General features: G+C 40.3%; 2 protein-coding genes and 1 non-coding gene across 3 annotated transcripts; 2 read left to right on the plus strand and 1 right to left on the minus strand.

Annotated features, from left to right (window-relative positions):
* The first annotated feature begins 3,553 nt into the window (after window positions 1–3,553).
* On the plus strand, window positions 3,554–3,660 carry LOC111763171 (U6 spliceosomal RNA). Its single transcript, XR_002796088.1, has one exon. It is a non-coding gene; the product is annotated as a U6 spliceosomal RNA (small nuclear RNA).
* A 23,984-nt stretch (window positions 3,661–27,644) lies between these two features.
* Window positions 27,645–48,467, plus strand: NUFIP2 (nuclear FMR1 interacting protein 2). The gene is made up of 4 exons (XM_004454354.5): window positions 27,645–29,933; window positions 34,416–36,140; window positions 46,363–46,395; window positions 47,856–48,467. Exons 1-4 carry the CDS (start codon window positions 29,660–29,662, stop codon window positions 47,906–47,908), a joined length of 2,085 nt encoding a protein of 694 aa, XP_004454411.1. The 5' UTR covers window positions 27,645–29,659; the 3' UTR covers window positions 47,909–48,467.
* An 8,515-nt stretch (window positions 48,468–56,982) lies between these two features.
* On the minus strand, window positions 56,983–62,996 carry CRYBA1 (crystallin beta A1). The gene is made up of 6 exons (XM_004454353.1): window positions 62,966–62,996; window positions 61,535–61,599; window positions 60,500–60,618; window positions 59,064–59,205; window positions 57,542–57,684; window positions 56,983–57,130 (listed from the first exon to the last, which is right to left on the minus strand). Exons 1-6 carry the CDS (start codon window positions 62,994–62,996, stop codon window positions 56,983–56,985), a joined length of 648 nt encoding a protein of 215 aa, XP_004454410.1.
* Between the last annotated feature and the right edge of the window lie 9,093 nt (window positions 62,997–72,089).

The raw sequence follows: 72,089 nt of genomic DNA on the forward strand, positions 1-72,089 counted from the left end.
GTGTTCTTCTGTGACCACTTCTATCCTTATCAGCGGCACCAGGAATCTTTGTTTCTTTTTGTTGCATCATCTTGTTGTGTCAGCTCTCCGTGTGTGCGGTGCCATTCTTGGGCAGGCTGCACTTTCTTTTGCACTGGGCAGCTCTCCTTATGGGGCACACTTCTTGCGCAGGGGGCTCCCCTATGCAGGGGACACCCCTGCGTGGCATGGCACTCCTTGCGTGCATCAGCACTGCACATGGGCCAGCTCCACACGGGTCAGGAAGGCCCGGGGTTTAAACTGCAGACCTCCCATGTGGTAGGGGGACACCTTATCCATTGGGCCAAGTCTCCTTCCCTCTGATGCTTTCTTTACCCATATTCTCTCTTGTAATCCTCCCAAAGGGCCTAAGAAAAGATATTATTGCTTTCACTTTACAAAAGGGTACATTGAAGCTGAGAGTATTCATTTATTTTTCTAAGATCATGTAGTTAGTAAGTGGTGGAGCAGAGATACAAATCTAGATGCAATTCTGAAGTCCATGATCTTAACTTTTATGCTGTACAACTGCCCATATATTTCTATTTTTTTTAAAAAGATTTATTTATTTTATTTATTTCTCTTCCCCCCCCCCAGTTGTCTGTTCTCTGCGTCTATTTGCCGCGTGTTCTTCTTTGTCCATTTCTGTTGTATGTCAGTGGCACGGGAATCTGTTTCTTTTTGTTGCATCATCTTGTGTCAGTTCTCCGTGTGTGCGACACCATTCCTGGGCAGGCTGCACTTTCTTTCGTGCTGGGTGGCTCTCCTTACGGGGTGCACTCATTGCACGTGGGGCTCCCCTATGCGAGGGACACCCCTGCATGACAGGGCATTCCTTGCGCATCAGCACTGCACGTGGGCCAGCTCCACACGGGTCAAGGAGGCCCGGGGTTTGAACTGTGGACCTCCCATGTGGTAGATGGATGCCCTAACCACTGGGCCAAGTCCACTTCCCTATTTCTATTTTTTTAAGTCAAATTAAAATTACTCTAGAAATAGTTTTTCCTGATTTTTAACTTTTATCATGTTTTCATATCCTTTACTTAGCCTGTTTTTAATAGCTTTATGATATTCCATAAAATTATTGAAATAAATGAATAAAACGTTTATTATACACTACTCTGGTAAAGGATAGTTTTGACTCTATCATCTTATTTTCTTAATCTTTTTTATATTCTGCATGATTTTTTCTTTTTCTTCATCTCTTATTATATGAACTGTTTTTTCTTTGCTTTTTTATCCTGCTTAATGCTTTGCAAGTTATACATCCTTTTATAACTCTACAGCTATCTATCTTTAAGTTTAAAAAAAAAACTTTTTCTTTTTTTTTAAGGTTTATTTATTTATTCCCCCTCCCCCCACTGTCTGCTCTGTGTGTCGATTTGCTATTCATTCTTCTGTGTCTGCTTGTCTTCTCTTTAGATGGCACTGGGAACTGATCCTAAGACCTTCAGGAGTTGGAGAGTAGTGCACAAACCCTTGCGCCACCTCAGCTCCCTGGTCTACTGTGTCTCTTATTGTCTCTCCTCTGTGTCTCTTTTTGTTGCATCATCTTGCTGTGCCAGCCCTCCACACAGGCCAGCTTGCCACGTGGACCAGCACTCTCTTGGACCAGGATTCCAGCTCTCTGCACTGGCCAGCTTCACCAGGAGGCCCCAGGAATGGAACCCTGGACCTTCCATATGGTAGATGGAAACCCAATCACTTGAGCCACATCTGCTCCTCCCCTTATTCTTAATATCACAATAGAATAGTGGCTCTTGATTTCTCCTGTGTAAGATGAGTATTTTGTACACTTTTATTTCCCCTCATTCTTTTCCTCCTACTCCCCAATCCTCCCAGGTTGGTGTTTTTCATGCACTCTGGCCTTTTAGACCTTGATTATTCATTCTGGAAATGTTCTTGTTTTTTTACATTATGCATCTTCCCTTACAAGAGTTATTTTAGACATTTAAATAAAGTTATTTTATGCATACATCCTTGTGGCAGTTAGAGACTGTATGTGCCCCAGAAATTCATGTTCTTAAAACAGGTCTATTCTGTGGGTATAAACCTATTGTGAATAGTACCTTTTGATTAGGTTATTTCAGTTAACGGTCTTTTGATTAGATTATGTCAGTAAGGCTTGGCCCAGGGTGGATCTTATTCCTTTTACTAGGGTCCTTTATAATTCCTCAAGGTTTCTACCATAAGCGTTTTCCTTCTATTTTTATTCTTTTGACTATTTCAATGTGAATTTGGAATGAGGTGATTTAGAAGCCTGTATCACAAAGATATTTTATTTAAAAATTGCAAAATAACATTTTTCTCTGCTAAGAGGGCTAGAAAAAAATGGTCAAAGCTTATACTTATATGTAGTTTTACAATTTTTCATAAAGTCTCAAAACCCTAGGGAAGCACATGATCTAATGAGTTAGAAGAATGGGGTCTAATGGTGATATCATAATTTTGTCATGGCTTTAAACAAACTACTTGAATTTAGGGTTCTCCTCTAATCTCAGCTATTCTTTCATTGTGGTGTGATAGGGAAAACACCAGAAAAAAGTAAATGTATAAGCTCTTTGAACTGTTTCAAAGATAGACACCAAGGAAATACAAGAACTCTGTTATTGTTTGACTATTATTATTATAAGTTTGAGCATTTTCAACCTAGCCCAAAGAGTGTCTTCTTGTGAGATAGCACATGAGACCTGGTTGCTGGGAACCCTGGGTATGCAGATCAGTTCTGGAGTGAAGTAGAGATGGGACGCTGCTTTGGACACTGTCATGTTGTATAAGATATGTAAGATACAGGAAAGTGGTAAACACATATCTGCTTCTCTGTTAGGTCAAATTATTATGCCAGGCTTGTTTGAAATTAGTTTGCCTCCCCTGTTCATGGAAATGAACGCCTCTGGGTGAGTGAATTTTGTCTTAATAAACAAGTTTCTTACTGCTGGCCAGTATAGGTAGCAGATGCTGCCTATCTTGGAAAGTGTGCAAAAGGAAATATTTGTATGGCTATCTCAGAAATTTAAAGAAAATACCTCATTGCTGCAGGCAAAACTTTTCAGGTTCTACTCCCTTCATACCATTAATTTTTTCTGTATTTTAAGTTTCAATTTTTAAATGAAATTTCTATAAGGATTAGTATGAAATTTTCCTAATCATGGGAAAATGTTTTATCTTTACTAAGGTCCATGGCACTGCAGCTGTTTCTGCACCATGGAAATAAATGACCTTCCATGCCATTAATCTTAGCCATGTGACCTTTTCTCTTTTAAGCAATGATCATGATATGAATAAAAAAGAATTTCTTATATTTATTTATTTCTCTTATTTATTTGCACAATGTTCTACAAAAGCATCACACTTGTAATACAGTGGCCCAAATAGAATAGGACACCTTAGTTTGTTCAACAAAAACAGACTAAACACTTATTGTGTGCCAGACACTGCTCTAGGAACTAAAAACACATCAGTAAATAAGACATAGTTCCTGCCCTTATGGAACTTCAGATCCAGTGGTGAAAGACTAATCAAATATATTAATTGGGCGCTCGCTTCGGCAGCACATATACTAAAATTGGAACGATACAGAGAAGATTAGTATGGCCCCTGCGCAAGGATGACACGCAAATTCGTGAAGCATTCCGTATTTTTCAGCCAGCCAACTTTCCCTGGCGAAATCAACGTCACCTTTAATGGGCGTTTCCAACATGCTGCCCGCCCTGTGAAATTTGGACTTGCCTGACCCCTTGGTCTATACATACCATATTTCTGCCATTCTGACTAATATACAAGTTATCCTCTTAAGGACATATGTTATGTTTGGTCTAAATGGTTTGTAATCTCTTTATGCTTAGCCAGCAAATGGTCTAAAGATGGGCATGTGACTGAACCATTTCTGGCCTGCAAGATGTAATTGGAAGTCTCCTGAGGGGGACAATATTCCTAGAATAAAAATACAAAATTTCAAAAAGAAAAAAAAAAAATATATGTATATATATTAATTGGGACAAAATGCTATGAAGGAAATGTATAAGGTACAAGAAGAACAAATAAGGGTAGGAGAGAAGACACTTAAATTTAGCAAGGAGGAAAGGCCTCTTTGAAGGGACATTTACTCCAAGCCTTAAAATGAGAAGGAGCCTGCCATAAGAAGAGCAGGGGGAGAAACATTACAATAAACAGAATGTATTAAGGTTCTTGACTTGTGCACAGAACTCAAAATCACAATAAAAGATTCTAGCACAATGGTTGAGGGGAGAATGACATAAGATGTGTTTGGAGAGTTTGGTAGGGCCTCCTACCATGTAAGGCCTAATAAGCCATGGTAAAATGAGAATTTAGATTTCAATTTAAGTTCAGCCATTAGACAAGTTAAAAGAAAGAAACTCCATGATTAGATTTATATTTTAAGATTACTCTATCTTTTTTGTGGGGAATAGAAAGGGGCTTAAGATTGTAGGTAAGGGGAGTGGATATGGCTCAAGCAGTTAAGCACCTGCTTCCCACATGGGAGGTCCTGGGTTTGGTTCCCAGTGCCTCCTAAAAACAAAAAAACAACAAGCAAATGAGGAAACCAACTCAGGGAAGCTGATGTGGCTCAGAGGTGAGTGCCGCTTTCCCACACATGAGGTCCTGGGTTCAATCTCTGGCCCTGGTACCTCAAAAAAATAAAATAAAATAAAGATTGTAAATAGGGAGAACACTAGGAGAGAGTAGAGATGCAAAGAAGTAAATGCAATTTGAATATATTTGTAGGTAGAGCTGATAGGCTTTGTGAATGAACTAGATATGGGATGTGAGAGAGAAAGGAATCAAGTATACCTCCCAGGTTTCTGGATTAAACCACTGGTAGATGGTAGTGCCAATATAGATGAAGGAGATCAGGGAGGAAGAGATTAGGAGGAAAAATCAAGAGTTTTGTTTTAGACGTGATAAATTGAAATGCCTGTGGATTATGTGAGGCAATATATATCAAGTACTGAATTGCTATATAAGCCTGGAGCTAAAAGTAGAGGACTGGGGATATATGTTAGTAGTTAACGCTGTAGGAACAATATTTTAATTTTCAGTAATTTTTGGTAATATCTCCTAGGAAGACTGTAAAGAGAGAAAAAAAGAGAGCCCAGGACTGAGACTGGAAAAGTAACCAGGTGAATAGTTGTATCAGTAAAAGAAATACTGAAGAAAACTAAGAGGATTTGAGGAGAAAATGACGTGTAGAACTCAAGTTTGGGGTACAGGCAGGATTCCTATTATTTCTAGTGTAATGCCTAGAAAAAAAGTTTACAGGACCCCCTTCATAATGTTTCTATACTTTATGATTCAATCTTATTTGATATCTCTACAAAATTTCAAAATGAAACTTTTTTTTAAGATTTATTTATTTATCCCACCCCCTCATTGTTTGCACTCACTGTCTCCTCTCTATTTGTTGTGTGTCTGTCTTCTCTTTAGGAGGCACTGGGAACTGAACCCAGGACCTATGGAGTTGGGGCAGGAGCTCAATCGCTTCAATCACATCTTCTTCCCATAAAACACTTCTAATCATGGCTGATTTGGAGTTTGGAATGTGGGAAACAATTTCCCTAAGATCCATGATGCTGCAGCTGTTTCTGAATTATGGTGATAAATGACTCTCTGTGTCATTAGTCTTAAACAACAAGTAGCTTTTTTTTTTTTTAGTAGTGGACATGGGATGAAGAAAGAATTTGTCCAGCATTGAGCAAATGCACTTACTTTACACATGGCACACAAGCTGAAGAGAACACAATGATAATACATATATATTGAGCATCTGCCATGTGCCAGGTACTGGGCTAGGCTCTGTGGGTAACTCAGAGGACAAGACAGACAAGTCCTGGAGCTTACAGGCCAATGAGGGAGATGGAAAAAAATTAACCTACAAATAAAATAACTACAAATTGTGGCAAGTGCTGTGAAAGAAAAAAAAAACCAGAAAATAAATGGGGGAATGGCACTCATGGTCTAGACAAAGTATTTAGGGATGTCTTCCTTGAGGAGGGGACATTTATTTAAGCTGATTCCTGAAGGATGACCAGTCAGATTAGGGGGCATACCTGGCCATTGATGGGCCACCAAATTGGTTTTTTCCAGTATTTGGTCCTGAAAAGTTTACACAGGCTGAATAACTTGCTTTGGAATATTCAGTAGTGGCACTTGACAGGGGGAGGAAGTGTTGGGAGTGGTCTGCCCTGATGGGAGGAGTATCACTGACATTTAAAATTGTGCATAATGATAAGGAAAAGTAGATTGGCATTTATTTATTTATTTAAACAATTTTAAAAAGGTTTATTTTATTTTATTTCTCTCCCCTTCCACCCCCTCAACAACCCCCCCCCCCCCCCCGTTGTCTGCTCTCTGTATTCATTCATTCATTTGCTGTGTGTTGTGTCTGTTTGCATCCTTGGCGCCACCAGGGATCTGTGTCTCTTTTGGTTTGCGTCAGCTCTTGGTGTGTGCGGGGGCACTCCTGGGCAGATTGTGCTTTTTTCACACAGGGCAGCTCTCCATGCAGGGTGCAGTCCTTGCACGGGGAGCTTCCCTATGTGGGGGACACCCTTGTGTAGCATGGCACTCCTTGAGCATGGCAGCACTGCATGTGGGCCAGCTCACCACATCGGCCAGGAGGCCCTGGGTTCGAACCCTGGACCTCCTATATGGTAGGCAGATGCTCTATCAGTTGAGCCACATTCGCTTCCCTAGATTGACTTTTAGTTTTATTATATTAAAATTCTCTGCAGACAATGGCCCATAATAGGCTGAATGGTGACCTCGCAAAAGACATGGCCATTACTAATCCCAAGAATCTGTGAATATTACTTTGCGATGCAAAAGATGTGATAGAGTTATGAATTCTGAGATAGGAACTTATCCTAAACTTTTCAGATGGGCCCTAAATTCAATGACAAGTGCCTTTATAAGAGTGAGGCATATAGGAATTTGACAGCTTGAAGAGGAAGAGGCAATGTGACCATGGAGGCAGAGATTAGTGTGATGTAGCCAATAGCCAATAGCTGAAGGAATGCCAATAGCCACCAGAAGCTGGAAGAGACAAAGACCAAAGAACTTACCTAGAGCCTCTGGAGGGAGCGCCACCTCTCTGACACCTTGATTTTGGATTTTGTGGCTCCAGTACTGTGAGAGAAATTTCTGTTGTTTTATGTCATGAAGCTTATGGTAATTTGTTACAACATCCCCAGAAAACTAATACAGCCTCTTATTACTTGCACATAGGGTGGACATCTCCCCCTAACTCCTCTCCAAACCCTTACCTTACTGCAGTTCAGGACAGTGTCTGAAATGGTATGTGGGGGACACATTATTCTTGTGTTTAAATTTCTAGAGCACTCACACCATATTTGAATCTTAGGCTTTTGATGGGAATTTTGCATATTGAGACACTGAAATATGACTTGTAAGACTCCACTTAAGAGAGGGATTGTATTATTTTATGCAATTATCTCACAGAGAGAAGTGAGGCAAAACAATTTACCTAAGATTCTAAGGTTTTAAAACTAAGGTAGAAGAGGATCTGCAAATAGGAGACGTGAATGAGTGAGTGCATGGATGGGTGCATGGAGGAACATTTACTAAATAACCAACAAATGATAAATTTGTTTTTACCAAAAGGCTTTGCAAATTTCCATGCAGTAATGCTATTACCCATGATTTTCCTTCTAATGAACCACAGTGACTTTGATCTAAAGAGTTAAATTTTACTATGTAATAGTATGTGAACTTAATTATAATGCTTGACAAAATGCCCCATAAATATCCATACCCTTTACTTTGCCTTAAAAGAAACTTCATAAGGAGGGGGACCATATATTTTTCTTATTAAGACTTTGTAGTCCAAGTTAATATAATATTATGTATGTAAAAATTTTAAATATAGTTACAGTTAAAGATTTGTAGCAGAGGTAGAAGTAGAGAGCTGGATAATTTGTCTTAGGGACAAATTATTTTTTTCATTTTGGAATAATTACAGGAGGTTGCCAAGAAGTGTTCAGGGAATTCCTATGCACCCTTCCCTCAGTTTCCTCCTAATGCCAACATCTTACCCACTGTAGTACAATATTAAAACCAGGCAGTTGACATTGATATAATCCATAATGCTTATTCAGATGTAAACATTTATACATGCACTTATTTGTGTGTGTGTTGTGTGTATCATATTATCTTTTTGTAGGCAGAATGCAGATATTGGACTGAGAAATTAGGTAACCCAGTTCTTAGAGGTAAATAGCATATATTTTAACAGAGCTACATCACTGTAGAATCTGATTCTTCACTTAGTTAAGTTACATGCCTGGTCAACGTAGGCATTTTTTTTAAAAATTTATTTCATTTATTTATTTCTCCCCACCCTCTTGTTATTTTTCACTTGCTGAGTCTGTTCATCTTCCTTGTTTCTTTTTTTTTTTAAGATTTATTTATTTATTACCCCCCTTCCCCTCCTCCCACCCTGCTGTTTTTGCTGTCTGTGTTGTCTTCTCTTTTCATTTTCTCTCTTCTAGAATTCACCGGGATTTGATCCTGGAGACCTCTGATGGGGAGAGAGGTTCCCTGTCAATTGTATCACCTCAGTTCCTGGTTTCTGTTGCACTTCACCTCGACTCTCCCCTTGTCTCTCCTTTGATGCATCATCATCTTGCTGTGTGACTCACTTGCGTGGGGCACTGGCTAACCATGTGGGCACTCGTGCAGGCACTAGCTTGCTACAGGGGCCCACTTTCTCTTCTTTTTCACCAGGAGAACTCAGGGATCGAACCTAGGTCCTCCCATATGGTAGGGGGAAGCGCTATCTGTGGAGCCATACACCCTTCCCCCTTGTTTCTTTAGGAGGCACTGGGAGCTGAACCTGGGACCACCAGGGTGGGAGGAAGGTGCCTAATGGCTTGAGCCACCTCCACTCCCTGCTTTGTTGTGTCTCTCATTCTGTTTTTCTTTCCCATGTCTCTTGTTGCATCAGCTTGCCATGCCTGCCCATCACGCCAGCTCGCTGTCTTCTTTAGGAGGCACTAAGATCCAAACTAGTGACCTCCCATGTGGTAGGCGGGAGCCCAGTTACCTGAGCCACATCCACTTCCCTGTAGGCATTTTCATATTCCCAACCTTATTGCACAGGAAGTCCTTCTGGTTGGTCAGGTGGGCCCCACCAGAACAAGACAACAGTACTGAGGCTGGTCACAATTCAAATTCAGATGCTGACTAGTATTAGGGATACTATATCACACTAACCAGATTCACAATTCTGGGATGTAAGCCAAATGACACAACTCAAGTATTTGAAAATATTTATTAACCGAATAAATGATGAGGCTATCATGTGTACTGGTCAGTGTATTCTATTTCCTTGTAGACAAACCGTGTATGAAATGAGATTATATTTATAGTAGAGCTAGGTGAAATGACATCAGAGCAAGAAGAATGAGTTTGATGAAAGTTTTTATACCTGTAGTTGACAGCCTCTAAGGTGGCCCCAAAGGGACCCTTGCCTACTAATATTCATTCCCTTGTGGGAACTCCTCCCTTTGTGTGTTGGACTGAATGATTTACTTCTAACAACACAATATAGCAGAAGTGATGGGATGTCATTTCTGAAATTAGGTTATAGTAGGGCTGTAGCTTTGACTTGAGTGCTCTCTTTTATTCACTCAGAGGGAAGCCACTTGCTATATCATGAGCTACCTTATGGAGTGGCTCACATGGCAAGACCTGAGAAGTGCCTCCGGTCAACAGCCCTTGAGGAATTGAGGTCCTCTGTCCAACACCTTATGAGGAACTGAATCCTACCAACAACCACATGAATGAACTTGGCAGCAGATTCCCCCAGCAAGGTCATGAAAGAAGCCAGAGGCACCCAGCTAAGCATACCCAGTTCCTAACCCACAAAAACTGTGAGATGATAAATATTTGTTGTTTTTAGTCACTAAGTTTTGAGGTATTTTGCAATGCAGCAGTAAATAACTAACACAATTTCAATCATATGACTTTTCAAATACTAATTTTAAAATGCTAAAAAATAAGGAAGGAATGAAATCTTCGTAGTTTCCATAGTTACAATATTTACTTTCTTATAATTTCTTAAGCATTCTAATCAAAATGACTAATCAAAATTCCCCACAAATGGCCAGTTTATGTTGAGTCTTACTAGTTTTACTCCCAGCAGTGACCTTATGTTAATGTTCTGGCTACATTTAACTATGGAAGCCTACATACTGTGTGTACATAGTGACAACTAAATATTTATTGATTCATTCATACATAAATTCATTTTAGCTACTGGAGACACAAACAGGCATTCAAAATGGTATATTCCCTTGGTCTTTATTTTGAATATTTGAATTATGTTGAATTCACTTTTCTAAAAGAATAGCTTTTTCTTAAAAAAAGACATACATCTTTAATGTACAACATTTAGAGAAAATAGAGAAGCAAAAAGAAGAAATACTCAACTTTGAATGTGCTGTTCAGAGAGGACTGTTACTGAAACAGATGCACTCTTGAATTTCAGTTGACAGCATCTGGTTGTCCTTTTAAGACTTGGAAACACACTTTATTCTTGGTTAACTTGCTACTTGAGTTCTCTAAAACTCAGTTTCCTTAATGAAATATCAGAAAGTTTAGATTTATATATATTTAAAATTTGGTACCACTAATACTTATTATCATAAATTAGTACCACTTACTGATGTTATAAGCACAGTACTAAGCAACTTTTTTTCCATTATCTTTTTTAAACTTCATTAAGCCCTGTAAGTTAAGTATTTATATTACCCCCATTTTTCAGATGAGTAAATCAAGTCTTAGAGAATTTAAGTAATTTGCCCAAATAAGGTCACAAAGCTAAGCAGTTTCAGAACAAGGATTCCATCTGTAAGGAAGGGGTTAAGTTTAATTTTCATATAAAGGGGAAGCCAGAGCTGGCTCTGCAGTTGGAGGAGGGAGGGAAAGGGGTCTAGTGGCTTTGGCGCCAAGAATTTGAAAAATGGCTCCAAAGTAAGGGGGCCCAATGGTGAGAAGTGAGGGTGGGGCCTATAGCGAAAGTGGCACTGAATTTGAAAAGCTGCACCAGGAGTGAAAGCTGGCGCAGCCCACCCAGGCTGCCGGAATGTAGGGAATGGAGGTGCTGGGACTCAGAGCAGGAACCCGGTAACTTAGTTAGACCTCTCGGATAGGCTATAACCCTGAAGTACCCAATTAAGGGGGAACAGGGGAGGGAACTGCATGTTGGGTTTAGGGTATAAATGTCAGTGTTTCTTGTTGTTTGGTGTGCAGGCCATTTTATCCAAGTTGCCTGCCTGTTCTTGCAAGATTGTTAATAAAATTCTTTTCTTCACAATTGGGTGAGCGTTTGTTCTCTTATAGGTGCAGCTTTCTTTCTAACACATCCCAATTCAGTCTGAGTACACAGCTTGTGCTGTACCTCTCTGCTGTACTTTCTCCCTCATACATTTGCCTGTAATACTTTTCATAAAAGCAAAATGTTACTTTTTAAAACTCTCATATTCAGAAAAGTTATCACATTCCAGTTATTAAAGAGGTAACCAAATTTATCCATACTTCTATACAATTCCTTTGAAAGTTTTTTGAAGTTGGTATCTCCAAGCAAAAAGTTTAAGATCTAAAAGAAATATTCATGAATAAAATTCTTTTCTGATGAAATAAAAGTATATGTTACCAGTGATTTTTCTCATTTTGAAATTCGAATCATCATCAGAGATACTATTTCTATTCATATAAAATTACATGATACTGTTTCTGATTATAATTTCTGAAACAGCCAATTGTTATAGTTGAAAACTAGATTTTTATTAGCTAAATCTCCTGCTGTTGCATGTCTTTTTATAATGAAATAAAGGGGTGGTCTTGGAAGAAAATGCAGAGAATATGATCGTGGAATGGGCGGTGGACTTGGCCCAGTGGTTACAGCGTCTGTCTGCCACATGGGAGGTCCGCGGTTCAAACCCCGGGCCTCCTTGACCCGTGTGGAGCTGGCCCATGTGCAGTGCTGGTGCACGCAAGGAGTGCCCTGCCATGCAGGGGTATCCCCTGCATAGGGGAGCCCCACGCGCAAGGAGTGCACCCGTAAGGAGAGCGGCCCAGCACGAAAGAAAGTGCAGCCTGCCCAGGAATGGCGCCGCACACACGGAGAGCTGACACAACAGGATGATGCAACAAAAAGAAAGCACAGATTCCCGTGCCGCTGACAACAACAGAAACTGACAAAGAAGATGCAGCAAATAGACACAGAGAACAGACAACCAGGGTGGAGGGGGAAGAGGAGGGAAATAAATAAATAAATAAATAAATCTTTAAAAAAAAAAGATCGTGGAATGTTACAGTGGGAAGAAATTTAGAGACCACCTAACCCATCCTTTGCATTTTATAGATGAAAAAACTGAGGCCCAGAGAGTTACATATTTCTGCATATCTTAAGTTGTCATAGTATGGAAAGATTAAAGGTATGTGAAAAGTTATTTTCATTTGATAATTAAGACAGTTTTATAAATACATATATATACATATATATATATATATATATTTTTTTTTTTTTTGAGGTACCAGGGACAAACCTGGAACCTCCCATGTGGGAAGCAGGTGCTCAACTACTTGAGGCACATCTGCTCCCTAATATATTTTTTCTCCCCCTCCAGGAGGCCCCAGGAATCCCATATGGTAGATGAGAGCCCAAACACTTGAGCCACATCTACTTCCTCCCCAATATATATTTTCACTAATGTCCAAAACTGTATAAATAAGAGAACTGAAAAAAAATTTTTAAACAACAAATGGCATAATGCCTGGTACCAAAAAAAGTGCTCAATAAATATTTGTGGGGAAGCAGTTGTGGCTCAACTGATAGAGTATCCACCTACCATATGGAGGGTCCAGGGTTTGATACTCAGGATCTCCTGACCTGTGTGGTGAGCTGGCCCATGCACAGTGCTGCCATGCGCAAGGAGTGCCATGCCACACAAAGGTGTCCCCCGTGTAGGAGTGCCCACGTGCAAGGAGTGTGCCCTGCAAGGAAAGCTGCCCCATGGGGAAAAAGTGCAGCCCCGCCCAGGAGTGGTGCCGCACACACAGAGAGCTGATGCAGCAAGATGATGCAACAAAAAAAGTGACACAGTTTCCCAGTGCTGCATGATAAGAATGCAAGCGGACACAGAGGAACACACAGCGAATGGACACAGAGAGCAGACAACGGGAGGGGAAAGGGAGGGAAATAAATAGAATAAGATAAATCTTTTAAAAATAAATTCTTGTGAATGAATAAAAAGATTTTACGGCTTTCTTTTCAAGTTCCCTCATATCTTAGTTTGCTACAGGGCTGCCAGTACAAAGTACCAGAAATTGATGGCTTTTAAAAAGTGGATTTATTTGAGGTAAGAGCTTACACTTCTGAAGCCATAAAATGTCCAAATCAAGGCACCCTCAGAGAGGCATTCTCATCAAAGCGTCTCTGTGCTCTGCTGGTTCCAGAGTCCAGAACCTCTCTCAGCCTCTCAGGGCTTCTCTGTTTTCCTGAGTACTCTCTCTTAAAAGGCAGGATCACTATGGTGGCTTCCTTTCTCTGTGTGTGTGTCTCTCTCTTTATGTCTCTGTTTATATAAGACCCAGCAAAAGGGTGGAGACACAACCTGAGTCATGCCTCACTGACACAGTCTAATCTAAAGAGTCTTATATCCACTGGAATGGATTAGTTGAGAAACAAAATATTTTCCTTTTTGGGATTCATAAAAGAATTTCACACTGTCACACTCCACCCTCTGAATCCCCAAAATACATGTTCTTTCCATCTGCAAAATACATTCATTACATCTCAATATTTCAAAAACCTTATTTCAGCAACAATGCTTTGTACAAAATTTCATAAAGATCTGGTAATGGCATGCAGTTTGTCTTGGGGCCAAATTCCCCTCTGACTGTAGACCTGTGAAACTTAAAAAACAAGTTATCTGTTTCCAGTATATGAAGGCAGGTCCAACCAAGGACAGACATTTGCACTACTGTAGGGAGAAATTGGAAAGAAAACAGTATCTAAACAGTTCCAAAAACCTGCAGGGCATACTCCATTGGATCTCACAGTCTGAGAGTCATCTACAGAAAGATGTCTTCTTCTCAGGGCCTCATGAGGACCTATGCCTTCTACAGTCTTGCCCAATAGCCATCTTATTGGTTCCACCCTCATGAAGCATCTGGGTGGTGGCCAAGCTCCAGACCTTACCCTCTAAGAACATTGGGGTGATGTGGTCACACTTGTCCCAATCTCTGTGGGACAGTCTCAACTCCCTTAGTACAGTGGGGTGGCAGCAACATTCTCCCTAATTTCTGGTTCACAGGCCCAATCCTCTCAGAACAGAGAAGTGGTGACCTAACTCTCCCTAACCACTGGGGAATGTGTTTCATCCTCTCGGTAGCCTGGGGAGGCCAAGCTCTCCCTGAGTAATTGACTGGAAAATCCACCCTCTTCAAATGCAGGAGCAAAGTCACCCTTTCTGTACAAATGGGTGGGGCCACTTTTTTGGCCTGAGAAGATATTGGTGGTCCAGACCTCAGCTTCCACAGTTTTCTTCTTGAAATTGTTTTCCTTCATTCTCTCCCCTCCCTGTTCCTTTTAGTCAAGGCTGACAGTAGTTTAGATCATACAGATCTCACAAATAGCTTGTCAGTTTTGCATGTAGTTCACAGGGGTCCAAGCCATCAGATAGTAAGACTTCCCACAAGTTCTTCTTGTATAATTGCATTTCCAATCATGACTTGCTCTTCTTGTATAATTGCATTTCCAATCATGGCTGCCTGTTTCCAAGTTCAGTTAAGTCTCACATGGGCAATATCCTCTGGGGGCTTGTTTTCTGAAAGCATGGAGTTTCCCAAATTTCTTTGTGCCCAGCAATTCAATTCTCAGCTTATCTTTTTCCTCTCACATTTTGCTATAAGCTGCAAGGAGAAGCCAGGCCACATTTTCCACATTTACTTTGGGAATCTCCTCAGCTTATCATTTTCAAATTCCAACTTCCATCTAACATAAGGAGTCAATTTTGCCAAGTTCTCTGCCACTTGAAGACCAGGAAGGCCTTTCCTCCAGTTTCCAATAACAGTTTCATCATTTCCTTCTAAGGGCTCATCAGAAATAACTTTAGGGTCCATATTCCTACCAACAGTCTCTTCAAAGCAATCTAGGCCTTTTCTATCAAGCATCTCCCAATTCCTCCAAAAAATACCCCTTACCCATTATAAAGCTGTTCCAACATTTTTGGTAATTGCAAGCAGCATGAACCCCACTCTCCTGGTACTTATTTCTGTCTTAGCTTGCCAAAGGGCTGCCAATGCAAAGTACTAGAAATGGGTTGGCTTTTACAATGAGGATTTTATTTAGGATAAAAGATGACAGTCCCAAGGCTGTGAAATGTCCAAATCAAAGCACCATCAGAGATGCTTTCTCACCAAAGTCAGCTACTGCTAATCCTGGCGTCCTGCCACATGGTGATCAGGCATATGGTGGGGCTCATCTCCTCAGCCTTCAGCTTCTCTGTGGGCCCACCCAGCCTCTTAGGAGCTTCATGCTTAAGCTTTGGCTGTTAGCGATCCTCGAGGTCTTTCTCACATAGCAGGGTCAAAAATGGCAGCTTCCTTTTTCTCTGTGTCTCTTTTTCTGGATGTCCATTTATAGAAGACCCATCAAGAGGCTGGAAACTCAACCTGAATCATGCCTCACTGGCATAGTCCAATCAAAATCAATCTAATCAAGTGATCTAAAGTGAATCTAATGCAATCAGAGGGTACCACACCAAAAAGGAATAGATTAGTTTAAGAACAATCTTTCGGAATTCAAAAAAGAACTTCCAACTGTCACAGTCTCCACTATCTTCCAAGTAACATCATGCTGAATTTGTAGTAGTTCTTCAATTGTCCTATAAGTTTGAAACAGTTTCAAAATGAAAAAGGTTATTTTTAATGAAATTAATTTTGAACAGGTAAACTGCATAATCCTTTGAAGTTCATTTTACACACTTTTACCTACAGCCCATGTGGAATGTTATAGTGGAGAAACAGGAGGTTCTCATATATGGTAGATAAATTTTTAACTATCAGTATAATAAAAAAAATATCTAATACTTATTGAGCATTTCTATGTGTCAGGAACTGCACCAAGTATTTTTTCTTCATTTTACTTGTAATTCATTGAAATAGATATTAATGCCATTTTACAGATGAGGAACTTGAAACCTAAAGGATTAAAAGACTCACCTATAAATTAAAAGCTGCCAAGTTTCTAGTGGGGCCTGAATTAGAATCCAGGTCTAGCTAAAACAAACCTCAAATGCTGAATTCTGTTCCTCTTCAAATATGTCTGAAATATGTTAGAAGATAGAAAATTATCTAAGTTATGGTATCGTCTATATTTTGTGGCTTCTTAAAAATAATCTACATTCATTCTGTCCACTTGGCATATTCTGTTCTAAAACTGTCCATAAGTGAGAAACGTTCACCTAACAGTGATATTATGCCTGCCTTATAGCTTCTCTTTCAAAGGAGAAAAAGGTATTAACCTTTAAAGGACAACTGACACTAGCAACATGTCTCCTTTGGCCTGCCCTTCTTTAAACCAGTTCTAACCATCCTTTTTCCATGGGCCTGATGGTTCTATCTCAGTTTCAACCACTATACTCTTGTAGGGCTTTTCACTATAATTCAATATATGAGCTTTATTAAAGATCATCTCAAACATTAGAACAATATACAACTAGATATTCTGAGACCACTAGTCTTATCCCAGCCCTGTATTAACTTGTTTTCATTTATAAGGATTTAAAAAAAAATAGTCTTTCAGAAAGTTCTTTAATCTTTGAAGGAAAAAATAGTTATCAACATATAAATATAGCTTTTAGATGTTTATTAACACAGTCTCTGTCTTAGTTTGCCACAGGTCTGCCAATGCAAAGTACCAGAAATGGGTTGACTTTTATAATGGGGATTTTTTTCTGGTAAAATCTTACAATTCCAAGGCCATGGAATGTCCAAATCAAAGTCCCAGCAGAGATGATTTCTGACCAAAGTCAGCAACTGGTGATTCTAGGGTCCTTCCAAGGTACCTGCCTTCCCCTCCGGAATCTGCCATCTTCCAGAGCTCAGCTGTGGGCAGCCAGACATAGGGCCTGTCTCTTTCCATGCCTCCTCTCTCAGGCTCAACTGCTCCGCTATCTTCCCAAGTTCATCTGTGTGCTATCAGGTATATGGCTCAACTCTTCAGTCTTGAGCAGCTTTGTCGGCCCAGTCTCTCGGGGGCTTCATGCTTAAGTTTTGGCTTCTAGCGACCTTGAGTCCTCTCTGATGTAGTAGCTTCCTTCTCTCTGTGTCTCTGTTTATATAAGATCCAGGAAGAGGGCAGAGACCCAACCTGATTCATCACTTACTGACATAGGCCAATCAAAAGTGTGCTAATCAAGATCTAATGTGGGGGAAGCGGATGTGGCTCAACTGATAGAGCATCTGCCTACCATTTGGAGGGTCCAGGGTTCAATACCCAGGGCCTCCTTACCCATGTAGAAAGCACAGTGCCGCCATGCGCAAGGAGTTCTGTGCCACGCAGGGGTGCCCCTGCATAGGGGTGCCCCACGTGCAAGGAGTGCGCCCTGCAAGGAGAGCCACCCCACGTGAGAAAAGTGCAGCCCACCCAGGAGTGGCGCCACACACATGGAGAGCTGATGCAGCAAGATGACACAACAAAAAAGAGATGCAGTTTCCCAGTGCCACCTGACAATGCAAGTGGACACAGAAGTACGCACAGTGAATAGACAGAGAGCAGACAATGGGGGAGAAGGGGAGAGAAATAAATAAAATAAATCTTTTTAAAAATGTATCTAATGTGGGGAAGCAGATGCGGCTCAAGGGATGGGGATTCTGCCTACTATATGGGAGGACCCGGGTTTGATCCCTGGGACCTCTTGGTAAAAAATAAAAAGAAAGTGTGCCTGCGCAGTGAGCCAGTGCCCACGTGGTGAGTTGAGTGACTGTGCAGAGAGCCGAGTGGCCACACAGCAAGCCAAGTGCCTGCATGGTGAGCTGAGTGCTCGTGTGGTAAGCCAGTGCCCGCACAAACATCAGCAAAGTGATGATGCAACAAAAGAGAGACGAAGGGGAGAGTCAAGGTGAAGCACAGCTGAAACAAGCAACTGGTGGCACCAGTGACAGGGAACCTCTGTCCACATTAGAGGTCCCCAGGATCGAATCCCAGTGAATCCTAGAGGAGAAAAAATGAGAAGACAAGACAAAAAGAGAAATAGATACTGAAGATCACACAGCAAATGGACATAGACAGCAAAACATCAGGGCGGGGGTGGGGCAGGGAGGAGGAAAGAAGGAAAAGGGAGGGGGAAAAAAGATCAAATGTGAATCTAATGCAATCAAAGGGTATCACATCCACAGGACTAGGTTAGTTAAAGAACATCATTTTTTGGGATTCAAAAAAGAACTTCAAACTGTCATACTCCCCCCTCTGAATCCCAAAAAGGCATGTTTTTTCCATATGCAAAGCACATTTATTACATCAAATTATTTCAAAAAGCACTTAATCATCAGTAGTAATGCTAAGTACAAAATCACATCAAAATCAGTTATAGGCATCCAGATTGTCTTGGGGCAAGGGTCCCCCCTGGCTGTAGACTTGTGAAACTTAGAAATCAAGTTATCTGTTTTCAGTATATAAAGGAAGGACAGACATAGGAAAAACATTTGCATTACAATAAGGAGATACTGGAATAAAAACAGGCATCACGGGTACCAAAGAATTCTGAAAACCTGCAGAGCATACTCCTTTAGATTTCAGTCTGAGCATAATCTGTAGAAAGATGGTTTCTTCTCCTCAGGGCCTCACTGGGGTCTACCTCTTCCAAGGTTGGCCATCTTCTCCATTCATCCCTCATCAAGCATCTGGGTGGTGGCCAAGCTCCAGACCTCACCCTCTAAGAACATTGGAGTGATGACCACACTTTTACCAATTCTCTGGGGGACGTCTCAACCCCCACAGAACAGCAGGGTGGCAATCTATTGTTAATCTTTGAGGGATGTGCCCCACCATCTTTGTAGCCTGGGATGGCCAAATTCCAAAATATTACAAGACCCATACAGAGTACTCCAACATACCTGCCACCCAGATACACAGTTTCACCAACTTAACATTTTCCCACATTTTACTGCATCATTCTATCCATCCATCCATCCATCCATTTATCTATCATCGTCATCATCATCCATCTACCTACCTACCTTTCTATTGTCTATCTATCATCTCTCTGTCAATTTTTGAACATTTATGGGTAGCTGGTGTACATCATACCCCTTCAACACATGCTTCCATGTACATTTCCTAAGACAAGAATGTTCACCTATGTAACCACCTTAAGTACAGTTAACAAGTTCAAGAAATTTAACATTGATAGAAAGCTTATAGTTCCAACAATGTCCTGTTGGGCCTTTTCTCCCCTATTTTTAGATCTACTTTAGGGTTGTTTTTTTTAAGTACCGGGGCCCAGACCTCCTATATGGGAAACAAGCGCTCAACTACTTGAGCCACATCCACTCCCTACTCCAGGATCTTGTATTGCATTTACTTGTCCTTGTCTCCTTAGTAGCACTTGGCTTGTTTTATTTGCTTGTTTGTTTTTTAGAGAAGTTATAAGTTTACAGAAAAATCAGAAAATACAGAGTTCCCATATATCCTCCTCACACATACAGTTTTTCCTATTAGTAACACTTTGCATTAGTGTGGTACCTTTGATACAATTGATGAGAGTATTATTATAATTGTATTATTAACTATAGTCTGTAGTTGATGACTGGCTTTTCCATTTCTGCACAGAATGCTACTAGAATTTTGATTGGGATTGCATTGAACCTGTAAATAACTCTGGGTAGAAATGACATCTTAATAATATTTGTCCTTCCAATCCTTAAACACAGAAGGTCCTTCCATTTATTTAGGTCTCCTTTGACTTCTTTTCACAATGTTTTATTTAAGTAGTTTTCCAAGTATAAGTTCTTTTTCTTTTTAATCTTTTAAAAGCTACAGTCTATGACATCTTTTTTTTTTTTTTAGATTTATTTATTTCTCTCCCCTTCCCATGCCCCCTTTCCCCATTGTCTGCTCTCTGTGTCCATTTGCTGTGTGCTCTTCTGCATCTGCTTGCATTATCAGGCAGCACTGGGAAACTAGCGTCTCTTTTTTGTTGCGTCATCTTGCTGCGTCAGCTCTCCATGTGTGCGGCACCACTCCTGGGCGGGCTGTGCTTCTTTCACACAGGGCAGCAATCCTTGTGCATGGGGCACCCCTATGCGGGGGGCACCCCTCCATGGCATGGCACTCCTTGCACGCAGCAGCACTGTGCGTGGGCCAGCTCACCACATGGGTCAGGAGGCCCTGGGAATTGAACCTTGGACCCTCCATATAGTAGACGGATGCTCTGTCAGTTGAGCCACGTCTGCTTCCCTCCTGGTATAAGTTCTTTACATTCTGGGTTAAATTTATTCCTAGATATTTGGTTCTTTTAGTTGCTATTATAAATTGTTTTTTTTTCCTTGATTTCCTCTTCAGATTGTGCATTACAAGTATATAGTGTATATACAGTAGTGATTTCTGCATGTTGATTTTGTACCTGTCCACTTTGCTGAACTTGCTTATTAGTTCTAGTGGCTTTGTTGAGGAATTTTCAGGATTTTCTATATATAGGATCATGTCATCTACAAATAAAGTTTTACATCTTTCTTTTTTTTTCAGGTACCAGGGGCTGGGCATTGAACCCCGAAACCTTGTATGTGGGAAGCCAGTACTCAACCACTGAGCCACATCAGCTCCCCTGAGTTGGTTTTTTGTTTGTTTGTTTGTTTGTTTTAAGGAGGCACTGGGAACCGAACCCAAGACCTACCATGTGGGACCAGGTGCCCAATCACTTGAGCCACAAACTTCCTTTCTAATTTGGATGTTTTGGGGTTTTTTTTATTACTTTTTTTTTTAAAGATACATAGATCACACAAAATGTTACATTAAAAAATATGAGGCTCCCCTGTACTCCCACTCCCCACCCCACCCCCAATACTCCCACATCCACAACCTCTTTCATCAGTGTGGCACATTCATTGCATTTAATGAATACATTTTGGAGTACTGCTACACAACATGAATTATAGTTTACATTGTAGTTTACACTCTCTCCCAGTCCATTCAGTGGGTTATGGCAGGAAATATGTCCTGCATCTGTCCCTGTAATGACTTTTGTTATTTACATTCCTAATTGCTCTGGCTAGAACTTCCAGTACAATTTTGAAGAAATTCTTGTTCTTTCCTTATCTTAGAGGGAATTATTTCAGGTTTTCCTCATTGAATATGATGTTAATGGTGTTTTTTTCATGTATGCCCTTTATCATGTTGAGGAAGTTTCCTTCTATTCCTAGTTTTCTGAGTGTTTTTATTCAAGATGAGGTGATGGATTTTGTCAAATGCACTTTCTACATTGAGACAGTCATGTGTTTTCTCCCCACTTTGTTCTATTAATGGGCTGTATTACTTTGATTTTCTTATGTTGAACCTCCCTTGCATAACTGGGATAATTCCCACTTGGTTTGTTAATATTTTGTTAATTTTTCCATCTATATTAATAAAGTATATTGGACTGTAATTTTCTTAATTTATGGTATCTTTTTCTGGCTTTGTTATTCTAAAAGAATAAGTTAGGAGTGTTCCCTCCTCTTCAATTTTTTGGAAGGGTTTGAGCAGGATTGATGTTAATTCTTCTTGGAATGTTTGGTAATGTGCACCTATGAAGCCACCTGGTCCTGGGCTTTGTTGGGCAGTTTTTTATTATTGATTCAATTGCTTTACTCATATTCTATTTCATTATTGATTCAATTGCTTTATTCATTTTCTATTTCTCCTCAGTGTAGGTAGTAAGTTCACACCTTACTGAAATAATCTAATAAAAGGCCCTTAACTGAAGTAATTTTATCACAAGGTCCCACTTATAATAGATTTACATCACAGGAATGGCTTAATTTAAGAACATAACTTTTGGGGGTCCACAAAAGCCTCAAACTACCAAAACTGTCACTACTATTAATATAGCATTGTCTATTTTCCCCTTCATATTCATCAAAAATTGCTACATATGTTTGGGGCCATTAGGTGCATATATATTTATAATTGTTATGTCTTCTTGTTGAATTGACCCGTTTTGATTTTCTAGGCTGCTTTAAGCAAATACCATGAAGTGGTCAGGGTTAAACAATGAGAATTTATTTACACACAATTTTGAGGCCAGAAAAATGTCCAAATCAAGGCATCATGAAGGCAATGCTTTCTTCTCGAAGACCAGCTGCTGGCAATCCTTGGTTCCTCTGTGACATGGCAAAGCACATGGAGGCATCTGCTGGTCTCTCCCTTCTCTTCTGGGTTTTGTGGATTTCAACTTCTTGCTTCCCTTGCTTTCTCTCTCTCATGTCTGAATTCATCCCTTTTATAAAGGACTCTAGTAATAGGATTAAGACCCATTCTAATTGAGGTGGCCACACATATTTGAAGTAGCCTCATGTAAAGGTCCTACTTACAATGGGTTAGCATCCACAGGAATGGGTTCAATTCATGAACGTGTTTTCTGGGGTACATACAGCTTCAAATGGCCACAAATCTTGTAAGTATATATCAGTATATAGTGATCTTCTTTTTCCCTCACAATAGTTTTTTACTTAAAATCTATTTTTTTGTGATATTAGTATAACTAGCCCAGCTCTCTCGCTCTCTTTTTTTTGTTGTGTGTGAATTTCCAGGACTGGGGATTGAACCCTGGACCTTGTAAGCCAGCACTCAACCACTAAACCACATCAGCTCCCCTGAGTTGGTTATTTTGTTTGCTTGCTTTTTTTTTTAAAGATTTATTTTTTATTTCTCTCCCCTTCCCCCCCACTGTCTTGCTCTCTGTGTTCATTCACTGTGTGCTCTTGTGTCTGCTTGCATTCTTGTCAAGCAGCACCAGGAAACTATGTTGCTTTTTTTGTTGCGTCATCTTGCTGTGTCAACTCTCCGTGTGCGTGGCGCCACTCCTGTGCAGGCTGCACTTTTTTCATGCAGGGTGGCTCTCCTTGCAGGGTGCACTCCTTGCGTGTGGGCATCCTTATGTGGGGAACACCCCTGTGTGACCTGGCACTCCTTGCATGAGGCAGCACTGTACATGGGCCTGCTCACCATATGGGTCAGGAGGCCCTGGGTATCGAACCCTGGGCCCTCCATATGGTAGGCGGGCGCTCTATCAGTTGAGCCACAACTACTTCCCTGTTTTTTTTGTTTCTGAGGAGGCACCAGGAACCAAACCTGGGACCTCCAATGTGGGAAGCAGGTGCTCAACCACTTGAACCACATCTGCTCCCTGCCAGCTCTTTTGTTTACTATTTGCATGGTATATTTTTTCCATCCTTTCACTTTCAGCATACCTATGTCTTTAAATTTAACATGAGTCTCTTGTGAACAGTATATAATTGGGTCTTGCTTTTTAAAATCCATTCTGCCAATTTCTGCTTTTTCACTGGAGAGTTCCATCCATTTACATTTAAAGTCACTAATGATAATATAGGACTTTCTTCTGCCAATTTGCCCTTTGGTCTTTATAAATCTTATAACTTCTTTGCCCCTCAGTTTTCCCATTTATGTCAACTTTCATACTTATTTGAGTCTTGTGTGTGTGTGGTGTATGTATTTTTCATATATTTTCTTTGTGGTTACTGAGGAGCTTAAATTTAACATTCTAAATCTTTAACAATCATGTTTGATTTGATACCAGCTCAACTTCAATAGCATGCACATACATTGTTCCTATGTCCCCTACCTTTTTGTTGTATTTATTACAAATTATATGTTTATATATTTAATGTCCAAAACCATACATTGATTATTATGTTTTATGACTTTGCATTTTTGAAACTATAAGAAGTAAAAAGTGGACTCACATATCAAAAAATGCAATAGTACTAGCATTTATAATTATCCACATGGTTACATTTACTGGAGTTTTTTTTTTATGCCATTTCAATCCACTGTCTAGTGTCCTTTACTGAAGTCCTTTTAGCGTTGCTTGACAGACAGGTCTAGTGGTGATAAACCCCCTCAGTTTTTAATTGGGAATGTCTTAATCTCTCCCTCAATTGTTTTTTTTAAGATTTTTATTTTTTATTTATTTCTCTCCCTCCCCCCCCCAGATGTCTGCTCTTTGTGTCCCTTCCCTGTGTGTTCTTCTGTGTCTGCTTGTATTCTTGTCAGTGGCACCTGGAATCTGTGTCTTGTTTTGTTATGTCACCTTGCTGCATCAGCTCTCCATGTGTGCAGCGCCATTCCTGGGCAGGCTGCATTTTTTTCACACTGGGTGGCTCTCCTTATGGGTGCACTCCTTGCATGTGGGGTTCCCTATGTGGGGGACACCCCTGTGTGGCATGGCACTCATTGCACGCATCAGCACTGCGTGTGGGCCAGCTCATCACACGGGTCAGGAGGCCCTGGGTTTGAACCTTGGACCTCCCATGTGGTAGGCAGACGCCCTATTAATTAGGCCAAATCCGCTTCCCTCTCCCTCAGTTTTGAAAGTGACTCACCAGATATAAAATTCCTCATTGGCAAATGTTTTCTTTCATTCCACTGCCTTCTTTCCTCCATAGTTTCTAACGAGAAATTGGCAGTTATTCTTTTGGAGACTTCTTGTAACATAACACATTGCTTTTCTCTTACAGCTTTCAGAAGTCTCTCCTTGTCCTTGGCATTCTACAGTTTGCTACTATGTGCATAGGTGTGGTTTTGTTTTATCCTGTTTGGAGTTTGTTAGACTTCTTGAACATTAGACTTCTTCATATTTTTTGTTAAATTTGGTAAGTTTTCTGCTATGTATCTGTGAATATTCCTTCTGTCCCTTTCTCTCTTTCTTCTTCCTCTGGTCCATAATGCATATATTGGTATGCTTGATGGGGTCCTTCAGATCTCTTAGGCTTTTTTTTTTTTTAATTCTCTTTTTTTCCTTCTTCTCAGCATGAATCATTTCAATTGTCTTGTCTTTGAGATCATTGATTCTTCTGCCAGCTCCTTTCTGCTGTTGAAACTCTTTAGGGAATCTTTCATTTCAGTTATTGTGTCTTTAACTCCAGTGTTTCTGCTTGGTTCCTATTGAGAATCTCTAAGAGATTTTAATATTGTTTATCGTTGTTTTCCTCATATATTTAGTTCTTTCTCCATATTTTCCTTTATCTCCTTAAGCATATTGAGGATCACTCTTAAATAGTTTTTGTCCACTATGTCCAAAGGCTGGTTGTCTTTGTTGATGGTTTCTGGATATACATCTTGATCCTTTGAATGGGCCATCATTTCCTGTTTGTCTTGAAATCTTTTGTTGCACTCTGCACATTTTAATATTTTGAAGTGTTAACTCTGGGATTTAGTCCCAGAGCTCTCTGTTCCTTAAGTTTATTTCCAGCTAGTGATAGGACAGAGATTTCCTTAAGTGTCAGGAGCTACTGAAACCAGCAAACCAAAGCAAAAGCCCCTTCTCTCTGTTTTGGCCAATGCTAGTCCTCTTATCAAGACCAGTGCTAGGTGAATATGAAGTGCAGGGTCCTCTCTGTATTTTATGAGCCTGTGTGGAGCTGTGCAGCCTGCTTCTTTTCCTGGATTTGTGCTTGCTTCTGCCTTAGGAATTCCTGTGTTTATGATAATTCCAATGCTGCCTCTACTCCCTATGAAATAGACTTTCTCCTCTTCCCAGATTACTTAAAGCAGGTATTCTTTTGCCCAAGACCATTTAGAGTTAACTGTCTCTTACATCCCTTTAATGGTCCACAAACTCCTTCTGCCAACAGGGCAAGTTCTGAGAGGCCTAGCCTGAGACTAGCTTCCTGGTTCAATCTTTCATCCTGTCACTGTGATAGGTTGACAACAACATATACATACCACAGTATGTGCACAGGGTTACTCGGTTCCCTCCAAAACAGGAGCAGGGACTCACAATGGGAGAGCATGTTGTGTCCATACTATGCTGGAGAGGAGGTTAGGGGAGGGGCAAACAAGGGTTCCATGAGCTACTCCTACCATTTTTTTTCTCTTTTAGGAGGCACTGGGAACCAAACCTGGGACCTCCCATGTGAGAAGTGGGCACTCAACTGCTTGAGCCACATTAGCTCCTTACTTCTACATTTTTAAAGCTGTGTTTCCATGATTCAGCATTTGCCCAGTTACTGCAATCCTTTAACTGTTTCGTGGAGTTTTGAGAAAGATGGTTCTGCCAGTTTTCACTAGGTGTTCAAAGAGTCTGTGGGGGAATGGCACCCTGGATCATCTTACACCACCATCTTGATCAACCGGAAGATTTTTTTTTCATGGTGGAAACATATCCAGCATGAACTTTCACATGTCTATCACTCCCCAGCACACCCTCCAATGGGATTAATTACATTCACAATGTTGTGCTATCTTCACTAACTTCCATTATCAGAACTTTGACAATACTCCAAACAGAAACTCTTCACCCATTTTTGTATTAACTCCCCATCTCCCTTTACCCTTACCCCTGGCACCTGTACTCTACTTTCTGTCTCTGTGTATTTGCATATTCTATTTCATATAAATGGAACCATATAATATCTGTCTTTGTGTCTGACTTATTTCACTCACTATGATGCCTTGTAGGTTCATCCATGTGTTAGCATGTATCAGAACTTCATTCCTACTTAAGGCTGAATAATATTTCATTGTATTTATGTGCCACATTTTGTTTATTCATTCATTGATGGCCTTTGGGTTGCTTCTACCTTTTGACTATTGTAAAAAAATTTAATTTTATTTAAAAATAATGTTTGTATTATGAAAAATAGTTATATTACAAAACATTTGAAAAAAAAATCATCCAGAATTCTACCAAACTTATTCTGTATTTTCTTGTTGTTTTTTTCTCCTTAATGCAGAAAAATATACCTGAAATAAGTAGATCCACTTATTTTCTTTTCATAGAGGTTTGGTATGGCATTAATGTAATGGAATATTTTAAACGCACGACAAATCTCAAATATAGTTTACGTGAAACTATTACAGACAAATCGGGGAAAAAAGTATTCATTTTACTGTTCTGTTTCCATTCTTATTTAAACAAATATTCATGTTTTTACAAGATTATGATCCCAGTGTACCTAGAATTTTATATTCTGCATTTTCTTCTTACATCACATCACAAGCCTTTCTTCATACTACTACATACTGCTAGGGTAACATTCATAGTAGAGCATCTGAGAGCAAGATTTAGTTTCCTACACTCCATAGAATTACGTGTGAAGAAATTAAGGCAGCTGAAGGTGTTAAAAAAGTCAGAAACTCAGGAGTACTTTTGGTTTGCCTGCAACTATAATGTAGAAAATGTAGAAAGAGAAGTTAGAGCAAAAGAATTCTTGCCTTCCAACTAAAACTCTCACAAAAAGAATATAAGGTATATTAACATAATCCTAAATTACATGTGCACTTTTATTTCTCTTAAATGGATAGGAAAGTGATGGAAAACTATTTAGTGTGAAATACATGTCACCATAAGGTGTTTTTTTTAATGATTTATTTTTATTTATTTCTTTCCCCTTCCCCCCTCCATTGTCTGCTCTCTGTGTCCATTTGCTGTATGTTCTTCTGTGTCCTCTTGTATTATCAGGTGGCACTGGGAAACTGCGTCTCTTTTTTGTTGCGTCATCTTGCTGTGTCAGCTCTCCGTGTGCCTGGTGCCACTCCAGGGCAGGCTGCGCTTTTTTCACGCAGGCGGCTCCCTTGGCGGGGCGCACTCCTTGTGCATGTGACTCCTCTATGCTGGGACGCCTCTGCATGGCACAGCACTCCTTGTGCGCAGCAGCCCTGCACATGGGCTAGCTCACCACACGGGTCAGGAGGCCCTGGGGATTGAACCCAGGACCCTCCATATGGTAGGTGGACATTCTATCAGTTGAACCATGTCCACTTCCCCATAAGGTACTATTATTGGAACTTTAGCCCTAAAAGTTAGGTAAATGTCTTTCCTACCTTTACCACTCTCCCTCCCCCCTAAAGGGTCTTTGTATAAAATTTAGCAAGGCACTGTATATCTTTCTAAATAGAACAAGTTTTTGTGTGATTTATATCTTTTTTAAAAAAGCTAATAATAAAATAAAATAAAATAAAAAATAAATACAACAAGTCAAAATCTGTCATGGTTTTCTGGATTCAGTAGCATTTGGTGTTGGAAACAGGCTTTTACCTTTCATGTTGACATTCATTAATTTCAGAACACAAACTTTTTGCTTTTAAGCTTCTTTGATCATTTAATGTAGTCCTGCTGTATAAATACAGGAAGGAATTTAAACAACATTTAAAAATTGTAAAATGTAACACACATTGAGAAAAATGCATTATACATACATATTTTATATACAGTTTAACAAATAATTATAAAGTAAATATAAGTGTAATCACCATCTAGGTCAAGAAATAAAATATTATCTGATAGCCCTATGTCTTTCCCCATCACAACCCTCTTCTTTCTTCCTGAGTAACCGCTATCCTTACCTTAACAATTTGCTTTAAAAAATAAGACTGTGATATGATAATGCAGCATAATTAAATTACCCTACAAAGAAAAAAAAACACCCATAATTCTACCAGACTTATGTTGTATTTCCTTTATCTCTTTAAACCCGAATATGCAAAGAAAATGAACAACTAAACTTTTAAAGTGCTCTTTCCCTTTCTTTTGCTCTTCAAATTGTTCACATTCTGGATTCTATCTTGGTCCTACAGTTGACCTCACCTGCACAGTTTAATAATAAAAAAAAATCTTCAGGGTAGATTTTCATTCCTCTTGCTCTCCTTTGCTTCCGAATACAAAGAAACAATGATTTAAACCCTTTGTGCCCTTTTAGAAAATTACACAGATACCCCATTGTGGAACACTATAATCCCTTCGTGGAGAGGAAGAGATTAGCATATGAATACAAAGCAAAATGAATCCAGAATACGAAATGATCTACTGAATTGTGAAGCTCTTGTATTCTTAAAAATGTATTTATTTCCTCTTTTTATATTGCCCCTTTAGGGTTAAGGGAATTGAGCTTCCCCTCTGGTTATCCGGAAAAGGATTAAAAGAAATAAAAGCCAACAGATTCTAGGGGTACAAAACCCAACAGATGGCTCCCAGCGCCAGTGGAATCTGCTACACTCGACCTGAGCTTGCTTGCCGGCGAAAAGTGTAGAAAGTGCTGTTCGCACACTGCGCGGTGAAAGAGAAAAAGCGACAGAAGAGAGAGCCATAGTGCTGACGTTGAAGGCCCGGCCCTGTGAGGTTGCATAGGGTAAGTGGCGTTGGCCAGAAGGCAGTGGCGAAGAGGAAGGAAAGAGGATTTGGGCTAGTGGGCGGGGCCTGCGACGCAACTTGGCTTCTGATTGCTGGAGCGCGCCTGCCAATCTCGCAGAATCGCTCGGTTAACCAGTGCGCTGGCGAGACGCGCTCAGATATACTGAGTGAGCCCCGAGAAGCAGTCTCAGATCCTGACGGTGCAGCAGCCCGCAGTCTCAGCTAGGGAGTCCCAGCCGCTTTCAATGGAGGAGAAGCCCGGCCAGCCACAGCCTCAACACCATCACAGCCACCACCATCCACACCATCATCCGCAGCAGCAGCAGCAGCAGCCGCCGCACCACCACCACCATTACTATTTCTACAACCACAGCCACCACCACCACCACCATCACCAGCAGCCTCACCAATACCTGCAGCATGGAGCCGAGGGCAGCCCCAAGGCCCAGCCAAAGCCGCTGAAACATGAGCAGAAACACGCCCTCCAGCAGCACCAGGAAACGCCGAAGAAGAAAACAGGTCTGGGAGGGAGGACGGGTGGGGGAAGGGGATGGGGTGAGGGGCAGGGGACATGGGGGTGGGGCTGGATCCGAAAAGCGTGGATGTTGTCGGGGTGTGGATGTGTGTCTGTGTCGTCCGGGTCTGGGGATGCCCCCTTTCATTGTCCCAGACCTTCCCAGGGGCTCGGCCTGGGCAGCGGGGTTTGCAGCGCCCTCTCCTTCCTCTCTCCACGGGAGAGGCCCAGCCAGGCCAGTGTGACCTTCCCGGCCCCCGAGGGAAGTGAAGGGAGAACCGGAGGGTCGTCGACCTTAAAGGCCAGCTTTATTCCTTTTCCGTTCTCCTTCCTGTAGCCCAGAAGAGGCCTTAATTTGGAGCCTTGCGATGGGGGTGGTCTCCCACTCCCTAAAAAAAATCCTTTGGGGTGTAACTCAGGAAGGCCTAGCGAATCCCGACTCGGGTGAGTGACGCCAGACCCTTTTGCAGGCGGCGAAAAGAGGGTAGGTGGGCAGAGCTGAAGTAGTGTCCTTCCTCACCAGCCACCCCAAACCCACCTGTGGCCTTGGGGTTCCCCATCTCGGGGTCGGCAGGGACCCCTTGTCTCTTGGGTCATTTCTACTCCTAAACACCCCTATTGGGCCCTAGAGCCTGCGGCCTCTGCCTGAGGCGCCTCCCGAGGCCGGCGCCCCGGGCCCGCTCCCCCCGGAGCCGGCGCGGCTGGAATGTTCTCTCCTCGCGGGGCCGCTTCCTGTCCGCCATGTTGGAAGCCGATTCCTGTCACCGACTCCGGCCCACTGAGGAGCGAGGGGGGAAGGGTGTCGAGGGGTGCCCAGCACAGTGGAACCGGGTGGCCGGGGATCTCTGCTGGTCGTCGCCTATTCTCCCCGCGCTGCGGGGACGCCCCCCGCCCGCGACCTCCCCTCCCCCCTTTGCCGGCCCGGGTTGTGTAACCCGGTGGCGGCCTCGCGGCCCCGGGCGGGTCCCTGGGGTGAGGGGCGGGGGCGGTTGGGGTGGGGGAGGGACGCGGCCACGAGGGGAGCGGCCTTTGCAGGGCCCCGCGCGCCGGCGACCGCGTTTCCCGCTCCCGGGTGCGGCGGGAGGCGCGGGCGGGCGGTCAGGGCGGGGAGCCGGCCTCCGAGCCGAGCCAAGAGGGGAAGGCGGCCGGGGCGGCGGCCGCGGCTGTTCCCGGGGCTGGAGGGCTGGCGTGGGAGGGGGGATATATTTTGGCTAGAGGCGGTGCCTGAAGGCCGGGTGGGGTACCCAGCGGGAACCCAGCTCCCAGGTCACGAGTTTCTCTGCCACAGGAACCTCATCTACTGCCAGGTTCGCTCACGACTCCGCCTCTGAGGCTTTCACTTGGGTCCTTTCTAGCAGCTCGTTTTTTACACACAAAAAAAGCTTTTCTTTTTCCGCGCTCCCTTCCGGTTCCCAGTACAACCTTACGGACTTGGATATTGTCTTTGAGGAGAGAGATTAAAAAATGTTATTTGGATGGGGGAGGGCGAGTTACTTTGACCCCTCTCTCTTGTCCTTAAGTATGAACCTATGTGGCTATCCATGAGGTTGGATAACTACATCTTGCTTCAGATGAAACTTTTCCCTATGTTTTAAAGAATGGTGTTTTTCAAAGCATTTTAAGATTGGTATTGATCCCAAACATCATTTTTCCTTTTTTTATTTATGTTAAATCGCTTTAGAAGAGACTTGAAGAAATTAGCTTAAAAGTCTACAGACTCGCAGATTAAAAAAAAAATAAGGGTTTATAAATAGAAGAGAACGGTAGGAAGTGACTTTTATACTCAGAATGTCAAGTTTGATATAAGCAGTAACCAAGAGCTGCAGAAAAACTGCTTTTCTATTGCAGCCTTAAATAACTAGAAAACTGAAATTGGAATGTCATATTTTCCAGTTTGAGGAGTGGTGAGGACTGATAGGCAATAGAAATGAACATATAAATATGTTAGGAATATTTCATCCTAAGGATTTGAAAGAGTTTGAAACTTTAAGAACTATATAACACTAGATCTTTTTCAATTTTAAAATGAGAAACTGCTTTATTAAGGTTGCTTGGAATGTGTTGTCAGACAGTCTTATTGGTTAGTTATCATACTCCTTGCCAGGACTTCATCCTACATACAGAAGCATCCCCAAAATATTATGCTTTATCCTGGAAGGGAATAAAGAGGGGAAACTGAGCTTAACAATTCTGAGAGAATGTAAACTATTTGGAATGATCAATTTTTTGTGTGTAGCCTTTTCACAGTGCTGTTGCCAAGACAGTCGTAATGCTCATTTATTAAAACAACAACTGACTTGGGAGAAAAGTAAATCTCTGTAATATGTTGAAGTGGGCTTTTGTGACCCATTACCCACAAAACTGTAGGGGAGCAATTTTTCTTTATCCAGAAGAGGGCGCAAGAGAGAGCCAAATGTGTTGAGTAATTTCAGTTTCTAATCCAAAAGCTAGATTTATCAGGACTCAAGTTTTGCTGAGTGCATTTGAAGTGAACATAGAAGCTTCACTATGGCAGCCCTGCCTTTAATATCTTTCACTTAAGTGATAGTGCTTACATTTTCCTTAAATACCTAAATTCACTCTTGGTTTGTAATTTTCATTTTTAAAAACAAAGTTCTTCTCTGACAGACTTTTACATACAAAGGTGATGGCCATGGAGGAAATTTTTGTATAGTTAAATGGTAAATGTTATTTGTCATATTAAAACTTGGGGGTGGGAGTATAGTGGTTTCTGAGCTGTTTTCGCTGCTTGATGATTTCTGAAATCTGATTAATCTTAGAAAAAGTTATTCTGTTTCACCTAGGTCTGACTTAATTTGGATGTTGGATGTCTTTGGTATAGAAATCCATACGCAGTAATCTTGTCTTTTCTGTTTCATACGATAGAATTTTTTTCCACTAAGAGTTTAGCTCTGTTGGTTTTCATAACTTTTTCAATAGCAGTAAAAAAATACAATGTTTTCCTACAGAAGTTAAGAATTCTTACAAAATATATTCTCATGGTACAAGTTTTGTGCCATTCTGCCCTAGGAATGATTAGGCCTTAAGTATATTTTCTTGAATGTATTATATAAAAGTGAATCCAATAGAAAAAAATGCCTTTATTTGCTCATATTTAGTGCTCATTTTTTCTGATGTAGAATGAGTGACTTAAAATTGTAGTAAACCATGTTCCCAGATTCACGTCGTTTCTTTAACAGTGCTTCTCAAACTATTTTATCTCAGTGTCCCTTACACTTAAAATGGAGGACCTCTGAAGAGCTTTCATGTGGGTTATATCTATTGATACTGGAAATTAAAACTCAGAAAATAGCAAAAGAATACACAAGCTCACATACGCATACCTGTTAGCCCTTACAGGCTTAAAGGTGAAGAAAGTGAAGGCATATAACAGTATTCCTGTTGGACTCCTCCAGAAAAATGCTTAATGAACTATCCTTCTGTTGTATGTCTATTTTTAATCACTTGACCTCAAAATATGCTCATGAATATTTTCTAGAAAAGTAGATAACTAATATTGTATTACTAGTAATTAAATGGGAAAAGATGTCCCAGTTTGGTCCTGAAATATCATTGCTCTGAAAACTCTAAGCCACCTATAGTAATAAAACTTTTTTTTTATGGTATTCAATTAAACCTGAATATCATAACATGTTTAAAAACTAAGATATCCTTCACTGAAGTATTTGTAGTAAATATTTTCTTGCTGCATCATTTGGGTACGCAGTATGTTACACATAGTGGTATGAAAGCATACTCCAGGTAGATCTGGAGTTCAGATTTCCATTTCTACCACATTGTGACTTTAGCAAGTTCCTTAATTTCTCTAGAGTTTGTTTACCCAAATAAAAAATGAATATACCTTGTACGAGTTAGAAACATATTGTTATAAAAATGTTTTGATCTGGGAAATGTTGAAATGAAGTTAAATTTAGAAAAAGGCCACAACTGTTAGATTTTCCTTAAATTTAACTTATTGTAAATTGAATGGTAGAATGCAATGGAAACTGCTTATGGTGTCCACTAGCCATTTGTGACTTCATAGAAATGAAGTCTGAAATTTCCCTTTAATACTTATAATTACTGTATCAGTATAATTTGATTTTATGAAGAGCATAGCTCTGCTCTTAAATGTAAAAGAAACTTTATAGCAGCCTCCTAAGAAAATAGGTGTGTTGTTTCTGTTAGGTGAGAAGTATTATGGCAAATGACTTAAGAGGTCATGTTCTCTCTGATCTCAGACTTTGTTTTGGATCTTGGCTTAGTTCTGTCCCTTTGCTTGACAGTATGAATTTGGGAAAATTATGTAACATCTGGGTAGACTCCTGTTTCCTAATTTATAAAATGTGGTTGACTGGTATCTTCTCAGTTGTGAGTAACGTAAAGCTCATCGTATTGTGTCTAGCACATAGTAAATAGTCTTTAAATGTTTGTACTATTGTAATTAATTTACATGTTGTAATTTTAAAAAACTTTTGTTTTCCTAGGCTATGGTGAACTAAATGGTAATGCTGGAGAAAGAGAAATATCTTTAAAGAACCTGGGTTCTGATGAAGCCAGCAACCCTATTTCCAGGGTCCTCAATGGCAACCAGCAACTTGTAGACACTAATCTGAAGCAGACTGTGAAGGCCAGCACCTTTGGGAAAGGAGGAATTAAAACCAAGAATTTCATTCAGAAAAACAGTATGGACAAAAAGAATGGGAAGTCTTATGAAAATAAATCTGGAGAGAACCAATCTGTAGACAAGACCGATGCTGTAGCAATTCCAAATGGTGTTGTGACAAATAATTCTGGCTATATCACTAATGGTTATATGGGCAAAGGGGCAGATAATGATGGTAGCGGATCTGAGAGTGGATATACCACTCCTAAAAAACGGAAAGCTAGGCGCAATAGTGCCAAGGGTTGCGAAAACCTTAATTTAGTGCAGGACAAAATAATGCAACAAGAGACCAGTGTCCCATCCTTAAAACAGGGACTTGAAACTTTCAAACCTGACTATAGTGAACAAAAGGGAAATCGAGCAGATGGTTCTAAGCCCATTTGGAAGTATGACACTGGGCTTGGAGGAACAAGCCGAGGAAAATCCACTGTAGGTGATGTGCTGCGGAAGAGCTCCGATGTTAAACCTGGTGTGAGCAGCAAAAAGTTTGATGATCGACCCAAAGGAAAGCATGCTTCAGCTGTTGCCTCCAAGGAGGACTCGTGGACCCTATTTAAACCACCCCCAGTTTTTCCAGTGGACAATAGCAGTGCTAAAATAGTTCCTAAAATAAGTTATGCAAGCAAAGTTAAGGAAAACCTCAACAAAACTGTACAGAATTCTTCTGTGTCTCCATCTTCATCTTCATCCTCTTCGTCATCTACTGGGGAAACTCAGACCCAGTCTTCAAGTCGGTTATCCCAGGTCCCTATGTCTGCGCTGAAATCTGTTACTTCTGCCAGTTTTTCTAATGGACCTGTTCTAGCAGGAACTGATGCCAGTGGGTATTCTCCAGGGGGTCAGCCACTTCTAACTACTGCTGCTAATACTCTAACACCGATCTCTTCCGGGACTGATTCAGTTCTCCAGGACATGAGTTTAACTTCAGCAGCTGTTGAACAAATTAAGTCTAGCCTTTTTATCTACCCTTCAAATATGCAAGCTGTGCTGTTGAGCACAACACAAGTGGATCTGCCCTCTCAGACAGATCAACAAAACTTGGGGGATATCTTCCAGAATCAGTGGGGCTTATCATTTATAAATGAGCCCAGTGCTGGCCCTGAGACTGTTACTGGGAAGTCATCAGATCATAAAGTAATGGAGGTGACATTTCAAGGGGAATATCCTGCCACTTTGGTTTCACAGGGTGCTGAAATAATCCCCTCAGGAACTGAGCATCCTGTGTTTCCCAAGGCTTATGAGCTGGAAAAACGGACTAGTCCTCAAGTTCTGGGTAACATTCTAAAACCTGGGACTACTAGTGAGAGTGGAGCCTTATCCTTGGAACCCAGTCATATAGGTGACCTGCAAAAAGCAGACACCAGTAGTCAAGGTGCTTTAGTGTTTCTCTCAAAGGACTACGAGATAGAAAATCAAAATCCTCTGGCCTCTCCTACGAACACTTTGTTAGGCTCCGCCAAAGAACAGAGATACCAGAGAGGCCTAGAAAGGAATGATAGCTGGGGTTCTTTTGACCTGAGGGCTGCTATTGTATATCACACTAAAGGTAACTCAATTTGTTTCCTATGCAAAGACTCTTACTGATCAATTTTAAGATATTTGTATAAGCTGTATTAAGGACAAATTATCAAATGCTTAATTCAAACTCTTTGGAAATGCTCTGGTTAAAATTTAGAAGGAATTGTCACGTTTCCAACCTTAAAAGCATTTCTTTTTATGTAGATGGGTATAATTCACCTCTTGTCTGGCTCAGAATAGGGAGAACTTGCCTGAAAAGGGGTGACTTACTACATTTTCTCTTGGACAGTTTGTTTTTTAAAAAAGCTTGAACATATGTTCTTTGTTTTTCATATCATAGACTTGGAGTCTTAGAAAGCTTGTTTATTAGTAATTGCTTGAAATGAGTAGGAGCAGTCTTTTGAGGAGTCCAAAGATATGGGGGTATTAAATTTTTATTCCTTATAAGATGGGATAATGGGTGTTGAATATTAACTAGAAAATAATTTAGACAAACTACATTGGCAGCACCATTAGCATTGCAGAAACCAGGCTTTTGCGAGTCTAGTTTCACAGATCCAGAGCCAGTGTTAAAAGGGAACTAGATAGTTTTCAATGCAAATGACTTTCTAAGAATATTGTTTGTCTTAAAGAAAAATTTGATATATAGCCTAACTGTAATTTAAATTCTTAGCAAATGTTTACAACTGCTCTTTTTAGAGGAGTGGTTTTTCGGTCTTCATACTAGTTCTACCTTCATTCCCATTACACCCTCTTCTTTTCCCCTCTCCCCCTGAAATCCATGCTTCATGCATATGCACAACTAATACATGCTACAAATTCCCATTTTTAATAGTTGCTTGTTTAGACAAAGGCTTGCAAGTGCAGGGGAGGTAAAGCATATCAGATTGTGGACTAAGGAAATTACAGTGCTCTCTTTGGAAGAATCACTGCCTCAGAGATAAAATAACAACTATTAATGTGATTTTTTTAAAGCATATTATCTGATCTACATACCTTTCCATATCTGCAACCTTGAAGATGTTTAATAAAATAAATTGATTCCTTTTTACATGCTTTTTCCTTTAAAAAACGGGGATATGTAATAGAATTGCCTTATGGGATTTTACGAATTGGAATCCTGACAGATAACAAGAGCGTTCTTCACTTTTCTTCAGCTCTTAGGAAATGAGAATGATTAACCAGGTAGCTGGATGCATTTAGGAAAGTTAGGACAGAAAAATGTTTAGATTTTAAAGATATGTGGCCATATGTATTTATATATAATGTAAAATTCTGCCAGAGAGGAACTTGGGGTGTTTGGTGCTATTTTCTGTGCTGTCTGCTCTCCAGAGACCATTACTTTGGGATTGTTTACCAAAGTATCTTGTACTGGTGGTCATTTTATGAGCCTGAGATTTTCTGGTTGTGATATGTCTTACCCTACCCCCTCCAAAGAAAATTTTAGGATAGTTTTCATTAGGTGGCTGGTCAATAGCTTATGTATTGAATGGGCTTTTTTATTTTATTTTTTTTTATTACAGAAATGGTTTATTTTTAACATGGATAGGTGGTTTTTATTACACTGAATTGGAGGGCCTTTTAAATGGTGGAAGTATTAACTCTTGTTTATTTCTAGATATTACTTATTTTTCCTCGGTCTTGGTGGTCTAACTAAATGGGAAATAATCGGTATTTAGATGAACTAAGTGGATGTGGATGCAGTTATGTTTATTTTTATTGGTGTTACAAGAGAATTGCTTTAGTTTATTGTGCATCAGCTTGAGTTTTGTGGTTTATATTAATTACTGAGATATAAATTAGTTTTTTTTGTTTTGTTTTGGTTTTTTTGCCTAGAACAGTAGATAATATATAGTTAATTAGGTCTCAGTGAAATTCAATCCAGTGGCAGGTTCTTTGAATTTTTGCCAAATGAAGATTGGTCCATTAGGTCACTAATTTGTCTCTTTGGATTTTGTTTGAAACAGCTCTTGTGAAGGGTTTTTCATAAATGGAAGTTTTTTTTTAAACTTTCTTAGAATATTAAAATGATCAGTTGGGTTTTTAGAATATTCTTTAAGAGCACCTATATTTCTGCTTTCCTTTTGTGTAGTCTTTTCTTTATATATTTAATAGTGATCTCTTACTACATGAACTGAAGAATGGAAGTTGTTCTATGCAAGCCTCCTAACTTAAATAAGCTCTTCAACCACGATTGGAAATACTAGGTAGGAGGATGAATTAGGTCACCATAATAGGAATGGTGCGTCTTTAGATTAAACATTACTTAATGACCTTGGCAGTACTACATATAAAAAATCAGAATGATCATGGCAGTTGAATACATGGATATGAAATGAAGATAAATAAGGCAATAAAAAGGGATTGATGTGATTTCTAGTTCTTGGGATTTTTCTTTTAGCCTTTTTTTTTCTTTTAAATGAATTTTTTATTATGGTAACACACAACCTAACATTTCCATTTTAACGACTTTTAATATACAATTCAGTGGTATTAATTAACATTCACAATGTTTTACTACCGTCACCCCAAACAGAAACTAAACTCATTAAGCCATAACTTTCCATGCCCTGTCTCTGCCCCCAGAACCCTGTAATACTCTCTGTTTAGGAAATAGGATTGTTAATCTTTGTGTTATCTTGGGGAAGGGATTTGTACCATTACACAACAACATTACTTGTACACATCTATGTACACCTGTATATGTACATATAAAATATTTGACTTGAGTATCATAGGCAAAGTGCTTTACTAAGTTCTGGGAATGTTTTACAGGGTCAGTTTTCAGAAACTTAACAAGTAGAGGAGAAACAGTACACAAGTATAAGGCATGATGTTAAATGGCTTAAAAAGGATATAAGGGGGAGCAGACGTAGCTAAAGTGGTTGGGCGCTTGTTTCCCATTTACCAAGGTACCGATTCCCAATATCTCAAAAACAAAACAAATGGAAAAAAAAAAACCAACCTCCTTGGGGAGCTGATGTTGCTCAGTGGTTGAGTACCTGCTTCCCATGTACTATGCCCTGGGTTCAATCCCCATCACCTCCTAAAAGAAAAAGTCATTAAAAAAAAAAAAAGGACATAAGTAAAAGATGTTAGGGAAAGACTGTCTAATGGAGTGAAGGGAGAAAGAGTAAATGCAGAGTATATTTTCATGGAAGTAGCAGCATAAACTGGATTTTGAATGGATCAAGATTTTTGATAAATGAAAATGCAGAGGAGAAGGAGGAAAGAATAGTAAAATTGGAGAATCGTGAATAAATGTAAATGTAGGAAGGAATCCAGTTTGGATGTGATGATGGGAGGAGTATAAAAGTGAGAGAAGGAAGATAAGTTTGCTGCCAGATCATGGAGGCTTTTAATTTTGGTCTGAAGACAGAAGGAGCCACTAAATACCAGGGAGATAGGCTTGTGGAGTGGAAGTAACTTTAACTGGCCAAAGATGTGGGTTTTTATGCTGCAGTTCTTGATTATTGTATACTTAGGCAAAAAACATTTTGTCATTTTTATGCCTGCATTTCCTAATTTTATAAAATAGGGATAATAACCTTTGTTTTGTCTTATAACATTGTATTCAAATGCTTATTTAACAACTGAGTTGATATTAAGCAGTTGACATGTATAGCTGTTTCGGGGAGATAAATGTCACACCAATTTGTAGGATGTATTGGAAACCAATTTTTTGGCGACAACTCATGGAATAGTCCAGAAATTTGTATTTACAACCCTATGCTTATTCAGAAACATTCATTCAAAAGAATAAATATAGGTTTTTTGTTTTTTGTTTTTTTAGATTGGGAAAGGGCATGAGGGAAGTGATATGAAATGCTGTAGGCAGTATACAGGATTTGGGAAATAGGCTATGAGGAGGAAAGTTATGGTTAGTTAAGCCATTAAAAAACTGCCTGAGGCTAGATATAGTTTGCATATGTGTTCATAGGATCTGAATATTAAAATGTTCTCCTTTTAGTAATATGAAAATAATTCAGATTAAGAAGTAATCTGTAATGTAAAAATAAGTAATTTCATAATTTACTCTTATTTTGTTGCATTTGCTTCTTGATTGCCTGTGATGTCACAGCTGTCTTTTTAATCTTATTAACATGTGGCTGCAAGTTTCGGCCCTGGTTGAATTTCCTAGATTTGGAAAGGATGTTTCCCCCCCCCTTCTCTGAAACATGCGAATGGATGCACAAAATAATTCTCTGCTTTGTGATGGTATTAGTCTGAAAGATGACCTATATAGAATTTAGAAACCAAAACTTAACCCCTAGATTTTACTAGCTTTAAGTTTTGAGGGTGAGGGAAATGAAACCTGCTGTAAAAGCAGACGCTGGCTATTATATGGTGGTAGCAGTTTCATTCCAAATAACTTGAATTTTATATTTTGCCTTTAAAGGGAACTGAGTTAGAATAAGATTAGAAGTAGAAAGGACAGAATGGGAAACCTCGAGTTGTGAGTTTCCATTACGGAAACAATTGTGTTTTTAGAGATAGTCCATCCATAAAATTGTATTTATTCTGGTTTTGTGTAGTTCCAAATAAATTGTGACATACAGGAGTAAAATTGATGGGCCTAAGAGTTCGTTAAGCATTTATGAGAAAAGGTGGTAGCTTCTAACTATCTTAGTCAGATTTACTTGAAAATGTGCAGTATTTTTCTCTTCAGTTATAATCAAACTGAAAAATTTCCAAAAGGCTTTTTTGAAGAGAAAATAGGCAGATACTGGTTGAGAAAGAGGAAATGAATAGCAAAACACAGTGTTGGGATAGCCACTAATTACATCGAAAGATGGGTAAATTTGAATTAGGAGGGGAAAAACAGAAATTAAGTTTAGTGTTATCACTCCTGTCTCTATCCCTGCTGAATTTTACAGAATGACTAAAATGATCTGAAATAGCTTACTAAGGATTGGAAGGCATGGTTAGTGGTAAATTGATTTGAAAATTCTCAATTATTGGAGTCAGGCTTATATTTGATTTATTTTAGGGAGAGTCATTATGTGTTGAGGTCTTAATTTAGATGTTGATTTTCTTTTTCCCCTTGATATCCTATTAAACCACAACCAAACAAGTAAGTTCTGGTTGACTTTAGCCCTCTTAGTTTCAGTTTTTCTTTGAGGAATTTTAGAAATAAGTGCTGACTCTTTGGATGAACCACATGAAATTGACCATTTTCGTAGGTCAGAAGAAGTTGAATATCGACAATTTTTCAAATGAGTCTACCTAATATTACTTTATGGCTGGTTTATGAACAGTATTCCATTCAAATCAGTATATTGCACCAAGCACTGTTAAGTAATAGTGACGAGTGGATGAAAAGAGGGTTCATTTTATACAGTCTAAAAGAGAAACATATATGAAAATAAATATATTACTAGTATGATTGTTGTGCAAAAAGCAATTGGAACCGAGAGAAGCCCCTGAGGTGGGGGGAGAGGGGGGAGGTAGTAAATAAAGATTCCAAAGAGAAGTGGAAGTGGGCCTTATTGAACAGAGAGTTAAGAATATTTTCTTGGTGGAGGTAATGGCATATTACCACTTGTGTATTGCCAGTAATAGTTTGTTTCAAGGTGAGTGGCATGTGTTAAAGAACTTTTAATTTAGTCATCTAACTTCTTGATGTACCAGATCTGATCTCAGAGCTAATAGACAGTGAGAATCCACTGAGGTGTATTGAGCACTGTAGTCACATTCAGATTTATATTTTGAAAGGCAGAGAATTGTAGGTGTTGAAGGCAGTAAGGCTTACCTAATGGCAAAAGAGGTTATTTAAAAGACAGCTGCAGAAATGTTCTTTTTTTTTTTTAATTTATTTCTCTCCCCTTCCCCCTGCCCCATTGTCTCCTCTCTTTGTCCATTTGCTGTGTGTTCTTCTGTGTCCACTTGCATTCTTGTCAGGTGGCACCAGGAATCTTGTGTCTCTTTTTTGTTGTATCATCTTGTTGTGTCAGCTCTCATGTGTGTGTGGCGCCTCTCCTGAGCGGGCTGCGTTTTTCACGTTGCGCGATTCTTCTTGCAAGGCGCACTCTTTGAGCATGGGGCACCCCTACACGGGGGGCACCCCTGCATGGCATGGCACTCCTTGCATGGGGCAGCACTGCATGTGGGCCAGCTCACCACATGGGCCAGGAGGCCCTGAGTATCAAACCTTGGACCTCCTATATGGTAGGTATATGCTGTCAGTTGAGCCACGTCAGCTTCCCCAGAAATGTTCTTAAGCTCTGGCTCTTAAGTAGCATTTTTCCTCTAAATCTTCGCCTCTCACCTGACAGCCTTAATAATTACTTGTGGCCTCTAAAGCTGGGGTCAGCAAACATTCTCTGTAAAGGGTCATAAAATAAATATTAGACATTGAGAGTCATAGAGTCTCTTCCAAATACTGTACAGTTATAACTTGAAAGCATCTATAGGTTAACTGTGGGTATGGTTGTTTTCTAGTGAAACTTAGAATAACAGGTGGCAGGGAGAAGCCTAGTTTGCTGATCCCTGCAACAGTATACCTTGTTTTTTAATACTGCCAAACATTCTTTCCATATTTTCTCTTCTACCTAGAACCCGCCCTCCAAACAAACTGCCTTCTAGACTCTAACCTCAAGAGGGCTGAGATCTTTAGCTTTGCATCTGTATCCTTAGCTCCTTAATGGTATGTTTTTTTTCCCTTTTCTTCCTTTCATTTTTTTAGGAGGTACTGGGGATTGAACCTGGAACCTCATATATGGGAAGCAGATGCTCAACCTTGAGCTACACCCACTCCCCAACAGTACATTTTAAACTACTTGAAATTAAGGTAATTGGACACAGAGTACAGAAAGCATTGTGATAGGGAGCTATATAGAGAAGGTGTTTGCTTAGAAAATTGAATGTTAAATTTTCTTTGTTAAATATCATAACTGTGAATGTTCTAACATTTCACATTTTGTTACAGACATTTAACAAAATGGCCTACTTTGATATATCTTCTTAAGGGCAGAAACTTTTACTTAATTACCAGGTTTAGTCCTGTGGGCATTTCACAATAACTATTTATATAATTGGCTCCTGCAATTCTTGTTACTTTTTACAAATAGCTGGCAAGTTAAAGATGAGGGAGTGGGAGTTCGGCAGTGGAGTAGACCAAAACCACAGTATTTAAAGGACTGGTTACTGTTTTGTTGTTTTTTTAAGATTTATTTATTTCTCTCCCCTCCCTCCATTGTCTCCTCTCTGTCTGCTTGTATTCTCATTAGGCAGCTCCGGGAACTGATCCTGGGACCTTCCAGAGTGGGAGAGAAGCAATCATTCTCTTGTGCCATTTCAGCTCCCTGTTCTGCTACATCTTCATATTGTTTCTCTGTCTCTCTTGTTGCGTCATCTTGCTGCACCAGCTCTCCACATTGGCTGGCAAGGCAGCACTGCTTGAGTGGGGCAGCACTCTATGTAGAGCAGCTTGTCACATGGGCCAGCATGCCTTCACCAGGAGGTCCTGGGCATCGAACCCTGGACCTCCTGTATGGTAGACGGGAGCCCAATTGCTTAAGCCACATCTGTTTCCCAGTTACTGTATTTTTTTTTTCGGTTACTGAATTTTAATAGTGTAGAGTTGAAACTTCTGTAGAATTCTTTATATCTATAGCCTTCTTTACACTGTCCAAAAAAAATTTTTTTTTTAAGATTTATTTATTTATTTAATTCTCCCCCCTCACCCAGTTGTCTGTTCTCTGTGTCTATTTGCTGCGTCTTGTTTCTTTGTCCGCTTCTGTTGTCGTCAGTGGCACCGGACATGTGGGCGGCTCCATTCCTGGGCAGGCTGCACTTTCTTTTCCGCTGGGTGGCTCTCCTTACGGATGCACTCCTTGCGCGTGGGGCTCCCCTACACAGGGGACACCCCTGCGTGGCAGGGCACTCCTTGCGCGCATCAGCACTGCGCATGGGCCAGCTCCACACGGGTCAAGGAGGCCCGGGGTTTGAACCGCGGACCTCCCATGTGGTAGACGGACGCCTTAACCACTGGGCCAAGTCCGTTTCCCTGTCCAAAATTTTTTTTAGCTTCTTTTGTGATAGTTTAAAACAAAGTTACATGAAGTAACACATTTCATAGTCAGAAGCTGATTGTGACTCCTGTACCTAAAAGCGGGCAAAATGTAATGTTATTCTTTGACTATATCTATATATCTATGCTCTCTATCAGTAGTATCAGTATCACTTCTTGGTTAGTATTAGTAGAGTTGTTTCAGTGTGGTGTGTAGTCTTACCAAGATTTTAATTCATTTTCTTTTCTTTCTGATATTAACCTTCTTGTTTGAGTTTTGTGGAAAAATGAGTATCAAGCAATCATTGTATAAAAAACTTCAGGAATTTACTTGCTGCATAAAGTGAGCTATTTCTGTGCTTTCACTAAAAGCTGCAGAAAACGTTGGTTGTGTTGGATTAACTTTTTTTCTTTTAATCCCAAGCTCTTGCATTGGACTTTTTTTTTTTTTAAGATTTTTTTTTTTTAATTTTTAAATTTTTATTCCCCCACCCTTGCAGCTTGCCTGCTGTCTGCTCTCTGTGTCCATTTGCAGTGTGTTCTTCTATATCTCTTTATCTGCCTCTGTTGTGTCATCTGCTGCCCCAGCTCTCCGTGGGCATGGGCCATCAGCCTCCGCAGGCATCGGCCAGCTTGCCTTCACAAGGAGACCCTGGGACACGAACCTAGGGCCTCCCATATGGTAGATGGGAGCCCAATAGACTGAGCCACAGCTGCTTCCCTGGATTAACTTTTTATAGTTAAGGCAAGTTCTTATCTTTGAACTTCTTAAAATAGGTTGTTCTGAGATCCATAAATATGTATGTAGGGTAACAGTTCTAATATGCACAGATATATCCTATATTAATGGGCTCATTTTACCTTTCTTTACAACTTTCTTCATGATAAATCATATAAACAATTACAAAGAATCTAGGTAACAATACATCTTTTTGTCCTTTTCAGAATGATAGTTGCGTGGCTTGGGAAGAGCATTTATCCTCAGTGTTACAGTTCATTCCTATTACTAAGTAACTATAACAAGTTTTTGTTTAATCACATAGTATTTCCTTTCAAGGTCCATTTCTTTGGTTCTAAGGACTGTCTTATTCATAAAGATTTCAAATATCCCTTTCTATGAAGCTTTCTTGTATGTTTCCAGGTACTTTTTGCCTTCTCTCTGTATGTCACCATAGCAGATGGGACATGTACAATATCTCTCTTATTTTAGGATACCAAAGTTAGGCACATTATACACATTTCACATTTTGAATGAAATTGACGCAAATGAGGATTTTGTTATTAATAAATGGTGTGAATTGGCATTTTTATGTTATCGGTTAAAATAGGAGTGGCTCTGGTTTGGGGATCAGAACCGCAAAGAGTTAAAATTTTAATATGGCATTTTAAACACCAAGTGTAATCATATTTCTTGAATGCCTCATTGAACAGATTTAGGCATCTTTAAGTCTGGTGGGTTGCCAAGAAATTGTTTTTAAATAACTATTAGCTATTGTGAGAAATACTATTTTTTTTTTTTAAGATTTATTTTTTATTTATTCCCCCGCCCCCCCCCCCCCCAGTTGTCTGCTCTCTGTGTCCATTTGCTGTGTATTTTTCTCTATCTGCTTGTATTCTTTTCAGTGGCACTGGGAAACTGTGTCTCTCTTTTGTTGCATCATCTTGCTACATCAGCTCTGTGTGTGTGTGTGGTGCCACTCCTGGGCAGGCTGCACTTTCTCCTCACTGGGCGGCTTTCCTTACAGGGCGCACTCCTTGCGCATGGGGCTCCCCTACAAGGGGGACAGCCCTGCAAGGCAGGGCACTCCTTGAGCAGAGCAGTACTGTGCGTGGGCCAGCTCACCTCATGGGTCAGGAGGCCCTGGTTTGAGCCCTGGACCTCCCTTGTGGTAGGCGGGTGCTCTATCAGTTGAGCCACATCCACTTCCCCAGAAATACTATTTTATCTATAACTTGCTTCTGCACATCATTGCTATTTGTGAAGACTAAATTGTTTCCTGGAATTTTGATTTCAGATAATAATTGACTTTTTGTTTTCAACACTTCAGGCAATCTGGATGATATTTACAAATTATAGGAAAATAAGAGGGTTTTATCTGAGCATTGTAGAACTGCTATTTTCAACCCTGCTCCAGTCCAGTAACAGTCTAGGTATTTTTAAGCAAAAAGCATGGCTTCAAACTTGGCGCTCCCAAACAGTGTGTGTAAAATAATCCTTTTTGATTTCTTTTCTTTGCAGAAATGGAATCTATTTGGAATTTGCAGAAGCAAGGTAAGAATGTGATTAGTTTACCATCAATGTTAGGAGTACTAATCAATAATCACTGTACCTTACTGCTGGGTGGGAATGACAGACCAAAAGTAGCTTACCAGATAGATTTTGTACTGCATTAATAACTGCAGTTCAAAGGCACTAGCTGCCATACTGGGACTGCTAAGGATGGAGTAGCACTACCAAGTGAAAAGAATATGACAAAAGAAGTCTTCACCAGCTCGATCAAGAACATGAATTTTTTTCCCCTCTGATTATGAAAAATAAAGTATACCATAAATATTTTTAATCTAGGAAACCAACATGATAAGTGGTTTCCACCTATCGGCAGTCTTTGTGTGGTGGAGAAGGGATAGCATGTGTCCTCTTTCCAAGTGTATTAAAATATTGGTAATTGTAGAATACCTGAAGTAAAGTGATAGTTTTGATTTGGAGAATAAAACATTGACTAATTGATTTGGGTTTTCAGAACACTGTAACTGAATTGTGTCATGCTCCCTAACCACTTAGCTAGTATAAATGAATTTCAGGTGACTGTGAAATTCTTAGAATTTCAGAAGTTGAAGTACTTTAGAAATTCCCTTCTATCTTATTTTGCAGATTAGAAAATAGGCTCAGAGAGATTACTGTATAAGCTAGAAAAGTAAATTCCCCTGAAATCCCAACATGGCTCCTTTGTCCACCTTCTTGTTCTTGGGCCAAGTCTATCTCCCCCTCCCCCCCTCCTCTTCCCTATCTTCCTCCCCGGAAGATAACTACCAAGCTGTTTTTTGAGTTGCTTACTGTGTATCTTTTTATTGAAACACAAAAGAGCAATTGAGATTGTTTAAACCAGACCTGCCTGATTTTACTGTAGAATAGCTATAAACTATTACAAATGAGCATTTTCTTCATGGCAGGTTGCTAGGGGGTAACCCAAAAAGGATAACATATTCTAGACTAAACTGTAGATTAATTCTTAGGCTGATGTGAGCTTGAGTTCTTCAATATTACTTTGAAGACTTTATAATTTTCCATTGGTTTGGATATTTTTATTTTTAAAAGTTATATTAAGTAGAGAATAATATGTAATAAAACATTGCCTTTCCAGAGGAGGGGAGCATACAGTTAAGTAGGAATTCAGTCTTTAGGATAACTCTGGATTCTTTGCCCAGATATATTCTGATGGTGTTATGCTTTGAACCCAGGGGATCTATAGGCATTTGCTGTTAAGAATCAAGGCTGATAGTGCTGAGGGAAATTAGGAAGAAGGAATAAATAAATCATAGTTAAGACTGAATGGGTAGGACCGTTCAACTAACTTAACTTGAAATTTTTGCTGCTAGATTTTACTTGAACAATTCCTAGTTAGACATTCACACTGGTTGAAATAAATTTTCATTTCATTTTGCTGAGAACAGCAAAAGGAATTATAACCAAATGTTTCATTTATTTCTTCCTATTATTTTTTAATCTTCCAGATCCCAAAAGGATAATCACTTACAATGAAGCCATGGATAGTCCAGATCAATGAAGGGTAGCAGGATCAGACTGCCTATTCGTGACCTTTCTGCAGCATTAGAGCCACCGTTCATGGGGGACACAAGGCTTTTATGCTCCTAAATCTTCAACGCAGCAGAGGAACCATAAGTAGAATCACAGGATAATATATACAAATATATATATAAATATATATAGTTATTTAAAAAAAATGGCAACTGAAAGTAATTAGACTTCTTAAGGAATCAAAATTTATTTCAAGAGACTACACAAGGTTATTTAATCTCCGGTACTGAATACTTATTTTTTTCCCTTTTGTTAGTTTTTGTTTTAAGAGTGAATGCAAGTGATTAATGAATACAGACTTAACAAGTTGTGGTTCTTAAAAGTTCCTGCTGTCATCAACTTGGGCAACAGATGACCCACAGGGAAGGCAAATCCACTTAAAAGATCACTGTATCTTGTTCTGTGACTAAAGTGATACACTAATCACGGGGAACCCAGAATGATTCAACATTTTCCCCACTCCTCCCTTGATCTTTTGGTTTTACTTTGAACCCTGCGAGAATGCTGGATAAATGCCTTGAAGTTTGCAGGGGTGTATTTCTTTCTTTTTCTTTTTTTTTTTTTTTTTTTTTTTTAAGCGAATATGATTTGCATGTCTTGCCAGGAGTTAAGCAGCCTCTGTGGGGTGTTGGGGAAATACTCTTATTTTTTGTGGGGTGGGGTTGGGGGAGGGCATTGATCTACAATTCTGGAATAGTTGTTGGTACATAGTTCATTTGGCTTCGGGTACACATTGGACTTTTACAACTGAAGAATCCATGAATGTCATTTAAAGAAAAGTTGCAGAACAAGCAATTGGCTTAGGTATTTAATATGAAAAAATACTCCAGTTCCCATATTTTAATATAATTGTATAACTGGGAGCAAAAATATATTCTGCTTTTCAACTGTAGGTGCTCCAGACTTGCTCTTTGTCACTAACACTAAATGTGCTGATTTCCTTGTTTTTCATCAAACATCTAAAGAGAAACTTCTGTACCTTTCTGTAAATTCGCTCCCTTTTAATTTCTCAGAAATATCTAAAAGGGGAAGAAAGAAAAGCCCATGAAAAGTAAAATTTTTCATGTTTTAGCCAAGTATGGAGGTAATAGACCCTGCTATAGAAGGTGTGTTTCATGCAAACTATACTTCTGAACTTAATAGCTTTGGATTATATCTTAATAAATATATTTTATTACTAGAACAAATGGGTTTTTAAAGGAAAATAATGTGAAATTTGGAAACTTTTCTTTTAGGCAGAGAAGAGCATAAGCCCTGTCTTACCACATTTCCATCCTGTTGCACTGCAGCTTGTGTATAGCATGCTAAAATAAAAATTTTGTGTGTGTGCAGAAACTAAGGGTCCACTTTAAGATTGGGTGATACTAGTGGCATAAAAACAAGTTCTCTGGCCTGACGGTAGCATCACATCACACACACAGAAATTAGTATATCCATGTATGTTAAATACAGGTTAAAATAGCAGGGCATTTATATAGAGGTCTAGTCTTCTATTAAAACTAGATTGGAACCCCTGGGGCTATTTTGGGGAGAAAGTAAGTACTTTAGTTCTACGCCTTTGCTTAAGAAACGGTCGGTTTTGAGAGAGAATATTGAGAGATAATAGAGTGGCTGGGTTTTCTTGTTTTGTTGGTTGAGGCTTTTAACTAGTTATACTTGAACGAAGCTGGTTGGTCTCACCATAGAGTAATTAAAATTATCTTTTTAGTCTGGATTTCTTCTGCCCTGCATAGATTTTAAAAGTATAAGCATGGATTGCCAATTCCACTTGATGTAAACAGAACTTTTTATACATAATATATATAATAACTTATTGTATCAGTCCAGGTTCAGAAACTTGTGGTAGGCCAGTTCCAGATAGTTTCATTTCACCTGTAAACTGTATCACTTTTACTGCTATTGTAATTTTCAAATGTATAATATGTTTACAGATGTGCCCTGCGTTTAGTCTGCCTTGTTCTTATTTTGATTTTTGTTCATTCTCCTGCCTGCTTGCCAAAAGCTAGGATGCGTCAGGCCCATGTACAATTGAAAGCAGAGGCATCCTTGAGCTTTAAAGCATTGAACAAACTGGAAAATGCAACATACCACATACTGAAGTGAAAGAAGTCTGTGTTTTTGTGTTTTTTAAATAAAAATTTTCAAAAAGTTTAAAAAAAAAAAAGACATCAGGTTGATTAAAGGAAAAAAAAAAGCTCCAGTTTGTTTTATAGGTTTTAAAGTTCTGCTGTGTGTTCAATTGCCTTGTGTAACCACTTGTCGCCTTAGGGCCAGATTTCTCCCTACATCAACACCCCCCCACCCCCGCTCCCCCCTTTAAAACAAACAAAAAACATCCATTTTACTTACCTGGCATTTTAAAGCTTTTCTGGCTCACGACTCACAAGAAACTTCCTGGGGTTTGTGACATAAAAGAGATTCAATGAATATATATTTGAAAAGGAATTTAAAAAAACAGCCTCCATCTAAATTGGGCTTTTTAATTTAGAAGCAACACTTTAAATTTTATTTTTAAATGTTGTGACTTTCCAACTTCCCTTGCATATCCCTCAGGCCTCCATGTTCAGAGAAGGCAAAAAGAATGTATCCCTTCTCTGTTTGTCCAAAGGTTTTTGAGAGTCTCACTTCTAAATGGAACGACGCAACATTTCATTTTGATTTTTCCACTGAAATTTCCTTGATTATATGGCTAGAGATAATAGTTAGAAATGTCTCCTTAACCACCTGGGAACCCTAGTGCCCCATCATATTAACTGTCAGTATTTTTTGGGCATTGGGATAATAATGGGCTTAATTGCCTAGGTACAAGCAGGACTTTGGGACAGGTCTCCTTTGTGCTGTTTTGTAACACTTAACTCTACTTGTCTCAATCTTTCTCCTTAGGTCCTCACACAATTCCTTACAGAGCACTTATTAAAAAAAAACAAAAAACTTACGAGTTGATCTGTTTTCTGATTATTTTTGTGTAAGCTTCTAAACAAACTTCAGCTGTGATTAATTTAGACATTTGAATAATGATGTGTTATTGTTGGGTATAAAGAATTTTCCTTCAACTCAGAGTATTAGTACTGTAGCATAAACCAAATACAGTCTAGAGGGCATTTTAACATCCCTCCATTATAAAGACTGAAAAAAAGTGTATGTCTGTGTATTATGTGTGTGAGTGCTTGTATGAGAGGGAGATATTAAAAATTAAGAAGTGAATGTGTGTAAGACATTAGTATTCAGAGAATGAACTTGTATTTATTTTGTGCCATTTGTTTTCATTACACAATAAAGTCAGGTGGTTTTAATCCTTAAAAGGGTAGTATTTGAAAAATGGCATTAAGAATGAAATCATGACGTATTTTTTTAATAGCTATGAAGATACTAAATATGGGTGAAGATTTCTTTTTAAATCTATCTCTATTGTAGGCTTCTGTGTCCCATACCTGTAGATGTCTTGAATAGTACCCCCACCCCCCACAAAAGACAGGGTGTATTTCTCTTTATTCACTGCCCCCTCTATGGAACTGAAGTTAATTGCATAGCCTTTGCTGTAACCTTATTAAATGAACCTTCACATAAAGTGTATTTATGACATCTGTAGTAGCTCTGCCTCTGCTTTCTGCGAGGTAATGGCCAACAACTGAGAATTTGTTAGTTTCTTTTTTCCTTGATGTTCTCTCCATTTAGAATTTAATATCTTACTTAGTCATCACTCAATCTGGACAAACGTTATAAAGGCAAGAAGTGCTGCATTTTCTTTTCTCAGATAACAGTTTTTAGGGGAAATATGACAAACCTCACTCAACTTTGGGAATTGTCCACAATACAAAATGTGTTTCTTCACAAAATATTATATCGGAGTGGTGGTTTCATACTGTTAGGCCTGTTGCTAACCCACACCAGAGGCATATAATGGTTTATCTTCTTGCCTTTTGTAATTGCTATAAACATTAAACACAAAGCCATTTAGTATGAAGTTATATGTCATGTACCAAATGATCACAGGCAAGGAAGTTGGAAGAGGGCTTAAAACTAAATAAGGATGCAGCCATTCTTTTAAGGCTTTCTCCTTCAGAGAGAGAGGGTAACGGTCCAATTTCCAAGGGTTACGGGTATGGTTATTGCCACTGAGCCATGTCCTCAGATAATACTTGGCCCTTTTGTGTATACTTAATGTGCAAAACAGGCAACCTATTGTGGCAAATATATATTACGGACAATAGTTTTTTTTATGATAAGGTTTTTCAGTATCTTAAAATGTTTCTTTTTTAATGTACATCAGTTTGTTCAGATGAGTGAGAAACAGGACCACCCTGGGTTGTTTTAAAAGAATGCTGAATTATGGGCTCCAGTCAAAAGTACTGCTTTACTGAGTTTTAAATTAAATTTCAGTTTTGCTACTCAAGAAAGGTCTTAAAGTAGTTGGTTGCCAGAAATATTACGAATAGACCTTTTGATTGTCTTTGTAATACACCCAGTGAAGCACAGATCCATAGAGTGCTTCTCATTACTGGGAGTGTCGAATAGCAGTTACATGTTAGGGACCTATGGAACAGCCATCCTCACATGTTTGAATTGCTGATTCAGACTTCCTTTTGATCCATAAAATTTTATGTCCAGAGCTTTAAAGCCATTTTATAATACTCCAGGATCCCTTTTTTACAGTCTTATTAAAATAGCTACTTATTTTCCAATTCAGTTTCACTTTTGTTTTGTGTCAAAGGTGTACCCTATAGACCAACAAACCAATTTGAGGTAAATTACACAGCTTTCCATGTACCCTTATTTCCTCAGGTGCTATAAACAAAAGCTCCACAAATGGATACTGCTTTAGGAATGTCTGCTTTACACATTTCTTTTGCTGGATGTAAAGATTTGGTGTTAAAAGTGGTTTTAATATGTAAATATGAATGAATGCCTTTAGTTTAACCATTTGTCTATTAGTCTTTCATTTTATCTTCTAGAAGAGGATCCTTTCATGATCTTGAATACATTTCATTAAGTATTGTTGCATTTTTAGAATGAAATTACAACTGTTTTCTGTCTTGGATTAATCCTGCTGCTGCTATGAGTAACTGAAAATCAAGAATGTGATGCACTTTTTACATTATACACCATACCTTCATAGGTTGCTTTGATACCTTTTCTGTAGTACAGCCACTAACAAAAGTGAATGAATTTTAAATTCTCTTTGAGGGGGAATCATAAGTAACTAATTTATCCATAGTTGGTATTGGCCTGTCAAGGGCAATAACTTAGGAAAATGAAAGTTCTTTTAATATTATATTTTCCAGCCTTAAAAATGTCTTCTACTACTGAAATTCCTTTAAATCTTAGATTTGTTTCTATTCCTCCCTCTGCCTCAAAAAAGAGGAATTGGAAAGAATGACTTAGAGGAAGTATATCCTTGGTTTGTTGCTGTTCTTTAGAAAGAAAACACTTGCTTCTATTTAAGATAAAGTAGGGGCTTATTTTTATGTTTATACACAGAAGAAATGCTGCCCCTAGCCAATTAGATTTAGTTAATCAAATCAAACCAAACTCCCAACTATTCTGCTTCCCCAGTATATTTTTACTTAGCAAAGGTACACCTAAGTATAGTAGAAATGTTACTTGGCAAGAGGAAAAGTTGTTTCTCAAGCACATAACCCAAACTCAAAGGAGTTTGAACCCCAAAACATGGGAAAACACCAAGAGGGGTGAGGAATATGAGGAAGATGTACGGTCCAAAGCTATTTGGTTATATATTGATGTTGCCAATATTGCAAAGCCAAAATTTTAATTTGCTTATTTAATATGTTTGTTGGCCAGAGATCTATTTTTATATTAACGTGCCTTGCATGTGTACTTCAAAAAAAAAAAAAAAAATTGAGGCCATGTAGTAATGCCTGAGATATTTGTTGGTTCTTACCACCTCACTAATTTTCATGCAGTATGAAATGTTCATTCTATTGCACAACTGGTGCTCTGTTTAAAGTTATAGATCTTGTCACAAACTGGAACTATTTTATAAACTGGGGAAGTGACTTTTTTTTTTTTTTTTTCTTAGCCTGTTAGTGGCTGTTCTGTAGTTGGAAATAGTAAGAGGATTCTTCACTCCCTTTCTCTCCCCCTCCAGCACCTTCAAATAATGTGATAACATCATTTCTTATGTGCTTTGGAATTTTTTAGCTTGCTATCTCCTTTAGTGTTAAAAAAAAGTGTTATGAAAACATGCAATGTTCGCAAAATCTAGGGAGATAATGGAGTAAATTTTAATTTGGAATTCTACATGAGCTATTATCCAAGTTAACAGCTCTTTTCAACTTTGCAATTTTTTATTGTTAAAGCACCTTGCTTAGAAAGTTTTAAATATTTATGTCTGCAACAATTGTTTCAAAAATAATGAACTGTGCAATTCTTGTCATTAAAAAAAAAAATCTGAACTCTCCCTAATGTGACTTGTTAGTTTCTCTGTATTTCCTGCCAGAGTAAATGTGAAAAGCTTTGCTTGCATTACCTTTTAGAAATGCATTTTGCACACTCGAATTTTGCCGAAGCTCCGTGAAAAGGTTAGTTCTAAGTAGATGAATAAAGCTATGCACATGTTTTGAAAGTTTAATTTGTGTGTCATTACCAAAAGTGACCTATCTGTTCTTACTACTTTCCTGTTCTTAGCTTTGCCATCTTTGGAAACATGGCTCAAAGTTAAAGCTCTGGGCTGGCTCATCAGTGGAACTAAAAGAGGAAAACTGGCACCTATTTTAATCTTCAGTTTAATTGAGACCTTGACTTGTATATACTAAAGGGCTTTTCTTGAAACAGGGCAGTTTAATCAGCTTTACAAACCATTGGATGCTCTTACTTCCTCAGTGAAGTTTTGGTTTATTTGATCAAAGAGAAGAAATGGGAAGTAACTCAAATTGAAATGAAGAAAGGACTTTTGCCACATGAAACTTTGTGGCAGTTTTGTGTCTTACAGCTGGTTTAAAGGTAGAGTAGCCTTTTTACCTTATTGCTTTAGCATAAATTTGGCTTAGTGAATGATTGGCTTGGGAATCAGTTATTTAAAGATGGAAGCACAGGTTGTTATATCTTTTAAAAATTGCCCAAGCGGATTAGAACAAACTTAGAAATTGGGTACATTCAAATTGCTGCAATCTGCATGTACCTAAATAGCTTTAATTCTTCACATGTTTGTGTACTTATAAGATTGTAGATGTGTTAGCCAGGTTTCGTCAAAATCATCTTTTAAAAGATTGTTTTGTAATCACTTCAGGACATTTGTAGAAGAGGCTAATAAGTTTGAATAGTAAATATTACTTATGTTATTTTCTCTGATCTTAGATACAGAAGAAATATTTCCATTTATTGCTTTCCTATGTATAGAAGAGGGTTACTTCTGTCATCAAGGGTTCTCTTGATGAATGTGGTTGACATCAAAAACACAGCAAAACCCTTCCTTCTGTATCTACACTGATAGTAGCAGGTAAAAATTGACTCACAAAGTTGGCTCATAAGCATGGCCTCGAAAGACAGAAGTGCAGGAGTGTAGCAAGCATTATCTTAGATGGCCGTGACTACTATTTAGCATCTGTCACTCCATTTATTTATGTTCAGTCTGAGAACATACTGAAGGAGCACAGTAATTTACGTCTGTGTGCATAGCATTTAAAATCTGTTACCTCTTAATCTGGGGAAAAGGATAATTAGTGTGCTTACAATGTCAGGACGATTTTCCTGCCCTCTCTCCAATAAAAAAGTTTCAATGTTTGTTTCGCCCAGTCATAAAGTTAGACCTTTTCTAGATTATAAGAGCAGTGACCAGAAATTTACCCTTCGCTAAATGCTTCGGTATTTACCATAGCTGTTATCTGATGTCATGGATTCTGAGGAAGTGTCAGTTATGTGATGATCTTCCTTTATTGATGTCTTCATGTTCAGTGTTTAAAAATATAAATTACAAACACTCTACAACCATACCCAGATTTACTTATTTTATCAGAAAAAAAAAACTTGAGAAATTTGTAGATCAAATTAAGAGACAATTAAGTGTACATTGTTGAATAAAAATTTTAAAGTTTCTGAGGTGTTTGTTATCTTTGGTGTGTCTTAATTTTTAAAAAAAGTCTTTACTTGAAAATTATGATTGTGACATTGGTAATATCTTCTCCAGAGCGTCAGCAATTTAAGTCCTAAACACACTATGGTCATAGATCGTGTGTTTTGTTCATTTGTGTGTTTTTATTATAAAGATTTTAAGGTACTTAGTATGTTAGTTGAAAAAAGTTAGATGTGAGAGGATCTGTTCTATGGTAGAGCATTGAGCCTTGTGCTTTTCAAATGAAATAAGAAACCAAAATTGAACTAAGCAACTAGAGTTAAATTCCCAAGATTCTGGTTTTGCTTATAGCTTTATGTAGAAATACATGGCAATACACATTTGAGAAACATCCTAAGTTTGCTCAGCACTGGGTTGTTAAAAGGTGAGAAAAATTGATGCTAGCATTAACATTAATGGGAAAAGAAACAACCAACTGTGACTTCAGCAGGTCTACATGTTTTAAAAACACAAATGATTAATTTTGGACCGATAACCTAATTCCCCATGTTTCTTGCTTTTTACTTGTCTTTACTAGTAAATGAATATTACTTTGAAGACTCCAGGAAGGAAACAGAGGATGGGGAGAAAAGGTGCAAAAACATTTATCAAAAGTGTGTGTGCCAATATAGGATCTAATGATACTTAGGTTATATACTTTAATATATACTTTAATGTTCTTTGAGGTAGGGAGTTAATTGTGTTAGGCCTAATAAGTGACATGTAAGATACAAAAGGGAATCTGGGATCTTACTGAAGCTTTCTTTAGAAATACTCAGCCACATAAGTGTGATTTGTATAAAACATGGTAGTTAATACAGTCTACTTATTTTCTTAAATGACATTTATTGTGAATTTAAAAAGCTAACATTTGGAAGCAATGTCTGAGTAGAACACAAAATTCATTCTAGAGAGCTCTTCAAGTGCTTAAGCAAGGTGTCATGCTTGAATTCCTTCTTGGAACTTTTAATCCACTACTGTTGGATACGGCGAATTGATTGGATCTGAGAAGTCTGGGCGTGAGAACCCCACTCTCTCCAGTGTTTGTAGTCTCCTCCATGATGGTCACATTCCAAGATATACTGATAACCACGGTATCCAGGATACTGGTAGCAAACCCAACTAGGAAATTCAAAGCATATTGGATTCAAACTAGTTAGAAACTTAGTCAAGGTCCCAAAACTCAAGCCTCTTCCTCAACATAGTAATGGTACAAGATGTTTTAAGGCTTTGAAAACAATAGACATCCTAAATGTGTCAGGCATAATTGTAAACAACGTAGCCAAGGTTAAAAATTAACCTTGATCAGGAAAAAAGGTATGGGAGTAGTCAGGAATGACTGGGGGAGAAAAATACTTTTTCCTCTAGCAGTAGTTGGTACAAGAGCTTGAGACTCAAAATTACTAATGACTAGACATTTCCATACCAATAAGATAAAAAAGTTCTGGTTAAAACATTGGCATATTAATATTCAAAGGCCTAGTCTGCATGAGATACTTTGAAATATACTCCAAACCCTGTTTTTGCACTTACGCTCCACATTGTATTTTCATGGAACCAACTTGGTTGTTGAACCAACCCATGGCTTGCAAGGATGGGTAGTCATCACACATCTCCCACTGGCGTCCAATAAAGTTTTCTTTCTCAAAGATGGTAATCTTAGACTCCTTATGATTCTGTAATCCAGAAATTAACAAAAACAAACACTTGTGCTAGTGTTATGGCTGTCCTATCATAATTCTTTAATTACCATATATTTTTTCTCATTGGGAACACTTCAACTTTAAAAAAGGAAGTACAAAGATTTCAGGCAATACAGAAGTTTATAAGAAAATTACCCATGATCCTGTTGAACTGGATTTAATACCAAAATATTTAAAATGTACAAATAACCCAATCAATACTTGGTAACAATACCACCAAAGGCGAAGATAGGACAGCAGAAGAAAACACTTTAAACACCCAGCCAACTCAAGGGATTAAGATACACTAACATGGGAAAAATTCCCACAAGTTAATAGGAAAAGTAAGGCCAAATACATGTGCTAGAAATAATCTAAATGTCCAGTGGGGGATTGGTTGACTAAATTGCATTTACATAGAATAATACACAGGCATTATGGCAGAGACTTAGATGAAGTTCAAAAATAGAACCAATCCTGGTGAATGTGTGTGTGTGCGTGCATTAGGGAGGGGGAGGGATTGGGAGCACCAGGGAACTTTTTGGGTGATGGGATTGTTCTAGATGTCTGGGGTGTTGGTAACATGTATATATATTTTAAGTCATTGACTAAACACTTAAGATCTGTGAATTTTACTTTTTAAGAAATGGGATGAAATCACTTTAAAATGAAGTATATTTTAGGTTTAGATCTGTTCCCTTCTCCACTACTTGAATTTTAGTAGGACTTATAAACTGAGGTGATTAGCAACTAAAACATGAGAAGCTCCATGATATAAACAATATTTGGAAAGATTCTAGTTCAACCTCACTTGTAATATAGGGATCACTTTCAGTATACCCCTGAAGATCATCATGCTTCTACTTGGAACTTCTAAAGTCTTTCTTTGAAGCATCCTAGCCTGCTGCATTATTGGACAGTGCTTAATGTTAGAAATAAGGTTATTATGAATCAAAGGAAATAGAGAAATTGCCTGTTTTTCAGTCATTCCTACTCATTAGGGTTACTCAGCATAACCATGTTTTGGAGTAAAATTTAGTTAATCAGATTGAAATTTAACTGGCCAAGGATTTACTTTTTACGTGGCTGTCCTACAGCACTATTTTGAAGATCTAGGCTCTTGAGTAGCCACTTTTTCCCACCTATAAGCGAGCCCTTACTTTTAGCTTGTCCTAAGGAAAATTAACATTTGGTAGAGAAAACTCAAATGATGGGCTTATACACAGTGGGGAGCAGTGTTTTTCTTCTGGCTTTTTCCTTTTTCGCACCACATTTCAGCAAAATTTATAAGACCCAACGTAAATATCAGTCCACCAGCACCCTCTTTCCCTTCATCCCTCACATGCACAGAAGCGGAAGTTTCAGAGGCTTACAGCTGAACAGATGGGGCGGAAGGACATGAGACGTTCAATGTGATAGGCATTACTCCCGCTCCAGGCATCCCAGCGAGGGTATTCTCCTCTCTCCAGGATAAACTGTTGCCCACAGAAGCTGATATGCTCATAACCCATCCAGCTGCCAAAGACAGGTAGTGTTGGTCAGGGTGTTCAGAGTCTAATTGGCTTCAGGGAGAAGGCATCTTTTGTTTTAGATAAGTTAGTGGGGTAAGATATTGAGCCAATCCCAATAGAACCATACAAAGTAATAAATTTCTCACAAAAGGTGGGGAATGAGCTGACAGCTGCATTGACTAGGTTTGTAAAAATATTTGGGGATTATTCACTGATACATTCCACTCCATTGGCCCAAGTAATGGGTGTTAGCAAAGCTGATCTAAAATTATATTTCCTTTTTCTACTTGGAGCTCCTGGTTTAGGATATAGTGACTTTTGCTTTGGCTCTAGCTAATTCTTTTTTTTTTTTTTAATTATTTATTATTTTTTTAATTACATTAGAAAAAAATATGAGGTCCCATTCAACCCCACCGCCCCCACCCCCCACTCCCCCCACAGCAACACTCTCTCCCATCATCATGACACATCCATTGCACCTGGTAAGTTAATCTCTGAGCATCACTTCTAGCTAATTCTTGATGGCCTCTTCCTAAGGTAGTAGAGAGACACCTTTTCAATAGAAACACCTCAGATCAATTTTTCATAATCAGAGCTCAGTAACTGATGATACCTTAAAATGTTACTCCTTTTAAAAGGGTTGAAGAGCTCAATTTTGATAGTAATCAACTTGTGGGGGCCTGTCCATATGGAAAGTCAGTTCTGCCTAGGTCAAAGCAGAGTCCTTTCCCTATGTGCTCTCAGGCTGATGACAGAGGCTTTGACTACCCTTTTTGTCAGAAGATAAAAAGCTAGAGAGGTGACTCCCTTGCCAAAGAGATTAACCACCAAGAAGGACCCCCTGAAAGACTAACTATAAACTAACGTAGCTCTTGAGCCCTGGTGTAGAATTCTCTTTAACATAGAAAAATTAGCTAATAGTGTCTACTCTGGAACATGCACGAGGGAAGGAGTTAGTGGTAAAAATCTAGACAAGTAAAACTCATGGGTCTCATTCTGAGGAAATCCTAGATAGCAGCTTATGGACTGCAGAAGAACAAATCTGATTACTGTCACTGTCCTATCCCATCATATATATTTCCTTAATCCCCCCAAAGCTAGTACCAAGCCACTAAGAACCTCACGTTCCTTCAGGTTTCAGGTTACTAAATTACACATGTAGTGATTTCTTTTGAGATTACTTCAGTACCAAGGCCTCTCTCCCAGAAATGATTAGAGTCTGGGGAACATCTTTCTTCCCCCATCCCCACCCATTCCTGAAGTAAGGAGCCTAAAGTTCTGTTGAGGTCCATACTCACACGCCACATTCCACCTTGAGAGACCGGACATTATCAAAACTGTGCCCAGAGATGTTTGGGCAGGAGCTGGTGAACTCCATCCTCTTGCCCTGGAAGTTCTCCTGGTCATAGATGGTTATCTGGAATGGGGTTTAATGGGGCAAGAGAGCTAGCATGTGGTATGACAGAAAGAACAGAGATCCATCTCAGCAGCTTACTTGTGTCTAACCCTGTGTTTTCTATCACCAATTGCAGTCCAGGATGCTAGGGTCATGTCATATTGGTTTGATGAGGTCTCTTCCAGGGTAGGAAGGGGTTTGAATTAACACCACTGGTTGGTGATGTTCATGTGTCCAGGCTAGGCATGAGGTATGGGGGGATTGGTTTATTATAGCAATGGTCTGCCAGGGATGATAGCTAACCCAGTTGACTTGGGGGTGTTCCTGGCCACATGGACTCATTCCACCTGGAGATCCAGGCACTGGGAGTCCAGGAGCAACTTGTGTATTATTTTCTTAGCTTCTTCAGCCATGCCCACTATAGAAACCTGAAGTATAAAGGGACAGTTATGATAAACTTGGCCTTGGGTCTGGCCAGAGGACAGAGGCAACCCCCAAAGCTGTGGACTATTCTCAGAACTGATCCAATGAAGACAGTAGGAGGTATGGGTGGAACACTGAAATGCGTGAAGATCAGCCACTTCAGTCAGTGGTCCAGGTTGGGAATCAGAAGACCTGGGTTCTATCACTTGTTTGGACGATGGCAAATATCTCTTATTTCTGGCCCCTCACTTTCTCCAGGAGCATAATCACCTCTGGGTGATTTTAGCTCTGTGCTAGGAAACTAGTTATCATCTCCCACCCATTATTGGTGGAACCATCCTTCCTCTGTCTCAACTGAGAGATCCTTCCTTGACAATGTCAGCACCTTGGGTGGACCTTGCCCCTAGAGACAAAGGCACAGCCTCACAATAGCCCTGGGGCCTGCTTTGTGGCAGTATCTCAGCCCCTGCCCTATTGGATTTCAACTCCAAATTTCATTTTGAGGAGGACTTACCTTCCATGGCCCCAAGGACCCTGGAGTGGGGTTGGTCTGAGCCATCTTGGTGGTTGGAAGGATTTCTGGAATACAAAGCACATGCCAGTGACTTGGCCTTGGGCGTGGCGAGAGAGCTTGAAAGCAGACAGACTTGTGGTTGGGATCCTGGCTCTACTGCTCAGTTGCTGAGCCTTGGCTTTTCCATCTGTAAAGCTTCTCCATGCAGAGTTATTGTGAGGATTAAAGCAATAGTGCAGGTAAAGCATACCCAGGCCTTATGGCCTCTGCAACAGGGAAACTCCCATCCTTCTTGCTTCTTCCTCCAAGAACCCCCTACAAGTAGCAACATGGCCTTAGTCTCACATACCCCAGTGTAAACTCCTTGGCAACCATCTAACCCAGACCTCTCATTTGACTGGCCACTCAGCCAGCAGGGCCAGGGCTCCACCGGGACCCCCTTCCCAGGCCCATCACGATCTCAGCCTCACCTGGCTCCCCAGAGACTTCAGCTGGTGCGGCCCATGGCCATGCTACCACCCCCCTGCTTCTCTTTCTCCAAGACCTACCCCACGGGGCCTCACCTTCAGTCCTACCCCACTGCCTTCCCCAGCAACTTGCTTTCTCCCCTGGGTCCTAGCTCTCAACGCAGTGCTGATCTGTGTTTTCACGCAATGTGCTCTGGGTGAGTCTCTCGATGGCAGGGCCTGGGGTCTCCTGGATGGCTGCCAAAGCACAGGGCCCAGCACAGGCTGGAGGGAAGTGAGGAAGAAAAGAAGGCAACGATAATAATAACAACAGCTCCCTCTATGCCAGGCGCTGTTCTAAATGCTTTACACACATTAATACAAATAATTAAGCTTAATTAATCTTCACAACAAACTATGAAGTAAGCCTATCATTACCCCCATTTTATAGCCGTGGATACTGAGACACGTAAAGGTTTGGTAGACAGAACAAATGGAAGAGTAAAGGAAAGAAGAGGAAGGGAAAGAGGGAAGATTGGAGGGAGGGAGGAAAGAAGACATTGTTCTCCGTGGTACACGTTGGTTTCTTGATGCCATCCATGGCCCTTCCCTCCCACGGGCAGCAGATCCAGGACCTGATGCTTGTAAATGTCGACGAATCTTTCCACTCCGAACCTCTGAATGAGAGCATTTCCCAGCTCCTGCCCCCTACACCTTCCCCCTCTGATGCCCCAGGAACTTCCTCCTTTCCTGGGGCGCCACATCCCCCTCTCCCCGAGCCATGGTTGCTAGGCCAGTGGTCATTGCCACATAAATGATTCCTCTCGGGGTGGCAGGAGAGGGCTGCCCCACTCCAGAGCTCCTCACTGTCTCTAGCATCCTACAGAGCTCTGACCACAAAGCAGGAAAACTGGACCTCCTTCTAGATGCGTCTCTGCAGGGGAAAGAAAGGCAGGACCAGGGCTCCCCTGGAGGCCTTACTCACCCAGCTCCTGCTGCGCCGCCTGCATCTCCATCTCGGGCCTCGGCCCTGTGGTCCCCCTCTTTATAGCTCTGGCACCAGGAGCCTCTGGCCCTGTCAGCACTCTGCTTTCCCTCTGCTTTTGTTCGCTCTGATTCCCAGAGCTTTGGTGGCTAGGCTGCTGGGCTGGTGTGCCTTGGGGCTTTGTTTAAAATTTGGAGACAGAAATCCTGGAGAGGCTCCCACTGCTGCGAGCTAAGTCAGGTCAGGCTGCTGAGGTCTCATCCTCGGAGCAGCTGCCAGGTGAGGACGGGAGGTTTTTCTGCTGTCCTTCTCTCAAGTCTCTCGGTAGCCATTTTAGTAAACATTTCTTCATTTTAATTTCGCAGTTTTCTTTTAAAATTTTGGAGTCAATAAATATTATTGGGTTTTAAATGTGTTTTTCAGGCCCTTAGACATCCTACAAGCCCAAGGAGTATGCCCTAAGGGATCATATGGTTTCTCCCTAGACGTTCAGGGCATTTGGTCAGGCAGTGTGGGAGGCCCCTAGCTCTGTTCTGCAGGAGCCCCCTAAGAGGAAGGTGTGTTGTTCAAGCATCACAGCCCCTGTGGGAGGCAGGGGGTACAAGGTGTGGGAGGGCTTTGAGTCAGGCACTTGCAAGTTCAGATTCCAGTTCCCCTGGCTGGGTGACTTTGGGCAAATCACTCATCCTAGCTCAATCTCAAAAAAGGAGATAATATCTGTCTGACGTATTATGGGTTTATTATTACTTATCATCTTATTCTCTTTCTGGTGGCAGATACCATAGAAAATCTCATAACAGCTTGGAGAAAGTTACCTTCCCCAGTAAAGTTCTCCCCTACCAATCCCTCTACGCCATGAGTCCAGCGTCATCAGAGACCCCTTTTCTCAGGACCAAAAGTCTGTCAAGGTCTGGTATTTGTATGTGTTTGCAGATATGTACAGAACATTCCAGACACATGGGTCTGATGCCAAGAATGGCATGCCACCTAGGGCATTTCTGCTGCCTGATTAATTGGTGATGTCTGGCAAGAGACAGAGTCATTCTGGGGATTGTGACAGGCTCTGGCTAGTTGGTGGCTGCACAAGGGCTTAAGGCACCAGTTGTCCATAGCTGACAGTTCTTCTCCCTTTTTCCTCCTCTTCTTCCTTTCCTCCCAACCCAGAATTGGGCTTATAGGAAAATCTTTGTTTGGTCATTCATTTGTTTGTTTGTCTGTTCATTCATTCATTCATTCCCTACCTCCTGAACTAGGTTAGGTATCCCTTTCATGGTATTGTGTACTTTTCCAACTGATAATGCTGTAGAAATAATTTTAAAAATATATATTTATTTCTCCTCACCACCCCCCACCACCTTGTTGTTTGCACTTGCTGTCTGCTTGTTGTATGCTCTCTGTGTCTCCTTGTCTTATTTTTTTAAGGAAGCACTGGGAACTGAACCCAGGCCCTCCCATGTGGGAGGGAGGTACCCAATCACTTGAGCCACATCCACTCCCTGCTTGTTGTGTCTCCTCATTGTGTCTCCTTGTTGTTTCATCTTATTGCATCTGCTCACTGCACCAGCCCGTGATACCAGCTCACTGTCTTGCTTGTCTTCTTTAGGAGGCACCGGAAACTGAATCCAGGTCCTCCCATGTGGTTGGCAGGAGCCCAATGGCTGGAGCCACATCTGCTTCCCTGTAGAAATTACATTAGAAACTAGAAATAATAGACTGTAAGGAAGGGAACCAGGTACTTGGGGCTCAGGTATAGGACCAGATTTTCACAGGCTATCTTTCTGTAGTTTTTGAATTTTGAATGACGTGAATGTGTTTTCTATTAAACAACTAAAGCTGTTTTTGGGGAAAAAAAATCGATTACTTCTCGGCCTCTTCTACCAGACTCCACACTCTCTGAGGGCAGAGGCCTCATCTGCCTTGTGTATCATTATATCTACAGCCCTGGGTGCTTCTGCAAGCTCACTAAATATTTTTAAAAATAAATGACATCCAATGACTCTGTGCCTCTGGGGGCACAGAAGTAACCGTGAGGGTCCAGTTGAGCTTGGCCCCCTTACCCAGCCTCTCTGGGCAGGTGCCAGGTTGCTGCCTGCATCTTCCCTTGGGAGGGTGATGAAAGAGAGTGACTGGACAAATATGGTGGAGGTGGAAGCTTTACATCCTACTGAAATGTTGGTACAATGAAGACTGATTTAGCTGATTTTTCATTTTTGCAGGAAAGCAGAGCTTTTATGTTTGATTGAGAAGCCCAAATACACATGCACAAAATTATTGTGGAGGAAAAAGAGTTACTGTGTAAACAACTTACGAATATCCATCAAACTTTCCTGGAGTTGTACGCATCCTTAGCCTGTCCTCCTTCAGCTTTCTTCAATCACCTTAAGTGCCTGGAATTTTCGGAAGGATTCCCAGATCTCCAGCACTAAATATCATGCTTTCCAAACACCACCTCAATACTGGTTTTTTAGAATTTTCTTTCCCCTCCCTCCCCTCCCCCCGCCCAGTTGCATGCTCTCTGTCTCCATTTGCTGTGTGTTCTTTTGCATCCACTTGTACTATCAGGTGGCACTGGGAAACTGCATCTCTTTTTGTTGCATCATCTTGCTGCATCAGCTCTCCGTGTGTGTGGTGCCACTCCTGGGCAGGCTGCGCTTTTGTCACCTGGGGCAGCTCTCCTTGCAGGGCACTCCTTGCGCATGGCAGCGCTGAGCGTGGGCCAGCTCACCACACAGGTCAGGAGGCCCTGGGTATAGAACCCTGGAACCCCCCATATGGTAGGCAGATGCACTATCAGTTGAGCCACATCCTCGTCCCTCAATATTGTTTTTTTTTTTAAGATTTATTTATTTTATTTATTTATTCCCCCCCACCTTGCAGCTTGTTCCTTTATTTTTCTTTTGCTGTCTTTTCTCTGAGTCCATTCGCTGCACTTTTTTTTTAGATTTATTTATTTATTTATTTATTTTTCTCCCCTTCCCCCCCCCAGTTGTCTGCTCTCTGTGTCCATTCACTGTGTGTTCTTCTGTGACCACTTCTATCCTTATCAGCGGCACCAGGAATCTGTGTTTCTTTTTGTTGCGTCATCTTGTTGTGTCAGCTCTCTGTGTATGTGGTGCCGCTCCTGGGCAGGCTGCACTTTCTTTCATGCTGGGCAGCTCTCCCTATGGGGCGCACTCCTTACACGTGGGGCTCCCCTACATGGGGATACCCCTGCGTGGCAGGGCACTCCTTGCACACATCAGCACTGCGCATGGGCCAGCTGCACACGGGTCAAGGAGACCCGAGGTTTGAACCGTGGACCTCCCATGTGGTAGGCAGACGCCCTATCCATTGGGCCAAGTCTGCTTCCCTGCACTTTTTTTTTTTTGTATCTGCTTGTCTCCCTTTTGTTGCATCATCTTGCTGCGCCAGCTCTCTGCAGCGCATGGGCCATCAGCTCTCCATGGTGCACAGGCCAGCTTTTGCCTTCACCAGGAGGCCCCGGGACATGAACCCAGAGCCTCCCATATGGTAGACGGGAGCCCAACTGTTTGAGTAATAGCTGCTTTGCCCCTCAATATTGTTTTAACCACGTTCTGGAGGGCTACGCCCTCTGACATTGTCTGGCACTGTTGCCTCACCTGCCCCACATGTGTCATGGCCTTAGAATTCCAGTCTCCATCCCCATCTCTTTCCAAGAAAGTTAGAGTAGACTTAATGCAGGCAGGGGGATAAAGGGGAACAGCCAGCTTGTAATCCCTTCTCCAAGCTGAGTTTGGGTCTTTCCTGTTCATCCTTGATTATGATAACTGCAGCTGACTGAGCATTTATCATGAGCCAGTGTCTCCCTCACTACAACCCCATAAAGCAGAAGCCAAGTACTTACCCAGGGAGCCCAGCAGGGACTTGAGTCTCTGTCTGTCTGACTCCATAGCCCATATTCTGTCTTCCGGGCATCTCTGGCATAAAGTAGGATGATAACACCTACCTTACCCACTGTTGCCAGATGAAGGGAGATAAAGGTGTTTGGGGTAATGTTGGGCACTCATTTAGAGCTTATGGATTGCGTCAGTCAGATACCATCTTGTACCAGATTCTCATAGAGACAAGTGGGCCCAAGCAGCAAAGATTTTAGAAGAATTTATCAGATAAAAACTTTTCCTTTGAATTCTGAAAAGATCACATTCACTTGAATTTTTCCAACATTTTTCTTTTTTCAACTTTAGCAGAGGATTCTGTCTTTCTAGTTTTCTGAGGGGTACTCATCCGCTGGGGCATGGATTGTGAACTGCTTTCTGAGCCAATGGAGTCATTGCACAAGCAGCTGTTCAGGGATATGGGCTGTCCTGTCAGATCTGGGGTGATGACTGACATGAAGGAGAATGTGACAACTCAGCTCCCTGACTGTGACCTGGGCAGTTTGAGCCTTGGGGTCCTGGACACTGGGGCTATGTGCAAAGCACAGTAGATGCTCAGTAGAGTGTTCTGGAGGGTTTGGGCCCCCGACCTTGCCTGGGGTCCCAGGGAGCCTCCTGGATGAGGTCATGGGGCCAGGGCAGTCCCAGCACTCAGCACTTTGTGGCACGAGCACAATGGGGCTGGTGGGGTGTCTGACCAGCATTTTTGTTGTTTGAGAAGAAGCAGGATGGGCACAAAGCAAAGGGCCCAGTCAGCGTTCAGCCAGCGCCTCTCCCGCCACCCCTTCCTTTCCACATGGAAAGGGCTGCTGCTGGGGACCTTTTTTGCCCTGTCTCTTGCTACCTCTTTAAAGAGGAGAGCCAGCACCTGGCTGGGCCAGGGAAGGTGATAGAGAGGGCAAGCTCTGGGGGAGGCAAAGGTTGGGAGTTCCCTTGAGTCTCCAGCTCTTTCTGAGCACTTTCTGAGGTCATCGGTTCCCCTGCTTCAGGCACAAATGGAGGCTGACCTGGTCCTGGAGGGTTATTGCCTTAAGGGCCCAGCCTCCTTTGCCTGCTTCCTCCATATGTAACTGGCTTGAGAGCTTTTCAATTCATTGCTCTAACTGAATTTCTTGATACTGCAGCTTAAGTCATTTCCTGTTGTTTTTCTGTTTGTTTGTTTTAGGAGGTATCGGGAATTGAACCCAAGACCTCATACATGCGAAGCATCTGCTCCCCAACTCATTTCCTCTTAACTTGAACCCCCTGAAATTGTTGGAAAAAGAGGAGTGAGGATGAGACATCTTATTGGGTGATGCTCAGCCCACACTCTCCACTCCAGCCTAACAGCCCAACTCTGTCTTCTTTAGATCCAGCAAATAAAATCCTGTGCAGGATGCCCAGGAGTTAGTGCTTCATGTGAGCAGAGTTTTTGTTTGGGGTGTTGGAAAAGTTTTGTTATGGATGGTGGTGATAGTAGCTCAACATTAATCCACTGAACTGTATACTTGAAAGTGGTTAAAATGGGAAATTTTATACTATATATATGTTACCACAATAAAATTTTTTAAATGATAAAAAAATACAGAGTGCCCAGCTAAATTTGAATTTCATATAAACAACAAATTTTTTAAAATATAAATAAGTAGGTTCCAAACATTTTTATACCAAACAATTATTGGTTGTTTAAATTTTAATTTTAACTGGACATCTTGTATTTTATCTAATCTCCTTCCACCTTTGTCTGTAGCACCCTGTGATGCCCTGTGAATTTGCTCCTCTTTTGTCTTTTGGAGAAGACAATACAAAAAAGTCACCTTCTCTAGGAAGTCTTCCTTGGCACACCCATGCCCACCAGCCACCCCGCAACATCCCATAAAAAGGGAGAATGGATGAGAACCAATACGTTTTCCAAGTATTTTCCTAAGCATTACCTTACTTAATCTTCCCAAATAACTCTGTGATATATGCTTAACTAACCCATTTTATAAGGTTGAGAAAACAGATTGAGAGAGCTTATGTTACTTACCTGAGGTCACACAGCTAGGAAGTGGCAAGGCCACATGTCGAACTTAATTCTCTTTGGTTCCAAAATCTGAATTCTTTCACCATGTTACTTATAGCAGTCTCTCGCCTCTTGCTTATGTGAACAAGCATGACTCAGGGGAGCAGCCATAAATTTTCATCTCCTTGCCCTTTTATGCATTGCTTTCAGTGGGGCTAGTTTCTCTCTCTAGCCCTGGATGAAAACTTGGGCAGTCCCATGACTTTTCTGGCCAATTTTAGGTAACAGAAATTTGGATGGATACTTTAAATCACAAAAGAGAACCTCATTTTTAAATCAGAATGTTCAATGCAGTAACCAAAATCTTACTCTCCATCCAAAGGTAAGTCTTCCTGCTACCCCAGATGGCCCTTGTCTTAGGCAGGAAACCTGCACTCAGGGAAGGTGCACTCTCTTTCTTTCCCAGCTTACTCACTGGTTCCTGACTTTTCAAGGCCAGAGAGAAAGGGAGAGGAAGGAGGATGGAGAAGGTCTTATTTGACTGGGCCTGTAGTGAGATGGTTTCACACTCCTGCATCTGGTATCTCTTCAAAGCTGACTGTCTCGTGGGCACTTAGGAGGTCTTGGGAGAGCCCTCACCTGCAGTAACCTTGACCTGGGTCTGTGCATCTCCACTTTGGCTACTTGTTTCTTCTGCAGTCCTAAGGTAGTCCACGGGTAGTCCACCTCTGGCTGCACCCTGCTGAGGACCCTCCAATCCTCCAGGTGGTTCTATGGGACGACTACCCCAGTTCAGTTCGCTCTCAGGCATGACCCACCTCTGGTCCATGGAGAACACTCACGCATCCTTTACCTGGAAAATTCTGGGGTTGAGGCTGATTCTGACTTAGCCTCTTCTCCCTTGGCTCATCCATCAGCAGTTGCCCAGACCGACATTGGACCTTTAGACTTCTAACTGTGGGAGGCACATGTTAAGCTCTCCAAGTGGACTCCTTGTAGCCTTCTCCTTTGCCTTGAGGTGAGGCTCTCCCGCTCCTCACCTGACGGGATGTGGGGTCCATCGCATTTTCTTCCAAAATTCTCTTCACAGCTGTCTCCAATTTCTCCCTGTAAGAATGAAGGGTTAGGAGCCATCAAAGTAGTTCTCAGACAACGCCTTTGAAATTTCTGCCTGGTGGTCTGTTACACATTTGCTTTGGTTTCTAATACTGACCACTTTAGAAATTTCCATATTAATATCTTATTACATATGTATGTTACTTCACTTCTCTCTTCATGCTGCTCACACCACCTACAATCCCTTCAGTCCTTGCAGGTGCCGTGACCTTACATCCTATTTCATCATGTGTGGATTTCCTCAACTTCCTGCCCCTGGAACCTCTAATACCTGCAACACTCTCTATTTCCACACCCACTCTTGCCTCTTCACCAATAGTCTCAGACACTCACCACTTCCTGCCCTGGACAACGTACTCTTCTGCCTTCTTAGAAACTTCACTTCATCAGTTAGCCCCCCTTGTCTGGTATTTTTCAAAGTAGTGTCTATAATTACAAATTTGTATGTAATTATCTAAGAAGTCATAAATTATTAAAAGGTATATAATAAATATTAAAAATGTGTTTTTCTACCATTGCCATTGATTGAAGTTTTAGCTGAATGTAGAGTATTAGCACTCTCCAAATGGTGAAGGTCTTTCCCATGGTCTTCTGTGTCCGGTGTTGCTGTTAGAAAAGGTGATACCTTTTGGCTTATTTTTTTATTCCCCTTCCCCCCTCCCCATTGTTTTGGGCTTGCTGTCTGCTTTCTCTGTCCATTCATTGTGTGTTCTGCTCGTCTTCTCTTTAGGCGGCACCAAAAACCAACCCTGGGACCTTCTGGAGTGAGAGAAAGGCATTCAATCTCTTGTGCCACCTCAGCTCCCTGGTCTGCTGTGTCTCTTATTGTCTCTCCTCTGTGTCTCTTTTTATTGTGTCATCTTGCCACACCAGCTCCCTGTGCCAGCCAGCACTCTGTGTGGGCCAGAACTCCTGCACAGGCCAGCACACTGCGCAGGCCAGCACTCCGCTTGGGCCAGCTCACCTTCACCAGGAGGTCCTGGGAATTCAACCCTGGACCTCCTGTATGGTAGACAGGAGCCCAATTGCTTGAGTCACATCTGCTTCCCCCCTTTTTGTCTCTCCCCCCATTTTTGGTTCTTGATTTTTCATGTGAGCCCTTAAGATTTGGGATCTTCTTTTTTTTTTTAAATTTCCAGTCATCTGAAATTTCCTCAGTCTGTGCCTTGGTAAGAATCTTTTTCCCCTCATTTTTTCTGGACATTTGACAATCTCTTTTAACCTTCAGGAAATGTATCAACTTCAATTCCTGGAAATTTTCTGTATTATTTATTTGATCATTTTCTCACCTCTCTCTAATCTGACTCTTTTTCTGCAACTCTCTTGGTTGGAAGTTGAATCTCTTGAACTGATACTCCAGTTTTCTTATTTTTCCTCTCCTATTTTTGTCTTTTCGCTCTCATTTCTAAGAGATTTCCTTGATTTTAGCTTTAATCCTATATTAGTTTCTTATTGCTGTTATAACGAATTACCATAAACTTATTGGTTTAACACCACACAAATTTATTATCTTACAGTTCTGGAGAGCAGAAGGACAAAATAGGTTAGCAGGACCATGTTTCTTTTGGGGGCTCTAGGGGAGAATATGTTCCCTTGCTTTTTCTAGCTTCTAAAGGTAGCTTTGGCTTACACCCCTGTCTTCTGTCTTTAAAGTGAGCATAGCATCTTCAAGTCTCCTCTCTGACTCTCCTGCCTCCATCTTATAAAGTCCCTTGCAATTACAAAGGGCCCACCTGTATAATCTTTCCATTTCAAGATTCTTAACTTAAACTCATCTGCAAATCTCTTTTGCCGTGTTAGAACATAGTCATAGGTTCTTGGGGTTTGGATATACACATTTCAGGATGGATATTGTTCTGCCTACCACAAACTCTTTCACCAAATTTATTTTAACTATACCAAGTTTAATGTCCAAGAGCTTTTTCTTGTTCTCTGATTCTTTCCTTTTTAAAGCATTCTGTTCTTGTTTCATGGAATTTTCTTCATCTCCCTATATTGTCTCTATTTCCTTTGGGTTCCTTTATTTCTGTGGGGTTTTTTTTTGTTTTTTGTTTCTTTTTTTTTTTTTTTTTTTTAAATGTTGCAGCCTTTTAAAAAATGTGCTAATTTCTGTAGATGTCCTTTCACA

This window comes from Dasypus novemcinctus, chromosome 21, assembly GCF_030445035.2.
Source record: "Dasypus novemcinctus isolate mDasNov1 chromosome 21, mDasNov1.1.hap2, whole genome shotgun sequence".
NCBI classification, from domain to species: domain Eukaryota; kingdom Metazoa; phylum Chordata; class Mammalia; order Cingulata; family Dasypodidae; genus Dasypus; species Dasypus novemcinctus.

Excerpts from the sequence above, each read along its gene's own strand:
- NUFIP2 (XM_004454354.5), top strand. The coding sequence starts at position 29,660 with ATGGAGGAGAAGCCCGGCCAGCCACAGCCTCAACACCATCACAGCCAC. Across the intron at positions 36,141-46,362 it reads TATTGTATATCACACTAAAG|AAATGGAATCTATTTGGAAT; the intron begins GTAACTCAATTT and ends TTTTCTTTGCAG. Across the intron at positions 46,396-47,855 it reads TTGGAATTTGCAGAAGCAAG|ATCCCAAAAGGATAATCACT; the intron begins GTAAGAATGTGA and ends TTAATCTTCCAG.
- CRYBA1 (XM_004454353.1), bottom strand. The coding sequence starts at position 62,996 with ATGGAGATGCAGGCGGCGCAGCAGGAGCTGG. Across the intron at positions 61,600-62,965 it reads GGCGGCGCAGCAGGAGCTGG|AAATCCTTCCAACCACCAAG; the intron begins GTGAGTAAGGCC and ends TTTGTATTCCAG. Across the intron at positions 57,685-59,063 it reads TCCGCCCCATCTGTTCAGCT|AATCATAAGGAGTCTAAGAT; the intron begins GTAAGCCTCTGA and ends TCTGGATTACAG.